This window comes from Pempheris klunzingeri, chromosome 22 (assembly GCF_042242105.1).
Source record: "Pempheris klunzingeri isolate RE-2024b chromosome 22, fPemKlu1.hap1, whole genome shotgun sequence".
Taxonomy (NCBI): Eukaryota; Metazoa; Chordata; class Actinopteri; order Acropomatiformes; family Pempheridae; genus Pempheris; species Pempheris klunzingeri.
The window spans coordinates 504,408-562,241 of NC_092033.1; the positions used below are offsets into that span (position 1 = coordinate 504,408).

Consider the following 57,834-nt stretch of genomic DNA (forward strand, 5'->3'; position numbering starts at 1 on the left):
GTGCTGCGCTGGAGGAGGAGATGGGGGGGGTCACAGAGGCTCGGCGTCACTCCGCTGGACTCCCGGGAGGGGCCCGGCCGTGACCATATACTACCGGGCCGGGGGGGCTCTAATCCGGCACGGACAGGGGGGCCGCAGCCTATTGGGCGGCGGCGGCGCGGGGGGGCGGGGACAGGCCGGACCCCCCCCTACAGGACCCGGGGCTCCGCAGCCACGGTGACACCCCCGGATATTTTTAGAGACACGGTGGAGTGTGTGTGTGTGTGTGTGTGTGTGTTAAGGGGGGGGGGGGTCGTTGTAAAAATGCCACTCATAACCATGACGTCACGTGAGGGCAGCCAATCAGATCAGTCCTCTTTATTTACTCTTCCAAAGTGAGCAGCTAAACTTCCTGTTATTGATGTATTGATTATTAATCACCAGCATGATGGAACACTGAAGATCAATAAACCAACTGTTTACTGACAGTGAGAATCCCCAGAATGCTCTCTGGGGTAGTGAAGGTGTTTTAAGGGAAAATAAAGGTGTGCCAACAGGTCATGTGACCAATCAGGACGCATGAGAGCCCAGAATCCACCTGCAGAGGACAATGAGGGCTTAGTGCTCCTGTCTCTTTAAGAACCCCCCCCATTAAACCCAGTCTGCTCTGATTGGTCAGCTCCCACGAGACTAAGCAGGCCCCGCCCACCTACTCCTGCATTACCATGTGAATATGTTAGCATAGCAACATGCTAATGGTAAACAGGGTCACATGATCAACAGCTCCTGTGACATCACAACACAGAAACTTCCTCAGTCTTCACCCCCCCACAGCCCCCCCACAGGGGCAGATAGACCCTGATGACCTGATGCCTCCTGTCGCCCTCTGGGGGCAGTAAAGTGAGATTAAAAACACTTCTTCTTCTTCTTCTTCTTCTTCTGCTGTTCTCACCTTTCTGTCCTCATCACACTGAAACACTGTCACAGACGGTTAATTATAGAAACAGCCTAAAATTAAAGGTGTGACTGAGTCATGATGCTCAGAGGGCTCATGACACCTGGTACTGACACCTGGTGATGACACCTGGTACTGACACCTGGTACTGACACCTGGTACTGACACCTGGTACTGACACCTGGTGATGACACCTGGTACTGACACCTGGTACTGACACCTGGTACTGACACCTGGTACTGACACCTGGTGATGACACCTGGTACTGACACCTGGTACTGACACCTGGTACTGACACCTGGTACCGACACCTGGTGATGACACCTGGTGATGACACCTGGTACTGACACCTGGTACTGACACCTGGTACTGACACCTGGTACCGACACCTGGTGATGACACCTGGTACTGACACCTGGTACTGACACCTGGTACTGACACCTGGTGATGACACCTGGTACTGACACCTGGTACTGACACCTGGTACTGACACCTGGTACTGATAACATATGTCATAGTTTAGGCATAACGTGTTTAAACATTAGCTAACGTGTTTAAACATAAGCTAACGTGTTTAAACATTAGCTAACATTTTTAGACATTAGCTTACGTGTTTAAACTGACGTCTGTGTGTTTGAGCTCAGTGACACAAATATAAAAACACATCTTATTAAAATTAAGAATAAAAAACTTTAAGAACACCAACGAGGGACATTAAAGGATAGACTACTTTTTATTGATCAGGTCATTTACAAAATGTACAGGCCCTTTAAATCATCACAAAAATTAGAACAAACACAAGAATTCATCTTTTAAAGTAGAAGCAGAACAAACAGCAGCCAGATGGCGGCGTGCCGGTTTGGACAGCACACCTGACACGCCTGACACACCTGACACGCCTGACACGCCTGACACACCTGACACACCTGACACACCTGACACGCCTGGCGGCACAACGGGAACCGGAAGAGTTTAGAAACAGGCGGACATCTTGTTTTCTGTTGTTCCTCCCCAGAATCAAACGTGTCAGACAATCAGTTTCATCTCTAAAACAGAGATCAGGTCCAGACGTGGTTAGCCTAGCTTAGCACAAACACTGGCAACGGAGGGAAACTGCTAGCGTACATTTGCATTTCAACACAGACTTGGAGTCGCTGGAAGGTGGATTTTTATCTCTTATTTTAATGAGCAGACCCCCCCAGCTTACATTATTTGTGCTAAGCTAAGCTAACTGTGTTCTGGCTACCATGACAACACATGTACTAAATATCCTACAGAACTTTATGCTTGTATCTACCATAACAGCAACTAGCTATAAACAGCAAACTTAATGTGGGATATGCTAGATGATTGTTGCTACCATTACTTTAGTTAGCTTCAAACAGCTAGCATAATGCTAGGTATAACCAGTATTACTCTAGGTACCGTAACATTAACTAGCTGTAAAAACTATAAATAAGATAATCATGCTAGTAGTTTTATGGCAACACTGGCTGGCAGTTTGCTCCTGCTTCAGTGTTTGTGCTAAGCTAAGCTAAACACAGTTTAGGTTAAAACAGCTACCATAACATGACATTAGTCACACACAGCTCGCATAATACGGCACGTTACTATCAACTAGCTACAAATAACGAGCGTAATGTTGAGTGTTTTAGCTACAATAACAATATTCCAGTGATAACATTTTTTTATGGCTACAGTGGCTAGCAGACACCCCCTACTTTCAGCCTTTGTGCTAAGCTAGGCTAAACATGTCTTGGTTTAAAGTACCATAACATCACATAAGCTACGTAGCTATGAGAGATCAACTAGCTACAAACAGCTAGCATAATGGTGGATATACTCAGATTGGTACACATGGTAGTTAGCTACACTGGCTAGCAGTTTCCTTCTGCTTCCAGTCTTTGTGCTAAGCTATGCTAAACATGTCAACACCAGTTACAAACAGCTACATTGACTTATTGTAGGTAAAGCTATAATGACAACAGGTACCAATAGCTAGCATAAAGTTGGGTATGCTAACTGTTTGTTGTTTACCTTAAACTAGCTCATTAACAGTTAATATAACAGTAATTATGTTAAATGTTCTAAATAAAAGATATAAGATGTAAATCAGACTGTTGCAGCTGTTTTCAGGGGGATTTTTGTTGTATTTTGATGAAGCTAGCATAGCATTTCCCCCTGCTTCCAGTCTTTGCGCTAGGCTAAGCTAAGCTAAACTAAGCTAAGCTAAGCTAAACATGCCCTATTTCTGTATGAGATGAAACTGATATCCATCTGAAACACATGATTGTGGGGAAGAGAACAAGAATATTTAAAACATTTTAAAACTACAGAATTGGTGCTAAAACAGTCGGAGTTAACTGGAAGGATCGGATCGCAGCGCTCATGCTACCACTGTCGCTGTTCGGAGAGCGTTGGCGAACTCTGCGGCTGCTACGGCGTCTGAATCTACTCAGTCGGCTACTTTCATGCACAGTTTCTACTTTAAATCTAACATGCAACACTGAGCTGAAAACAGCGAGCTAATGATGCTAATGTGGCGTTTAAATCAACAACCACCAAATAATCTGCCAACCGTGGACTCGTCCACTTCGCGTTTTTTTTCACTTTGTACATTGTGAAGTAAAAGTCACAAAAACAAGCAAATAAATCCACGTTTTAATTCAGCCATGAACTGATCGTTTCTAAAAGTAGCTTCTTTCAGTAGTCAAATCTGATTTTATGCTACAACAAGTTTTATTTACGTGATTCAAACTTAAAAGTACGAGTCTTTACGTAGTCGTTACAGGATCTTTGAACATTTCCGCACTAACGTCGACTTAACGTGGGAGGTTTCTGTTTCTGACGTCATTTTGAAAGATGGAATAAATGTTGTTGTATTCTTTGAGCTTTTACCGAAGAAAATCTGTAAAATCTGTAAAATGTGATCCTCCAATGAAGGAACTGTGAGAACTACGATCAGGACCTTTTCACACCACGTCTGCACGTTTTTTAAATCCAATAAAACAAACTTCGCTCTCTGTTTATTATTCTACTGTAAAACTTCACAACTCAAAAGAAGACAAATGAAAATCTACCATTTAGCTGCCAGGAAGACTTTACTGTACATCCGTCCTCCTTTAACTCCTGGTGTGTTCCATGTGAGGAGCTTCGTGCTCGGAGACAAAGAGACTCAGGAACCACTTAGAGAGGTGACGTCTGCACGGACGGTGGCTCGGAGGGCTCAAACACCTCCTCAGACACTTTTGACGGAAGTTGTTCAGAAAACTTTCATGGAGGACGAAAGTTTCAGAGTCTGTTAACATGAGGTGAAAAATACAGACTTGGTGTGAAAAGGCCTTAAAATCGTCACCATTAAAACCAACCAACGCTGCGGTGCTGCTCGTTTTGAACTGGAAGTGAGACATCAATCAGCTGGTAGATCAATACGATCAGCTTACTGTGTCTGTGAGGTTATTTCCTTTAAAACAAAGATTCACAGGTGCAGAGAGACGTTAGCATGCAGCACGAAGATTATTAGAGTCAACGTTAATATTCTACAACGTTTTGTTCTGCAGGTTAGAAATAAAACGCACAAATCACACGTTAGGACACATTTCTGACATCCAGAGACACGACGGTCAAAAACCACAACAACTCAGAGAATCAAAACTAAGGAAGCCCAGACGCACCAAGAACACAAGACCGACTAAGACCGAGACACAGTGTGATTTTAAAATCACAGGGTTTAGTTCATCACATTTACTACATGGAGTTACTAATCTGACACTTGATTCTTAAAACTTCTTCTCCTGTAGTTTTAACTCAGTATGTGTGACTTTCATCAGGACTTTTAATCCACTTGTCTCAGTGTTTCACTCCCCATCAGTTCATTATATTATCATATATGAACATAATATAATATAATATAATATAATAAATAAGAAACAGTTTGAGTCACGTCTCAAACCAAACTACTGAGCGTGATGTTATTTACAGAGTTAGAACCTGATTAAATGAACTACACGTCACGTCTGTCATGCTAAACTACATAAAAGGTGTTATTGACACATGCTATCTATCAGTGCAGGACCTGTTACATCCTAATCAATGACCTGCTATTAACCACAAGACACAGGTCACATCATCATCTAGTGCTGAAGAATCTTTCTGCTATGACCTGGATGTAGCTCACGTTAACGCCGTCGTCGATCGCCCGCACAGTTCGTCACAGTCTTTCGTCTTTAACTTCAGTTTCACATATCCTGTCCTCATTAAAGCGAGCGGGGGGGCGGGTTAGTTAAATATTCAAGTTCTCAGCTGTATCGTGTCACTAGTGGCTTCAGGTCAACTGGAATGTGTTTTAGGTCACAGATGACAGAAGAAGAGTTTTTAACCTAAATACCTGATTCCAACGTAAACGGGATCACAGTCGGTCGAACGGCTAGCTACGATGTTTGGTCACATTTGGTTAAAACATCAATCAGGACAAAAATAGAAAAACTTATCTGTGTGCCTATAAGTAAGAAAACTAAAAGAAGAAGGCGGGGCGGGGTCAACCACCCTGATAAAAATATAGAAAATATATCAAAATATAATATGTTCATCTTTGAGAGAAGAGTTTAAAACAACACAGGCGGAAGTCCAGATGAGTAGTTTGAACTTTGCTCTACAGCCCTTCAGACGGGATTCATTCACTTCCTTTATCAGGAGAACACACCTGTTCTACAGCTGTGGGAGGTTTATTATATAGACTGGTTTTATATCTTAAGGTAGAACTGAAGCAGTGGTTACAAGTTAAGGAACCAGCAGTAAAGGTGTCCCACAAGGCTCTATCCTCGGTCCTCCTCTTTTCACTCTGACACTAACTTTTTAACTCTTTTACCATAACGGATATTCAACAAGAGATCAATTAATTTAAACGGAGTGTCTATTGATGGTTTAGGAACAGAACTTTCACCTCAGAGATCAGGGTTTCAGACTCATTACTGGACCTTTTATTATCAGTTTTCAGTCGCAGTTCGGTTTAGGCACCAAAACTACGTGGTTAGGTTAAAAAAAGGTCAAGTTTGGATGCAAATAATAATAATATTATGATAATATATTTCTATTTTCAAAAAACAGGATAAATTAAACTCTTTCCAACATAAACTCAGGTGCAAATTAAATCATTTTGTCCTGTATTTTGCTTTATTCCGTATTAATCCCGTCCAGACTGGGCTGTAAAGACAAACTATCAACAGTGATTTCTAAAATATCTTCATCAAAGTCATTACTGTTCCACCGTGTGCTGATCTTTCACATCTCCACTAACACATCATCTGCATAAATAACATATAGAATTTATATTTCTAGAAACAGCAGCACATTTTCATACAACAGCTCTACCGGCTTTTGTCTCCAAAATAATTCAGAATATTCTTCAAGATTATTCCTTTAAAATTCAAAGCAACTCTGGCACAATCTGAGTTTAAACCTGGCACAATCTGAGCTTAAACCTGGCACAATCTGAGTTTAAACCTGGCACAATCTGAGTTTAAACCTGGCACAATCTGAGCTTAAACCTGGCACAATCTGAGCTTAAACCTGGCACAGTGAAATCAGTCAACACAAATAATCTCATGTGAGCGAATCAGCTCCAACAAGTACGTTTCTAACGTTTAAAGCAAAGTGCTGCTTCACTTCTGTGTGTGAATACAGAACTACAGACAGATACAGACGTTTGATGGATCTGTGAAGGGATACGTGGGTCAAATAAAGCTCACTGACTTCTTTTTTCTTACATCTGCTGTTATTTTCAGGCTACAAAACAAGTCTGTTAAATAATCCACACGTACGGTCACTGTAGGACGAACACGTGATGAGAGTATCAACACATCGAGAACACCACGTTTTATCTGCTACGTTCGTCAACACTGTGACTCAGCGAGTGCAAAATGTTCTTTTAATCCAGTAAAAATAAGGCAAAGAACTTTAGAGCTGAAATAACCAACAACAAACAATCAACTTATCATTGATTAATAAAGTAAAAACCTGATAATAATCTGTAATCTATAATCTGGACTTTAGTTTTGGTTGGAGCCAAAGAAGAATCAGTGCAGCTCTAAACTGAAGGCAGACGCTCCAGCAGCTGCTCGTGTTGATCGCGTCGTCTTCATCACTTGAAGCTAAATGATGTTCTCCACAGTAACGAGCCATAAAAGGCTCCTGAGGCCTGAAGCTGGAGCTGCTGATCCCACTGAGAATCAACAGCTCAAACACAAGCCGAGCTAACGGGAGAGCGAGTGTCCGACTGTGATCCACCGGGTGGATTCAAACACCGACGATCACCAGGAAGGAGTTATTTAACTAAGTTCGTTTGGTCCTCCGTTCCCCAGATTCTACTAATATAACTATACCTTATTCTTCGTTATTCAGTGAAACACGTTTCCTGACTTCACTCATTTATTCTCCGACTGTGGAGGAAAATAAACGAGTGCTTTTATTCAAGAACTGAAGTACAATCTGGAGACACTTCTACTTTATGCTACATCGTACTTCAACCCGAGTGAAACATGACGCCATGAAGTCCACCACAGCTCTGAAAGCTCCGGTATGTCCACAAATAAAATATGACGTGAATATTAGATTAAAATCAGCTCCTCAACCAGCGACATGTCAGTTCTGCACTCATGTAAAGATATGATCTCTGTGACACTGTGACCCCGGCTCCTTCTTCACGTTACCCCCCCGTACCTGGTTACTGAGCTGCTCACTCATCTTCAGCTTCTGGGAAAAACTTTTACGGTTAAAATGACGACTTCCTGTCAGACTCTTGGATCGTGATGGTGGATGTTTGAAGACCTCGACAAACCGACCGGCCGCCCTTCGGCGCGGTGATGACCTGTGGGAGGAGTTTGGAGTCTCTGGGGACCTTATTGCTTTTCCCTCCAGCACTCACGGACGTCCGGGGCCTTCAGGTGAGCGATGGGACAAGCAGACAACATGTACGAGGGCGGCGCCGGATGGGTGACGGCGATCCCGCAATCCCACACTTCCCGGTGAGGTCACTTCCTGTGTGGTCCTCAGGCCCTGGTGAAGCCGGGGACGACCAGAACTACAATGGCCGCCACGGCAACCGCTGCTACCGCCAGGTTCCAGCCTTCGGCGTCGCTCTGCCGAAGACAAGACCAAGTCATTAAATGGATTCTGAAACCAACTCGATGACCAAGAAGAGTTTTAGACTAACTGAGCTTCTCCTCGTGTCTACAGAGTCTGAACACCGGCGTTCTCAGCTGATGTTCAACCACAGACGGGATCTTCTAAATACTTTGGGTTAGTCCAAACAGCTAAACTCAACACTGTCATTCGTTACGACACAGTTGATGTCAAAACTACATTTAGAATATGAAACCATGTCCTGGTGTCTGAATGACAGCCGTTCTACCGCTCTCTGCACACACACCAGACTCCATTCACTAAAACAGTGATTTTAGCTCACAGGACACAGGAGCTGCTGCTCTGCTGCTGCCTCCATCAGTCAGTGTGTTTGTGACTTTGGGGTTTTAAAGGGTCAGTTCAGACTAAAACTGACCCTTTAAAACCCCAAAGTCACAAACACTGTGTTCTGTGTCTGTATGAACGAAGCTGGGTTGGATTATCTAAGGGTTAGAGTTTTAGAAGTGCTGCCTCCAGCTGAGGCTTTGACGGTGTTTTGTTGTGAAGGAGCAGGAGGAGGCCCCCCCCACCTCCCCGTCCAGGACAAACAGAAACACTCTGTGCTCTCTGAGGCCAGTTAGCGTGGGTGTAGCCACCCTCAGGTGGTAGAGAAAGAAGGGCGTGGCCATACCTGGTCCCCTCTAGGACGCCAGCTCCTCCCACCAGCACCAAATCAAGGCCACTATTACAATCATTCCTATGAAGGGGATGGAGAGGACGGGGGGCTCAGACGGACGGGTGCGGCTCTGGGGAAAAGACAGAGGGTGGGAGCGCAGGGGGACATGGAGAGAGGGCGCGGTGAGCAGGAAGTAAATCATAAAATAATCAGAATCAGAACGTGTCGGGAGGACGGCGAGCGTGGAGCGAACAGGAAGAGAGAGGAGAGGAGGCGGAGCATCGAACACCATCAGACCCACACGGAGACGGCGGGCGGATGGAAACAGACATCAGAGATGGTGAGAGACAAGATGGAGGCTTCATCCGGCACTGCATTGTGGGTAACGGTTAAAGGCTTACCCGCGAGGAAGACTACAAACATGGAGGATAAGAATGTGAGTGAGTGATGTAATGGAGGGGGGCAGAGGTGGGAAAGAGTTTAGTCCCAACAAACGAGCTCCAAGTCCTCAGGCGGTCCGAGTCCCATTCAAAGTCCCCGTTCAGGTTCCCAATCGATCAGATCAATACTGAAAGAAAACCTCAGAGAAGTTCGTCTGAAGCTTCAGCCTCCGGTCCAGAGTGTCTGAGTCTCAAATGTGGATATTCAAGTCCCAAATCACTCCCCTTTAACAAGAACTCCCCTTTAACAGGAGGAACTCCCCTTTAACAGGAAGAACTCCCCTTTAACAGGAGGAACTCCCCTTTAATATGAAGAACTCCCCTTTAACAAGAACTCCCCTTTAACAGGAAGAACTCCCCTTTAACTGGAGGAACTCCCCTTTAATATGAAGAACTCCCCTTTAACAAGAACTCCCCTTTAACAGGAGGAACTCCCCTTTAATATGAAGAACTCCCCTTTAATATGAAGAACTCCCCTTTAACAAGAACTCCCCTTTAACTGGAGGAACTCCCCTTTAATATGAAGAACTCCCCTTTAACAGGAAGAACTCCCCTTTAACAGGAAGAACTCCCCTTTAACTGGAGGAACTCCCCTTTAATATGAAGAACTCCCCTTTAACAGGAGGAACTCCCCATGAATCAAGTCCACTGTGTATCAAGCCTTGACGCCCACTAGACTCACCAGTCCAGAGTCCGTTCCCAGTCCGGTCCCAGCCCCCCCCAGCCCCCCCAGACCGTCTGCTTGGAGACTCTCGTTGTTTAAGTGTCGGCTCAAGTCTCAGTGAAGTCCAAGTGTTTCAGGTCCTTTCTGACGCCTCTAATGGACCCTGTAGTCCACGTGTCTGGAGAGACCAGATCCCAGATCTGTCTTTAAGGAGACGCTTATCGGCCAATCAGACGGACCGTGGCGTCATGTGAATAACCCTGATCGGGACCCTCCCTGGAGGCTGTGGGGGGGGGGGGGACAGACAGATGACTGCTTTGACGGAGACAAACTGGCCAGCAGAGACAGATGTTGACAGGAAACTCACAACAAGACGCTCCAGAAACCAGAATCCAGAAACCAGAACCCAGAAACCAGAAACCAGAAACCAGCGCCATGAGCAGAGCTGCAGCCGCCAGGAAGCAACATGACAGATGAGCCAATCAGCTGCCGGCCCACATGCATCCAGGACAGACGGTCAGACAGAAGGTCGTCACCGAGGACAGCAGTTTATACCTCCTCACACTCACCTTGAACTCCCAGTGTCTGACAGAAGCGCCTTAAAGGGACAGTCCAGGTAGTTTAAAGTGTGGCTGTACGAGGTCCTTCTCAGTGGAACTGAAGCCACCAGACTCCAGTCATTTAGCTCACAGCACAGGAGCTCTGTGTTTTAAAGGGTTAATTCAGCTCCAAACTAACTCTGTGTTCTGTGGTAAAATCTCTGTTTTATGAATGGAGTCTGGTGTGTTTCGGCCCGTTCGGCACTGATAGGTGTTTTACTAACTAATGCTGTGGACAGAACGTGGCTTTGATAGATGATCGGCTTCTTCCTGCAGCAAACTATCGTTGTTATATCTGGTTTTAAAACTCGTCTGGAGTCTGGTAGGTAACACAGCGACTATAGAGAAGGACCTCACACAGATGATACGGACTGTCCCTTTACCCCTTCAGTCATTTATCCTACAGCTGAAACTTAAGCTGTATTTCTTTCACAGGAAAGTTGCACTAATGTACCACCTGAGCCAATTAGCCTGATTTAAAGACACAGCACACGTGACCAGAACCCCCCCCCCCCCCCCCCCCCCCGAGCACCTGAGCCGCTGACCTTCGACCTCTCACCTGTGACTTCCTGCCCACCAGCTTCTGCAGCTCGGCCTTGCAGCGCTGCAGCTCCAGCTCCAGCCCCGCTCGCTCCCGCTGGCTGCCGTCGTACAGCTGCTGCAGCTCCACCAGCTCGCCCTTCAGGTCGTCACACTGGGGGGGGAAGTAGAGCCGTATCAGACCAGTATGGACCGCTGAGGAGGCCTGGAGCCGGGACACGGGTCAGAAACTTCTCATCTAAAGCTTTTTCCTTCCAGGTCTCCTGAAGTATCCTTGTGTCATCTGATCAAGCTGCTAAAATCAAGTGAAAATTGAATGAGGTTTGGTTGCTTCCTGTCCTGTTACCTCTCTCTGTACTTCCTGAGCCGTCTCCTCTGCCTGTCTCAGCTGGATCTTCAGGACTTTGAGCTCCGAGCCCTCCTCCTGGACCGAGGAGGGGTCTGGATCCTCCGGGGGTCGGTCCTGAACGGGACTGGACTGAGACAGGGTGATGTAAGAGTCGGCCTTTAGCTGGTCGTCGTGCTCACGCTTAATGTCGCCCTCCGCTCTGACAGCCAGGTACACGTCATCACACCTGTTTAGCAGCAGGACCCACAGTGCAGAACTGCATTTAAAATCTTTGTGTCATAAGGAGTGGCTGCTCTAGATCTGGATCTGAATTAACCCTTTACAAGCCAGCAGCTCCTGTGTTCTGTGAGCTAAAATGGCTGTTTTATGAATGGAGTTTGGTGTCTTTGAAGAGAGCGCTAGCCACCAGACTCCTTAGACAAAAACGGTAATTCTACACAGGAGCTGCTGGTCTGCTGCTGCCTCCAACAGTTAGTTAGTTTGTCTTATTGTGTGACTTTGGTGCTTTAAAGGGTTAATTCAGATCAACACAATGTTTGTCTAACACACAAAAGTACTAACAAACTAAGTGATAAAGGCAGCAGCAGCTCCTGTGTTCTGTGAGCTAAAACCACTGTTTTATGAATGGAGTCTGGTTTCTGTCAAGAGCAATATAATGGTTGTTTGTGTTAGTTTTCCTTTAACACTCACACACACTCACACACACACACACACACACACACACACACGTCACACACACATCACACACACGTCACACACACATCGTCAGGTTGATTGACAGCTGGCTGGACCACTCACGTGTCTCGCTGCTGCTTCAGCTGCTCCAGTTTGCTGCTCAGCTCTTTGTTGTCGTTGGTCAGAAACTGGCGTTCATCGATCAGGGAGACGAACTCGTCCTTCAGCTGACTCACATCACCTGAACACACGCAGATAATCATCATCATCATCATGTACAGGTGTGTGTTCGTACTTTGCTACCTGTGACTGCTGCCACTGACCACTGAACAGGTATTGATTAGTAAAGAATAATCACTGAAGCTCCTGGTTCAGACCTAAGGAGCTGATCAGCGTGTCACGTGTAACGTGCCAATGACGCGCCTGTTGGAAGCTTCCTGTCGGCCATTTTGGAGCCAGCGTTAATCCTCCTGATGTGTGACGCTGTGGCGGCGACTGAACCAGATAAACGGCGTGTTCAGGCGCCATGAGATGGTTAATTACCGGCTTCTATGGTCTGTTATCAACATGGGGACCAGCAGGGGGCAGCAGAGGACAGACAGACGGACGGGTTCATGAGCAGCACTACCACAGATAACCAGTCACAGGTAATCTGTGCTGCTGAAACACCTCCGTTCTCTGGGAGAGAAACCAGTGTGTGGAGGTCTGGGTTACCGGGTGCGTGGAGGTCTGGTCTGGGTTACCGGGTGCGTGGAGGTCTGGTCTGGGTTACCGGGTGCGTGGAGGTCTGGTCTGGGTTACCGGGTGCGTGGAGGTCTGGGTTACCGGGTGCGTGGAGGTCTGGGTTACCGGGTGCGTGGAGGTCTGGGTTACTGGGTGCGTGGAGGTCTGGTCTGGGTTACTGGGTGCGTGGAGGTCTGGTCTGGGTTACTGGGTGCGTGGAGGTCTGGTCTGGGTTACTGGGTGCGTGGAGGTCTGGTCTGGGTTACCGGGTGTGTGGAGGTCTGGTCTGGGTTACTGGGTGCGTGGAGGTCTGGTCTGGGTTACCGGGTGCGTGGAGGTCTGGTCTGGGTTACTGGGTGCGTGGAGGTCTGGTCTGGGTTACTGGGTGCGTGGAGGTCTGGTCTGGGTTACCGGGTGCGTGGCGGTCCTGGTTCTGGCTCTTCATGCGGATCTCGGCTCTCAGCGTGGTGACCTCCAGCTCGTACTCCTGTGCGGTGGCGTGGAGCCGCTGCAGCTCGGCCCTCAGGCGGCACAGCTCCTCCTGCAGGGAGGCGATGTCGTTCTCCCGCTCGGCCGCCGCCTCCTCGGCCGCCTGCTGCAGCATCAGCACCTCCTCCTGCGCCGAGTGGAGCTCCTCCTGCACCTCCTGCAGCTCGCTCTCCTTCTCCTCCTCCAGGCTGTCCATCTCCTCCTGGACCGAGCGGAGCTGAGCTGCAGGACGAGAGCCGACACCGTTACAGAGGTCGGTTTGTAACCATCCAAGACACCTGGATACTTTGGAGGACACCTGGATACTTTGGAGGACACCTGGATACTTTGGAGGACACCTGGTTACTTAGGAGGACACCTGGATACTTTGGAGGACACCTGGTTACTTTGGAGGACACCTGGATACTTTGGAGGACACCTGGTTACTTAGGAGGACACCTGGATACTTTGGAGGACACCTGGTTACTGTGGAGGACACCTGGTTACTTAGGAGGACACCTGGATACTTTGGAGGACACCTGGATACTTTGGAGGACACCTGGATACTGTGGAGGACACCTGGTTACTGTGGAGGACACCTGGTTACTTAGGAGGACACCTGGATACTTTGGAGGACACCTGGATACTTTGGAGGACACCTGGATACTGTGGAGGACACCTGGTTACTGTGGAGGACACCTGGTTACTTAGGAGGACACCTGGATACTTTGGAGGACACCTGGATACTGTGGAGGACACCTGGTTACTGTGGAGGACACCTGGTTACTTAGGAGGACACCTGGATACTTTGGAGGACACCTGGATACTTTGGAGGACACCTGGTTACTTAGGAGGACACCTGGATACTTTGGAGGACACCTGGATACTTAGGAGGACACCTGGATACTTTGGAGGACACCTGGATACTTAGGAGGACACCTGGATACTTTGGAGGACACCTGGTTACTTTGGAGGACACCTGGTTACTTAGGAGGACACCTGGATACTTTGGAGGACACCTGGTTACTTAGGAGGACACCTGGATACTTTGGAGGACACCTGGTTACTGTGGAGGACACCTGGTTACTTAGGAGGACACCTGGATACTTTGGAGGACACCTGGTTACTTAGGAGGACACCTGGATACTTTGGAGGACACCTGGTTACTTAGGAGGACACCTGGATACTTTGGAGGACACCTGGTTACTTTGGAGGACACCTGGTTACTTAGGAGGACACCTGGATACTTTGGAGGACACCTGGTTACTTAGGAGGACACCTGGTTACTGTGGAGGACACCTGGTTACTTAGGAGGACACCTGGATACTTTGGAGGACACCTGGATACTTTGGAGGACACCTGGTTACTTAGGAGGACACCTGGATACTTTGGAGGACACCTGGATACTTAGGAGGACACCTGGATACTTTGGAGGACACCTGGATACTTTGGAGGACACCTGGATACTTAGGAGGACACCTGGATACTTTGGAGGACACCTGGTTACTTTGGAGGACACCTGGTTACTTAGGAGGACACCTGGATACTTTGGAGGACACCTGGTTACTTAGGAGGACACCTGGATACTTTGGAGGACACCTGGTTACTTTGGAGGACACCTGGTTACTTAGGAGGACACCTGGATACTTTGGAGGACACCTGGTTACTTAGGAGGACACACAGTAAATGTGGTGTGAGTTGGTGACTCAGATCATCAGCACACCGGCCAACAGGACATCAGGACGTTTGACGCCGTCCTCGGAGGAACACGTCCAGGACCAAAGGAGTCCTTCAGACAGCTGCAGCTCATATAAAACACAAGAAGCACTAAAACAAAGAGCTCATCGTCCTCCTGGCGCTGATCAGGAGTCACTGGGTCCACTAACAAAAAATCATTATCAAATAAATAAAGAGACTTTAGTGATCAGAAAAGGTGCCACAGGACAACAGTCAACAGAACTGACTGTTAATGACAACTGTTGTTTTAATTAAACATTTAGTGTCATTTAGTGACTCATTCGCTGCCCAGAGTTCAGCCAACATTCAGCCGAAGTTCAGCCGAAGTTCAGCCGACGTTCAGCCGACATTCAGCCGACGTTCAGCCGAAGTTCAGCCGACATTCAGCCGACATTCAGCCAAAGTTCAGCCAAAGTTCAGCCAAAGTTCAGCCGACGTTCAGCCGACGTTCAGCCGAAGTTCAGCCGAGGTTCAGCCGAAGTTCAGCCGACATTCAGCCGACATTCAACCTACATTCAACCGAAGTTCAGCCGACATTCAGCCAAAGTTCAGCCGACGTTCAGCCGAAGTTCAGCCGACATTCAGCCGAAGTTCAGCCGACATTCAGCCGACATTCAACCTACATTCAACCGAAGTTCAGCCGACATTCAGCTGAAGTTCAGCCGACATTCAGCCGACATTCAGCCGACATTCAGCCGAAGTTCAGCCGACATTCAACCTACATTCAACCGACATTCAACTGAAGTTCAGCCGACATTCAGCCGACATTCAACCTACATTCAACCGAAGTTCAGCCGACATTCAGCCGAAGTTCAGCCGACATTCAGCCGAAGTTCAGCCAAAGTTCAGCCGACATTCAACCGAAGTTCAGCCGAAGTTCAGCCGAAGTTCAGCCGAAGTTCAGCCAAGTTCAGCCGACATTCAGCCGACGTTCAACCGACATTCAACCGAAGTTCAGCCGACATTCAGCTGAAGTTCAGCCGAAGTTCAGCCGACATTGAACCGAAGTTCGGCTGACATTGGGGGGATTTTGTGCCGTTCTTTGGTGTTGTAGCGTTGCGGAGCGTCGGCGGTACCTTGCAGTCTCTGGATCTGTCTGGTGAAGCTCTCGGCCTGATGGGCACTCGCCAGTCGCTCGTCTTCTAACAGACCTGAGATCAGAGAGGAAGGGACAGGTGAGACAGAATTCAAACAGAATATCATGGAGCTACAGTGACTGGTGGGTGCTGAAAGTGTTGGAACTGGTCCTGAGGTGATCTGCTGGACCGGTTCCAACACCTTCAGTGCCCAGGTGGGGTGTGTTCAGTGGTCCTGACCCTGCAGCTCCAGGAAACTCTCCTCGTGTCTTTGGGAAACTTCTCTGGTCTCTTCCAGCTCCAGCAGCAGCTGGAACACCTGAGCTCTCAGTTCCTCCAGCTCCTCCTCTTCATCCCTCTCTCCTCCTCCTCCTCCTCCTCCTCCTCCTCGCTCCTCCTTCACCTCCATCTCCTCCTCCTGCTGGCCTTTCTCTCCGTCTCCCACCGGCTCCTCCTTCTCCTCCAGACTCTCCCTCTCTTTGGCCGTCAGAGTGTCGGCCAGCATGATCGGCTGCTGCTGCACCTTCAGCTCACACAGCTCGTCTGCACACACACACACACACACACACACACACACAGACACACACACACACACACACACACACACACACACACACAGACACACACACACACACACACACACACACACACACACACACACACACACACAGGTAACACACACACACACACACACACACACAGGTAACACACGCACACACACACACACACACACACACACACACACACACACACACACACACACACACACACACACACACACACACACACACACACACACACACACACACACACACACACACACACACACAGTAGTACTCAGTCAGACTCACTGAGGATGAACTACTGACAGGCTTTTATTTTGAAACAGGAGCAGGAAGTAGCTTCAGAGAGAATAAAGAGTGGTGCTGTGATGTGACTGCTAATAATCATTGATCAATAATCATATTAATGAATCCATCCTGTACACTTATGTTCATATTGTAAATATTTATTTACTGCCTCTCTCTGCTGCTGTAACATGCAGATCCCCCCATGGGGGATCAATAAAGTAATCTAATCTGATCTAATTCATCTCCTGATCACCCCCCCATGTTTTCACCCCCTGGACACACTGACCGGATGAATCGAGGACCTCCTCGATGACGGGGGGCAGCCGGAGTCCATCCATCTTCTCAGCCAGTCGGGGGGGGGGCTGCTGCAGAGAGACAGAGGATCAGGGGGGGGGGCCTCCTCACGGACCGGGGGGGCTGAGCTGCTCCTTCATCCTCCTAGAGCCGAGAGACGAGTGGAGGCTGGAGGGAGGACAGGAGGGGGGGGGGGCAGGATGGGGGAGACAGAGGGGGGAGGACAGGATGGGGGAGACAGAGGGGGGAGGACAGGAGGGGGGGGGGCAGTCAGACAGGAGCTGCGACATCACCACAGCACTGATCTTCACAGTCTGAACTATCCAATCAAACTTTATTGATCTTTTAGAGACCAAAACACACGAGAGCAATAAAAAGGATCTAAATGTAATCAACAGATTTAAATGTTGTATAAAAAATAAAATAGAGGATTAAAATTAGAAAGACAAAATAAACACGATGAAATTATAATAAAATAGATTTAAACAATAAATACTGATAATAAAAATAATAGCAGCAGTAAAATAGAAAAACAGGTGAAAATAAATAGAGAAAATAGATTCAAGCCAAAACAATAATAGAAATAATGACACAAAGACAATAAAATGTATTGATAAGCAATAATAAATCAGTTGTTTTTCTCCCTGCCTCTAAACACTACAACACCCATGAGCCTCAGCTGCAGTTGCCATGGAGACGCAGTCAGGTCGTGCTGCTTGTGTGATCTTTATGTTCAGCGTGGAGCTCTGCGATTGGCCGTTTGTTGGTGAAATGCACCCTGGGAGTCGTAGTCAACTCCTCTGTTTTTATTTCCTCTGGTTTTTTGTTTCTGTGACATTTTAGTGAAAGAATCAGAGGAAGATGATGATGGTGATGGTGATGGTGATGATGATGATGATGATGATGAACAGGAGTTAAAATAACTCATCTGACCTCAAAGTGAGGAGCTGAAATCTGTGAAAGCACAAAACCAAACCTCATTCTGGGTGAAGAATGTGAACTAAAACGATCTATTTGTTTCTCAGATCAGGTTACAGGTCGTGGTCAAACCTGCAGGATGAAGAATGGGTGAAACATAAAAAACATGGATCTGAAGAAGAAAAGTGATGCCAAACTGTAGATCAGTTAAAAAGACATAAAAGTCACCAAAAATCAAAGCGGCAGCAGCGGCAAAAGTTTGTCAAAGCGGCAGCACTTCCTGTTTCCAGAGGCTGTGTTTCAGCTCAGTGAGCGGTCACATCACTAAACGCCCAAATACAACCTACAGGAAGTTCATCACTACCTAAAAACATCAACATCAGTTTAATTGGACGCCGTCTTCACAATATTTTCACCACTTTACCTCACTGTTCTGAACTGAAGTTGCTATATAACTGTCCAAAGACACCAGACTCCATTCACAAAAACATACATTTTACCTTAAAGAACATGGGAGGTGCTGGTCTAGTTGCTGTGACTTCAGTGTTTTAGCACGTTAGTTTGGATCTGAAGTAACTCTTTAAAACACCAAAGTCACACAATAACACAAACACACTGACTGATGGAGGCAGCAGCAGAGCAGCAGCTCCTGAGTCCTGTTCTCTAAAATCCCTGTTTTAGTGAATGTAGTCTGGTGTGTGTGCTGTTTGTGGTTAAACCAAAAGGATCTTCCAGGTCTCTCTCTGTAGGGATCCTTTCCATGATGCTGTCACACACTTAGAATAACACTCTGAGCCTGTCAGTGGATCAAACAAGCTCTTTTAGTGGACCTACTGTGATCAGGTGCAGTTGTCCCAAAGGATCACGTTGCAGCCATTGCAGCCCGTTTGGTGGCTGCTGGCTGAGGTGATCTACTGGACCAGTTCCAACACTTTTACTACCTACCGGTCACTCAGACACCAGGATGTGGACACAGAGGGGTAGAAACAGTGGAGTGCCCCTTTAATAAGCTGCCCCTATCACCACAATAGCTCTAAGGTCTCCAGGTATCTCTGAATGCTACCTGCTCGGTCAGCTGATCTGCAGCTCTGACATGTTTCCCTCTGAATGACCTTCCTCAGTTTGTCCTCCCTCATAAATCACCTCGTCCATCACCCCTCAACACATCAGACAACACGGAGGAAACACATACCTGATAAAGAGACGCAGCTCAGCTGGGATTCGTCGAGTTAACTGCAGACCTCTGCTCCTCCTCCTCCTCCTCTTCCTCCTCCTCCTCCTCCTGTTGTCCTATATTTCCTCTCGGTGTGATGCAGAGCGACGTCACTGCATGTTTCAGACACACAGATTCAGAGGACAGGACACGCATCCACAATGAGCCGCTTCCCCATCTGCAGCCAGGAACATCAGTTCATCAGTCAGCCAGTCAGTCAGTCAGTCAGTCAGTCAGCCAGCCAGCCAGCCAGCCAGCCAGCCAGCCAGCCAGCCAGCCAGTCAGCCAGTCAGTCAGTCAGCCAGCCAGCCAGTCAGTCAGTCAGTCAGTCAGCCAGCCAGCCAGCCAGTCAGTCAGTCAGTCAGCCAGCCAGCCAGCCAGCCAGTCAGTCAGTCAGTCAGTCAGTCAGTCAGCCAGCCAGCCAGCCAGCCAGCCAGTCAGTCAGTCAGTCAGCCAGCCAGCCAGCCAGCCAGCCAGTCAGTCAGTCAGTCAGTCAGCCAGCCAGCCAGCCAGCCAGCCAGTCAGCCAGTCAGTCAGTCAGTCAGCCAGCCAGCCAGCCAGTCAGTCAGCCAGTCAGTCAGTCAGCCAGTCAGTCAGTCAGCCAGTCAGCCAGCCAGCCAGCCAGCCAGTCAGTCAGCCAGCCAGTCAGTCAGCCAGTCAGTCAGTCAGCCAGTCAGTCAGTCAGCCAGTCAGCCAGCCAGTCAGTCAGCCAGCCAGTCAGTCAGCCAGTCAGTCAGTCAGCCAGTCAGTCAGTCAGTCAGTCTGGTAAAAGAAAATATCCAGTTTTAACCAAACATCATTATTATAATATGAATAAATATAAAGTCTATAAATCCATATTTGACAATAATAAATAAATAAAAACACCGATCAGCTGTTAAAAGATGTTCGTGGACGTAGTGACGTCCTTCAGATTTAATATCCACGTCACAGAGTCACATGATGCTTCACTTCCTTTTCCTGCTCAGGTCGTCTGTGTGTTTTAGATCTACTGAATCTTTCTAGATCTCATGAATCTAAATGTATTAAATGTGATGATGACTTTTTTTTATTAAAGAACAAACAACATTAAACTGATTCACAATAGTTTTATCTAACTGATGAAATAATAATAATTATAATGATAGAAACATTTCACATTTTGTCTGAAATGTCTTAAATAACTGATTCTTTAAACGGATGAAATCAGCAGTAAAGATGGAGCACAGCATGTTTGATCAGTGATCGATCAGCTGCACCCCTCAGAGCTAGCCTGTACTGTTAGCCGTTAGCCTGTCGGACAAGCTAGCAGCTTAAAATACATCATTAAAACATGAATCTTTAGTTATTAAGAAGAAATCACACAGAGAACAAAAATCACTAACACAGCGCTAGCTAACATTTAGCGTTAGCATCAAGTTGGACTGTTGTGCTAGCATGAGAACAGCTTTCCTTGTTGTTAGCGTGGTAAGCTAGTTAGCTTACCTAAGCTAGTTAGCTTACCAACAAAGCTGCGGATGGACGGCTGACTAGCTTGTTGATGGTGCTCGGCTAGCAGTTTCCCCCTGCCTCCAGTCTTTGTGCTAAGCTAACTAGCTTTGTATTGTCTGTGGTTTTACTTTGGTTGTGTGTTTGTACCTGAAGCTAACGGAATAAAGTCACATTTGTTTTGATGTGGATGAACAAAGAGAAGAAACTTAAACTCTTCAGTCTGCACGTCTCACCTCAGGTGTGTTTAACAGGTGACCCCCCCCCCCAGTAAAAATGGAAATGCAGCAAACTCTCAACACCTCCTTCACTTCGGAGCGGTTGCTAGGCAACACCAACCCTGGCTGGATAACATTAGCATCTGACATGATGAGAGAGGAAACAAACTGTGGATGCTTCCTGCCTTTAAATGGTAACTCAGGTGTTTTAATGGATCCAGTAGATCACAGTAGGTCCACTAAAAGAGCTTGTTTGATCCACTGACAGGCTCAGAGTGTTATTCTAAGTGTGTGACAGCATCATGGAAAGGATCCCTACAGAGAGAGACCTGGAAGATCCTTTTGGTTTAACCACAAACAGCACACACACCAGACTACATTCACTAAAACAGGGATTTTAGAGAACAGGACTCAGGAGCTGCTGCTCTGCTGCTGCCTCCATCAGTCAGTGTGTCTGTGTTACTGTATGTTACACAGATGTTGTGTTGATCTGAACTCACACCAAAGTCACACAATAACACAAACACACTGACTGATGGAGGCAGCAGCAGACCAGCGGCTCCTGTGTTCTGTGAGGTAAAATCAGTGTTTTTGTGAATGTAGTCTGGTGTGTGTGCAGAGAGCGATATTCATTTGTCATTTTAGCTCACAGAACACAGGAGCTGCTGATCTGCTGCTACATCAGTTCCTTAAAATAAGCCTAAAGATGAGGATTAACTTTAGTGCTTCTTGGTGTTTTCTAACCACTAATAATCTATTTGTATGGGTGCTATAGGTGGGACACAGAATAGATACATTATGATGAGTATTCAGTGACTTTGCAGTAAGAGTGTGTGACCTGGTTTCTCCCGGCTGCTGCCTGCAGAGTTCATTAATAAAATATGGAGAGAAGCAGCAGCGGAGGAGGAGGATGCTGATCAGAGGGAGGGCGAGGGAGGTTTAACTTCACTAGAGAGAGGGAGAGAGAGCTTAAATCAGTGATGGAAGGACGAAGAGGACGGATTAATTACTGATGTGTCTCACAGAGGGGAGTGAAGGGCCATCACTGCCACCACAGCTGGAGACAAACTGTCCATTCACACCTTCAGAACCCTTCAACTGGACCAGAACTTTGTCCAAACATTATAGAAGCATCATGGAAAGGATCCCTACAGAGAGAGACCTGGAAGATCCTTTTGGTTTAACCACAAACAGCACACACACCAGACTACATTCACTAAAACAGGGATTTTAGAGAACAGGACACAGGAGCTGCTGCTCTGCTGCTGCCTCCATCAGTCAGTGTGTTTGTGTTACTGTGTGTTATTTGTATCTGAATTAACCCTTTAAAACACTGAAGTCTCACAATAACACAGACACACTGACTGATGGAGGCAGCAGCAGAGCAGCAGCTCCTGTGTCCTGTTCTCTAAAATCCCTGTTTTAGTGAATGTAGTCTGGTGTGTGTGCAGAGACACAAGTAATTGAGACATTGTGGATTATTTATTTTAACTTTGAGTTCACTTTCGTTTTATATGCTCACATACTGTCACTGAAGTAGGAAGTATTCTTACATAGTACTTTTACTTGTATTTACCTTTAAAAACTACATTTCGGCGCCATCTTGTGTGCGGCTTCAGTCGTGCATCTCTTTTCAGGACGAGCACGAATCTGCTGATATAAACGGTGTAAATGTGCGCAGGTGAGGATTATTACTGATATTTTTATTTTATTTTAGTAGCTCATGGATGATAAGATACTTTGGTGTTTTCCGTCTTTATTCGGCGCCTCGGAGTTAATTCTTAAACTCTGGTTTTGTGGAATCAGCGGAAGTGAACTCAGTTTCAGGTAAAAGCGGTTCACGCGTTTCACAACCGGCTCAGTTTGACTGAGACAGACAGTCTGTGGTTCCAGGTGAGGTTCCAGGTGAGACACGGGCCGCCGGACAGGAGACTGAAGGTCAGTGATTCTTCTGTCTGAACATTTTAACAACGAAGCTAACGGCTAGCCCCCTATGCTAATATCCGGGTCAGTTAGCGTCAGCTCCGCAACAGCAGGTTAAAGGTGACTGAGGAGCTTCTACACCAAAGCTGGACTGGTTAACTTTTAGTCAACGCTTAGCTAGTAACTAGTGGCCAGCTGTGCTCGTTGTGTTAGCTTTAGAGCCAGTCAAGTCTGCTAACACACAGCTGCTCATTAACCAGGTTAGCTAACCCGGACCCAGCGGTGCTGTTCGGCTAGCCCAGTGAAGCAGCGACTTACTGCTTTCTGTGCGAATAAACATCGTTTCTAGTGTGATTATGAGGATGTAAACGAACCGGAGAGTAAATGATCCTCTCGGCTACAGTTCAGGAGGAGTCACCTCGATGTCAGGAGGGTTTGAATCAACTATAAGGCGACTTATTCCCGTCAAGTGCTGCTGATTTTCAGTCAAATCGATACAAGCGCTGTAAAATCCAAGATGGCGGACACTCATTCCTCCTGCTCGGTGCTGCCGCCGGTGGCGGGAAGAAGTACTGCAGTACTGATGAGGTACAGGAAGTACTGCAGTACTGATGAGGTACAGGAAGTACTGCAGTACTGATGAGGTACAAGAAGTACTGATGAGGTACAGGAAGTACTGCAGTACTGATGAGGTACAGGAAGTACTGATGAGGTACAGGAAGTACTGCAGTACTGATGAGGTACAGGAAGTACTGATGAGGTACAGGAAGTACTGCAGTACTGATGAGGTACAGGAAGTACTGATGAGGTACAGGAAGTACTGCAGTACTGATGAGGTACAAGAAGTACTGCAGTACTGATGAGGTACAGGAAGTACTGCAGTACTGATGAGGTACAGGAAGTACTGCAGTACTGATGAGGTACAGGAAGTACTGATGAGGTACAGGAAGTACTGCAGTACTGATGAGGTACAGGAAGTACTGATGAGGTACAGGAAGTACTGCAGTACTGATGAGGTACAGGATGTACTGCAGTACTGATGAGGTACAAGAAGTACTGCAGTACTGATGAGGTACAGGAAGTACTGCAGTACTGATGAGGTACAGGAAGTACTGCAGTACTCTGTAGTATAAGTACTCTGTGGTATAAATACTCTGTGGTATAAGTACTCTGTGGTATAAGTACTCTGTGGTATAAGTACCTTGTGACTAGTACTTCCTCCTCCCTGTGTTGCTGCTGCAGGCCGTCGGACTGAAGGATGCTGGGGCTCAGGTGCATTGTGGGTAGGCTGCTGACAGGAGGAAGACTCCTGAGGAGCCTCCCTCTGGTCCACAGGTCGTCCGTCTCGTCTTCCTCGCCGACCTCAGACGCTCGGCGGCTCGGACCGGTCCCGCGTCCTCGCCGCGGTCTTCCCCAGCGGACCCCGAGGCGCTTCCTGTCGGGGGGGCCGGACCCGCCCGGCTCCGCGGCGCCGGCGAAGCTGAAGCTGAGGACTCGGCTGGCGGCGACGCTGCTGGTGGGCGGCGGGCTGCTGGGCGCCTGGTGGTGGGTGCACTCGGAGAAGCAGGAGCAGCTGCGGCGGCGGCGGGTGGAGCAGCTGCGGCAGGTGGCCGTGGGCCGGGGCACCTTCAGCCTGCTGGACCACCGGGGCCGGCGCCGCACCAAGGAGGACTTCCTGGGCCGCTGGGTGCTGCTGTACTTCGGCTTCACGCACTGCCCCGACATCTGTCCCGACGAGCTGGACAAGCTGAGCGCCGTGGTGGCGGCGCTGGACCAGGACGCCTCGCTGCCGCAGATCCAGCCCGTCTTCATCACCGTGGACCCGGAGAGGGACGACGTGCCGGCGCTGGCCCGCTACGTCGAGGACTTCCACCCCCGTCTGATCGGCCTGACGGGAACGCCGGAGGAGGTGAAGCACGCGGGGCGGGACTACAGGGTGTACGCCAACGCCGGGCCCAAGGACGAGGACGGGGACTACATCGTGGACCACACCATCCTGATCTACCTGATCAGCCCGGACGGACTCTTCCTGGATTACTACAACCGGATGAAGAACCAGGACCAGATCGCAGAGAGCATCAGGAACCACGTCAAGACCTACGTCAGACTGTGAAGGAGCCAGAGTCCAGGAGGACACAGAGACCCTGTAGGGGGCAGAACCCCCAGACTGTCTGCCTTCTCACACCACATAGACCTGGACTGGACAGTTAACCCGGGTTAACCTGGGTCCTGGACTGGACAGTTAACCCGGGTTAACCTGGGTCCTGGACTGGAGGCTCCACGCTGATGTTCTACCTGGTTAAACGTCCATTAGAGGCTTTGATGTTCTAGAAGAACATGTGATGTTGGTCTGGACCCTCATGGTTAACCTGCCTGGAGCGAACTACAGGGGCCGTCAGCTCCTCTGTAGCAGCCACTGACTGTCAGGACTCATGAAACCTTATCTATCAGGTTGGAGTGAAATAAAACTGTTGTGTTTATCAGCTCGTGTTCGGTCTCATTGTTCTAACGAGGCGGCGGCGGCGCTCCGTTACCCATCATGCAACACCTGAGGAAACTACAGATGTGGCTGCTTGAGACGAAGGAAGTTGAGTGAAAAACACTGAACGTCCTCCATCAGGTGTGTTTGAGTTATTCAGACCTTCTCCTCACCTGACACCCTCATGTCCACCTCAACCAAACTCTTTGTGCTTTTCTGTTCTCTCACATGTAGTTTTAATGTTTCCTGTCTAGTTTCTGTGTTAATTATTAAATTAAAGCTGCACATGGGTGAGAACAAACACTCTGTTCTTAACATCTTTACATTTATTTGTTCTAAAAACAGGAGACGTCAGCAGCAGCGTCCGCTCGTTAAATGCTGACGTGTGTTTAAAACCTGAAAATCAACCAGCAGCAAAATAAATTCAACACTGAGCGTTTTAATTCCAAAGTCATCGTCATAATCTACATGAAGTTCACGGGGAGACGGATCATGATTCACTCGTCGGCTGAAAGAGTTCAGACTAAACCTCTGATGGTGGAGCTCACGTCGTTTCGGTCGAAGCCGGCAGGGTTTTGAATCTGTCCGTCGCTCTGTGAGTGCTGAGCAGCGTCAGTCCCATCGAGTCCACGCTGTCCTCCAGACCGTCGGCGCTGTCGATGTCCACCGTGTAGTCGTTGGCCTGAGACACAAAACACACCCTGTTTCTAAACCTGGACCAGACCGTTACTCTGACAGCATGAGGGAAAGGATCCCTGCAGAGAGAGACCTGGAAGATCCTTTTGGTTTAACCACAAACAGCACACACACCAGACTACATTCACTAAAACAGGGATTTTAGAGAACAGGACACAGGAGCTGCTGCTCTGCTGCTGCCTCCATCAGTCAGTGTGTTTGTGTTGTTGTGAGACTTTGGTGTTTTAAAGGATCAGTTCAGCTCCAACACAATATCTGTGTATCACACAGTAACACAGACACACTGACTGATGGAGGCAGCAGCAGAGCAGCAGCTCCTGTGTCCTGTTCTCTAAAATCCCTGTTTTAGTGAATGTAGTCTGGTGTGTGTGCTGTTTGTGGTTAAACCAAAAGGATCTTCCAGGTCTCTCTCTGTAGGGATCCTTTCCATGATGCTGTCACACACTTAGAATAACACTCTGAGCCTGTCAGTGGATCAAACAAGCTCTTTTAGTGGACCTACTGTGATCTCCTGGACCAGTTCCAACACTTTTAGTACCCTCCAGTCATTCAGACAGGACATGGACAGAGAGGACTCAGGGTTAGAAACACTTGGTGTGTTCTGACTTTAACACATTTAAATTTGACTGTTAGAGCAACACAATGGTCCATGAGGTGCTTTTTCTTGTTTAATTCATGGTGAGACAGCTTTTATGTAAAACAAGCCAACATCAATAAGAAGCTATAATTTAGGTTTTTTTGAATGGAGTCTGGTGCTGTTCTCTGTATTTACCAGCTGCAGTGAGGCCAGCAGGTATTTGCAGGCCTCGAAGTTATCCAGACCGGCCACGATGGAGGAGAAAGACCTGCGCTGACCAACGGCGCTCAGCGCTCCGACGATCCTGTCGCCGTAATCGTGGATGTCGAACACGGCACGCTGCTCCTGGAAACAGGAAGTGACACGAACACAAGCGTCAGCACGTGAACAGGAAGCTCAGGACTGATGATGGTCCAGTGTTTTACCTGCAGCAGCAGCTCAGGTCTGATCTGGTCCTCCCAGTCCCTGACCCTCTGAGACAGGGCCGTCTCCTGAGTGTAGCCTCGGCTGTTCACCACCAGCTGATCCTGAACACACACACACACACACTTTCAATTAGCTGTTATATCGTGCTCTTCAAAACAAACCAGACTACATTCACAACAAACAGGGATTTTAAGATCACAGAACACAGGAGGTAATGATCTACTTCTGCCCCGTTAGTTAGTTAGTTTGTGTTACTGTGTGACTTTAGTGTGTTACGATGTTGGTAGAGATCCAAACCAACCCTTTAAACCACCAAACCACCACAGAAATTAGAGCAGCAGCTCCTGTGTCCTGTTCTCTAAAATCCCTGTTTTAGTGAATGTAGTCTGGTGTGTGTGCTGTTTGTGGTTAAACCAAAAGGATCTTCCAGGTCTCTCTCTGTAGGGATCCTTTCCATGATGCTGTCATTTATTCACTGACACACAAATGGACGTACTGATCACTTACCACACGCAGCTTCACCAGATCTTCATAACTCAGCTCGTCTCTCTGAGCGTCTGCACACACAAAACATTTTCATTTCCCCTCAAGAGGCTTAAGTTCAGAAATAGAGTCGTCACAGCCATTGTTTTAATGTCTCTAATGTCTCGCGGCATCTTTTTTGGCAGAGTTGGGCTTCCGTACAGACTCATGTCTTCGTACGGCGTTGACCTTTGACCTCACGGCGTCTCTGTCAGACTTATTTCCTGTCTTTTCTCGTTATATTTTTAGGAAGTGTGGTTGCTGTGACGTTCTCGTTGACCAACACGTGTGCGTCTCCTCGTCCCTGACCTCAGACGAGTGATGTAATAACCGCTGCTGGACGGCAGGTGTGTTCTTACCTGGCGATATGAAGTCTGGTCCTCCGAGCAGCTCAGCCGGGACGTCGACAGGAAACGCTTCGTGTTCGTTGTCCGAGTTGTCGTCGTCTCCGCCTGTAAAAGATCGTTTCAGACTTTTAGGAATTTATGTTGAAAGCATCGGCAGCTCCAGAGACGCCTCCTGCTCCCCCACCTCCCCCACAGCCACTCCTTTCAGCTCATGATGTCTCCAGAGACGCCTCCTGCTCCCCCACCTCCCCCACAGCCACTCCTTTCAGCTCATGATGTCTCCAGAGACGCCTCCTGCTCCCCCACCTCCCCCACAGCCACTCCTTTCAGCTCATGATGTCTCCAGAGACGCCTCCTGCTCCCCCACCTCCCCCACAGCCACTCCTTTCAGCTCATGATGTCTCCAGAGACGCCTCCTGCTCCCCCACCTCCCCCACAGCCACTCCTTTCAGCTCATGATGTCTCCAGAGCGAAAGCAAAACCCTGTTTCCCTTTAAGCGGGGAACGCAAGAGTCTGTAAGAGGTAAAGAAAGGAGCTGAAACTAAAAGGAGCTGAAGTGAGAGTGCTGAAAGCTGAAGTGTCATTTACATTGTCAGCAGTGAAAGTAGTTGAAGTGTTTCCTCTCTAACCAGCAGCTAAACGCCGGTGAAGTGAAGCGCTAACGGTTAAGTAGTGAAAGAAGTTGAAGTGTCATGAAATGAAGCGTTGAAAGCAGTTCAGCGGCCACGCTGTCAGTAAACTGAAGCCAGAGGTCGTGTGAAGCGTCAGCAGTGAACGGAGCTGAAGTGGCTCCAGTGGAGGTGAGAGGGGCGTGTGCAGGTGTTTCACCCAACAGGTCGGCGCCTCTGAATCCGTCCACAGGCTCCTCCCCCTGCTGCTGTGGCCCCGCCTCCTCCGGCTGCAGGAGGGTCCTCCTGAGCTCCTCCTCCGAGACGACCACGCCCTGAGTGACATCACAGTACGCATCATCAACCACGCCCTGAGTGACATCACAGTACGCATCATGGAGAGGTGAAGTCATGCAGGAACTTATTCCAGAAGAAATGGAATAAGGTCCTATGGAGAACGCCAGAGGGGGCGGGACTTCACCTCTATACTGACCCCACCCTGAGTGACATCACAACACATCACACACACACACACACACACACACCTACCGCCTTCCTGTTGATCCTCTTCCGGGTCTTCAGTCGGTCTTTCATCGTGCTCAAATAAACGTAGTTCAGATCTGAAATTAAAGTCGGATTTCAGCGGAATGGTTTCAGACTAAAGTTCTCAGATGCTGGAGCTAGCGGTGTTAGCCTGCAGGGTGGTGGAGCTAGCGGTGTTAGCCTGCAGGGTGGTGGAGCTAGCGGTGTTAGCCTGCAGGGTGGTGGAGCTAGCGGTGTTAGCCTGCAGGGTGGCGGCGCTAGCACTGCTAGCCTCACTCAGCTAAGTTCCTTATTTCAGTCCACTGGTCTAAATTTAATCACCGTTGGTTTTCTGTTTATTTTCAGGTTAGCTTGCTGAACTTAGCTTTAGCATGCTGCTAACGTGGCCCCCCCTTTGGAGAGTTTGTGGGCGGGGCCAGTTCAGGCCTGTGGGAGCTGACCAATCAGAGCAGACTGGGGTCTTAAAGAGACAGGAGCTAAAAAGAAGCTGAACAGAGCAGGATGTAACGTACCGGCATGTAAACTAACACGTCTCCTTTCTGACTGATAACCAGACGAGGACCTCACTAAATGCTGAACTGTTCCTTTAAGAGACAGCAGGTGATCGGACAGGTTACCTGTAAACTTGGGTCCATTTTTTAACTTGTGCTCCGGAGGATCGACTGCAACAAAAACAAACGGTTTCAGTTCATTGACAGTAAAAACCAGCGTGGTGTCACAGTCAGCTGATCAGACGGAGCCTTTAAACTGTTCCAGGATCTGAAGTGGGAACATTTGAGCTTTTCCTGAGTTTGGATCATATAAAGTGAATATTTTTGGGTTTCTGATGATCTGAGGGACAAACTGAGCCGATGATGAGCTCTCTGTGAGAGGTCGTCTAGTGGAACAGTGATTCACACTAATGTAAAAGCTTCTCACAGGTTCCTCTGAACCAGCTCCTGAAGTCCTGGAGCGAAGCGCCGTGTTTCCGTTTCCTCTTCCCGCCGTCGTCCAGGCCGTCGGGGACCTTGTAGCATTTTCCTACGAAGGAAACACGACACGGTGAGCGAAGGCAGCGACTCCACGTCTGATGAACACCTGAGCGACGGCGGCTCACCCGCTCTGAAGGGTTTATCCCCCCCGAGGACGGCGTACGGGTCGTGGAGCGTCCAGACATTCACCTGAAACAACCAGAGAGCCGGTTCATCATCCTCAGGTGAGACAAACCTCATCACGTAACATTTCACTGGATATTTCTGAACGTACGGCCGGCGGCGCCTCGTCCGTCCTCCTCAGTTTGTCGTCTTCGACCTGCCGACGCTCTCGGATCATCCTGCCCTCACTCAGAGCCTGACACACACGTCGGAGACAAACACTCAGATTTAAAGGGTCACTCCACTGTTTCTACCCATGATCCTCTCTGTCCACATCCTGGTGCGGGAATGGCTGGTAGGTAGTAAAAGTGTTGGAACTGGTCCAGTAGATGTGGGACACTGAAACCTTCCAGGACACCTGGAATTAAGTGTCTGATTTCCAAAGAAGAAAAACATAAATCTACACAGATCACATCATTCTTACCGTTCTATCGCTCTCTGCACACACACCAGACTACATTCAATAAAACAGGGATTTTAGAGCTGCTGCCTCCATCAGTCAGTGTGTTTGTGTTACTGTGAAACTTTGGTGTTTTAAAGGATCAGTTTGGATCCAACCCAACATCTGTCTGACTCACAGTAACACACACACACACTGACTGATGGAGGCAGCAGCAGCAGAGCAGCAGCTCCTGTGTCCTGTTCTCTAAAATCCCTGTTTTAGTGAATGTAGTCTGGTGTGTGTGCTGTTTGTGGTTAAACCAAAAGGATCTTCCAGGTCTCTCTCTGTAGGGATCCTTTCCATGATGCTGTCACACACTTAGAATAACACTCTGAGGTGATCTACTGGACCAGTTCCAACACTTTTACTACCTACCAGTCACTCAGACTCCAGGATGTGGACAGAGAGGATCATGGGGAGAAACAGGGGAGTTCTCCTTTAATAAAACCAAACAGTCAGAGAGGGAAAAGTCTGTTTGAGACCTGCTGTCGCTCCACGTGCTCCTCTGGGTCCTGCTCCACCTCCTGCTCCACCTCCATGTTGTCGTCTATTGGCAGGAACTCGTCTGCAGCATCACCTCCGTTATCTTCAGCCTCAGCCGGAGCATCTGGAGGAAAACAGAGAGACTGAGATCCACATCAACTGTTCATCTGGAGGAGAGGGAGTGAATTAACTCACTCTGTCTGAGCATCACAGCCTCGTTTATGTCTTTTTAATCTATGATCAGAACCGACGTCCTTTCAGAATAAAAGTTTAAATGTTGCGAGCAGTAACATCGAGTTGTAATATTCCAGCTCTGATTTGTTTGTAAAACGACGGCTTCATTTCTCTGATATTAAAACTTTTCCTCCTCTGGAAACAGATTTTTCTTGAAATCTTAGTTTTATTTTGGAAAATCTTTCATCATTCTGATGAAATCACGTTTTCTCTGAATATTTAGACTTTTTTCTCAAAGTATCAGATTCCCTGTCACGTGTCGCTGCTTCATTTAATTTGTGCTGATAGTTTACAGAATCTTTGACCGAACCGAAGGAACCAAGTCATTAAAAGCTGCTTTTTAAAACATTAAACATTAAACTGACACTTTAAACATGTAAAACTTTCCTTCTGTTCTTTAGAGCCAAACGGTTCAAAGTTTCTGAGTTTTTGGTGGAGTTTTATGGCGTATGAAGCGGCGGGGGTGACGTGTGCGGCGCTGCAGACGGACCTGTGGGCGGCGCTGCAGACGGACCTGTGGGCGGCGCTGCAGACGGACCTGTGGGCGGCGCTGCAGACGGACCTGTGGGCGGCGCTGCAGACGGACCTGTGGGCGGCGGTTGGTGCAGACAGTCTGAAGGGAACTCGTCCAGCCTGCAGGTCGACCCGAACGTGAGGACGATCATGTCCTCGTCTCCTGGGACGAAAACGTTGATCCTGAAGTCCTTCTGACTGCACACGACCTCCCCTTTAAGACTGACACACAGACGGGATGCACCCGCCCTCATTAAAGGGAAGTTCTGGTGTTTTTAACCACGGCGTGGTACCGACCAATCAGAGGACACCATGTGTGCGTGAGCTCAAACTGACCTGATCAGAGGGAACTTCTGCTTCTCGTGGGCTTCAGGAGGAATCAGAGACTCAGGAGGAAGAGGAGCGACGCTCACAGACTGAACACCAGACGGAGATCACACACCTTCATCATCATCATCATCATCATCATCATCATCATAAACTACAGGACAGCTGTTACGGCCCGTCCACATCTGTCTCATATAATCATCGCTGTAGTTATTGTACAGTTAGCATTATAGTTACTGTATAGCTAGCGCTAAAGCTAGCATAGCGTTCTAATAACTGTACAGTTACATATAGTTAGCGTTACAGTTAGCGTTACAGTTAGCGTTACAGTTAGCGTTACAGTTAGCGTTACAGTTAGCATTACAGGTAAACTATAAACTGACTGTGGTGCTGTCGGCCGTCTGTGAGTGCTCGGAGACGTCGAGGTCCAGAGGAGTGAACTGATGGAGACAAAACAACCTGTTAGTGACTGCCTACGTTACCCAGAATGCCCTGTGACAGGAGCACAGGACACCGTGTGAAGGAAACATGCAGGAGTTCACTTCCTGTTTCTTACCAGCTCGCCATCATCACCGTCAGCGTCGCAGCCGCTCGCCGCTCCGTCTGCGTCGCCCTGCTCAGCCGCCGCCTGTTTGTTCCGTCTGTCAGGAGCAGAGAGGAGGAAACCTGAGTCCTGATCAAACACACACTGTGATCCAGACCAGGAGGAGCGGCTCACCTCTTGTTCCTGTCGTTGATGTACTCCAGAGTCTGGTAGACCAGACTGTGCAGGAGCTCCACCTGAAACACACACAGCAGCTTTCAATCAGGTTCTCTGTTCACACTGTAACCCTTCTGTGTCCTACAGCAGAGCCAGTATCTTAACCCCGGGTCCTGCTCCTACTCATCCTGGTCTCTAAAGGACTGGTAGGTACACACCAGACTGCACTGACAAAAACAGGCATTTTGACACACAGCTGCTGCCTCCATCCGTCAGGGTGGTGTAAAACAGCGGATCTGTCCTTTAAGGCACCTTCTTGCTGTAGATGCAGGCTGAGCCCTGGATCAGCAGCGCTGCTTCTGCAAAGTTCAGTCTGGTTTTCCCTCCATCAAACGTGATGCACATCTCATCCAGCTGCAAACACAGAAGAAGAACTCTGATTACTCCACTGATGCGTCAGGTTCTCCTGAACCTTCACCAGAACATCGGCGTCTCTTCACCTCCTCCAAATAGTCGTTCAACTCTGACGCCACGTCGATGTCCCAGTTCTTGGTGAGCTCTCTGATTGGCTGCAGCAGGTGAGCGAATCTGCTCTCAGTGGACTCCATGACGGCGGCGCTGTGAGCCGAGGGGGGGAGACTCCACCCTGGTCAAAGCAACGAAACATCAGTGCATGTTTGTTATTTCACCTAAAAGATGAGGACAAACTGATCCTGATAAAGTGATTTCATGTTAACTACTTTATAAACTAGTGGTCTGATCAGTGGCACTAGGGACCACTGGAATAATACAGTGAGTGAAGTACTTCACATTTGGACCTGAGCAGGTGAGTTTAGGACAGATGACGCTACAGGCTGAGAGCCAATATTAATCAATAAGTTATCAATAACATTGTGTTTGTATGTTAACCTGATGTTGACTGTTATTTCTACGAGCTAACCGCCAAACTCCATTCAAAAATCTGACACTTTTAGTAAACTACTGTCAGTAAACTTCATGTGAGACTCCTGCCAACTAGTTGACTTCTAACTTTTACCGATTTGTTTCCACTTTGTTCCGGTAACATCAACATTTAAATCTCCGGTTGTTTCTCTGACTTTGAGCAGCGATTAACGTTTAACAGCCACTTTTATGGTACAACAGCAGCGGAAGACTGAAGGAAACATTCAAAGCTGAACGCAGAAAATACAACAGAGCCTCATGCCGATTAGTTAAATGTGTTAACTAGTCTCCTGTCAGATGGGTAGTTAACCTTAAACCGACATCGAGCACACAACGGACTGAATTTATCACTAAATTCTGCTGAAGGTCTCCTCAATACAAACTCAGGCTCTGTGGGCTGGAACACGTTAACAGTTATATTTACCCACTGAGCTGCTGGTGGATAATATTTAACTAACATTTGAGTTATGGTGACGTGAAGATGCTTCAGGAGAGAAGATATTTAAAAAAAAACCTCACCGTGATGAAGAAGAGCAGCAGCTAACAGCTAACAGCTAAATGTTATGTAGCAGTTAGCTAACAGTCAAACAACCCGCGCAACTTTCTTCTTCGCTGGTTTCACGTCCCGCCTTCTTCTTCTTCTTCTACGTTCACCAGTGAGCGGCAGCCGGGCGCCCCCTGGTGTCCCGGAGGAGGCTTCCTGTAAACACCGGGGGGAGGAAGTACTCATAAAAATACCATTACAGAGTAGAAATACACGTGGACGGTACTGTTACTGTGGAAGACGCCATTTTCTGCTCCTTCCCACGCGTTTATCAGACACCTTTAGTGAGTCCACAGATCAATAACTAACAACAGACTAGTGTGAAATATTAGCAGATTATAAAGTCATTCACAAGCTGCTGCGATATTAATGACGTCATCCGGAAACGAGTCACTCTGCATTAGAAGCACGAAGTATATTTTTATATATTTAGAAATATGCAAACAAAATTACAAAATAAAGATCCTGTGCAGTGGCCTGGTCTTTTCATTTGTTCTTTTTTCTCTTCATGCCAGATTCCATTCAAAATTCTAGCAATTTAAGATCCTGTCATTAATCAGCTGGTGTACAATCCTGCTTAAACTAAAGTGCTATGTTGTTTTATCTAATACTGTCCAAAGTTTGATTCTGCAGACCATAAGATAAACATATATTATGTAGTAGCTCGGAGAGAGGAGATAATCAGAACATGTTCTAGGTAATATGAGCGTGTACTCCTCCCACACTGCACTCAGCAATGGAGAAAACTGCTATTCTCCACCAAACTCAATTCAAAATTCTATTAATTTAAGTTGAACTAGTGAGTCAGCTGGAGGACAGACGTGCCTACAGGAGAAATGTTCTTCTTCGTGTCCAGCTGCCTGCAGGTACAGGTGAGACCAGCAGAGACAGTCCGCGTCATTCATTAAACCACTGCACAGCCTGTTTATGTTCTGGGGGGGTCTGAAGCCCGGATGTGCCCCTGTTTGTACCCGGTAACCCTGCGCGCGCGTGTGTGTCAGTGAGTGTGTGTGTGTGTGTGTGTGTGTGTGTATCCACCTGTAATTTAAATATATGGAACAGCACCTGAGGGCACAGCCTGTGTGTGTGTGTGTGTGTGTGTGTGTCTCAGTGTGTGTGTGTGTGTGTGTGTGTGTGTGTGTTTTTATGTGTGTCTCAGTGTGTGTGTCTGTGTGTGTCTCAGTGTGTGTGTGTGTCTCAGTGTGTGTGTGTCTCAGTGTGTGTGTGTGTCTCAGTGTGTGTGTCTGTGTGTGTCTCAGTGTGTGTGTGTGTGTGTCTCAGTGTGTGTGTGTGTGTGTCTCAGTGTGTGTGTGTGTGTGTGTCTCAGTGTGTGTGTGTGTCTCAGTGTGTGTGTGTGTGTCTCAGTGTGTCTCAGTGTGTGTGTCTCAGTGTGTGTGTGTGTGTGTGTGTGTGTGTCTCAGTGTGTGTGTGTGTGTGTGTGTGTCTCAGTGTGTGTGTGTGTGTGTGTGTGTGTGTGTGTGTCGGACCACCTTAAATCGCTCCTCGCGGCACCACGTGACCGTGTTCCTGGAAAGTTCCTGGAAACGCAGCTTTTGTGTTGATGCTGATGTCGGTTGTCGGTTATCAGGCGGCCCGGGGACGCGCTCTGCCCGCAGCACGGTGACGGGCGGACGGACACCATGCTCGGGACGTTCTTCTCTGTCTCCGGGACGCGGGAATAAATCGGTGTTTTGTCGTTTTAACCGTCACGGTGACACATTAACGTTTGGCCGCAGAGGCTCGTTTCTTCGACGGCACCGACCCGCCATTAGGACACGGACCCGGACTGAGGCACCGAGACCCGGACTGAGGCACCGAGACCCGGACTGAGGACGCAGACCTCCGTGGGCTCCGGTTCCGCGGGTCTGGACCGGACTGTCACCGCGGACATGTCGGGCTGCTGCAGCCGGAGGGCGGACTGCTGTCGCCGGTTCTGATCCGGGCTAGCTAGCGGCTAGCTCCGACGGGGACCCTCTCAGGTACGGCGGCGGTCTGTGTGCTCCCCCCACGCTCAGCCTCACCTGGGGGGCTCTTCCTCATGTGACGGACAGGTGAGGCGGGCCGAGACACCTGTGCTGCTCCTCGGGTTGTCCCACAGCGGCACACTGTGCCAAACTCCATTAATAATTTTAGCAATTTAACGTTTAACCTGCGGTCTGAACCTGCTGGAAAATAAAGTGTCAACATTTTGTTTTTACAACAGCCGAGTTCTAGTTTCTGCAGATCAGAGGAAACTCACCTGGAGTCTGGACTTAGAAAGAGATGATTCATAAAACATGATTATCAGGATACCAACTGAGACTCTGTTTGGCCTCGACTGTCCTCTAACGTGTAAACAGCCAACAAATAAGAGTCAGTGTTTTCTGTTCTTCACCCTCTGCTCTATAGCAACACTATCTATCTATCTATAGATATATATATATAGATAGATAGATATAATATAATACAGATATACAGAAAGATGTTATTTACTTATTTACGGTGTGAAACACAATAAAGCACTTATACAGTTGGCTGGACTTCAATTAGTCTCTTTCCCACCAAATCCCATCCAAAAGTCTGGTCATTTAACATCTGCCTGATGTGTAAATATATCAGAACATTAATTTACAGTCTTCTCTCAAATTCAGCCCACAAAGAAGAAGTGTTTCAGACGCACTGATCAGGTCTCCAGCTGTAAAATGGAGAAACATCCCAGCTGCGCCAAACTCTGTTCAAAGTTCTTGTAATTTAAGGTCAAATACATTCAGACACTTTATTTTTCTGAATTCCACCTTCAAATGCAGATAATTGCTAAATACATCAAATGGTTTATTACAGTCAGTATTAAGTTTCTGTGCTGTGGCCTGATATTCAATAAGTGTGTTTGTCTGCTATAGAACAGATGAAACTGCTTCCTTACACCAAATTCTATTCAAAATTCTAGCAATTTAAGGTTCCCCTCGCTTATCAGCTGACACGTTTTTGTTTAGTTCTGGACACAATGAGATGAATATATGTTCTGTGACAACAACAGACAGTCCAGACTGTCAGCTCCTCTCTAGTTTTTAACTCACATCCACTGTGAACAAATGAACTGTATTAAAACGTCTTGTGAACCTTTTTGTCCTGACAGCGTCGGCTTTCACTTGACTTTTATTGTTGAACGTTTTCTCAGTTAATTGTTTGGTCGCTAAAATGTAAGAAAACGGTTAAAAACAGATTTGAGGTTCAGAGAACAGCTGAGAGTCAGAGGCTGTTTGATGAATCAGTGAAGAGAGAAGTTCCCAGTGTGATGCAGAACGTAGCAGAAGAAGGGCCGAGGTGGTCGTCTGGAGGAGTTCCTGCTGAGAGCAGAGCCGTGGGGTTACATGAGGTGAATGGGTTAGTCACAGTGTTGAAGCTGTTCACGCTGTTTTCATGGATTTTATTTATTTCCAGGACTGCCCCCCCCCCCCCCCCCCAGACCTCGTCACATGTCTGAGCTGAGGGCCTAAGACTAGGCCAAAGCTTGGATCTGTCCAATGACCTGCCAGTCCTCCGAGTCCACACAAACCATAGAGAGCAACAGACGAGCCGACAACAACTCCAGGACTGTGGAATCAGACGAGAGGCGCATCGCCTCAGCCATGAAGGACCTGAGGAACACCGGTGAGTGTGTGTGTGTGTGTGTGTGTGTGTGTGTGTGTGTGTGAGTTAGACAGAGGCTAAAACAGAATATAAGATAGAAGAAGAAGAATGTGCCTGATACCCATAACAGCCGTTCTATCGCTCTCTGCACACACACCAGACTACATTCACTAAAACAGGGATTTTAGAGAACAGGACACAGGAGCTGCTGCCTCCATCAGTCAGTGTGGTGGTGTTACTGTGTGACTTTGATGTTTTAAAGGGTTAATTTAGATCCAACAGAATAATTGTGTAACTCACAGTAACACAAACACACTGACTGATGGAGGCAGCAGCTCCTGAGTCCTGTTCTCTAAAATCCCTGTTTTAGTGAATGTAGTCTGGTGTGTGTGCTGTTTGTGGTTAAACCAAAAGGATCTTACTGGATCTCTTACTGGATCTCTGTATGGATTCCAGCACTCATTCAGGGCACAGACAGGACCGGGGTTAAAACCACCGCAGTGACCCTTTAATCGGTCTTGCTATTTAAAGGTGCTAACTGCCCCTCTGTGTGCTCTCAGGTTGGTACTGGGGCAGTCTGACCGCTAACGAGGCCAAAGAGATCCTCCAGGACGCCTCGGAGGGCACCTTCCTGGTGCGGGACAGCTCTCAGCGGGACTACCTGTTCACCATCTCCGCCATGACGTCGGCGGGTCCCACCAACCTGCGGATCGAGTACAAACACGGCAAATTCAAGCTGGACTCGGTGGTCCTGGTGAAGCCGAAGCTGAAGCAGTTCGACAGCGTGGTGCACCTGGTGGAGCACTACGTCCGCCTGTCCAGGACCGGAGACAAGGCGGCCGCGTCCAACTCTACACCCGCGGCGGCGGCGGCGCCCAACGGCACCGTGCAGCTGCTGCTCACCAGGCCGGTGTACACCGCCACGCCGCCGCTGCAGCACCTCTGCCGCATCGCCATCAACCGCAGGACGCGGCGGGTTCAGGACCTGCCGCTGCCCAACAGACTGAAGGACTACCTGACGGACTACTCCTACCACGTGTAGGCCGCCTGGAGGAGCACGACGCCCGTCTGACCGCTGACCAATCCCATCATGCTTTGCTCCTACCAGGAAGGGGACACGCAATAATCAGACCGGATGCGTCCCGGCTGCAGGACCACAGTGTGGGCTTCAGACACGACCACGCCCCGCTGGTTAGTCAGCTAGCTGGTTAGCTAGTTAGCTGGTTAGCTGGTTAGCTGGTTAGCTAGTTAGCTAGTTAGCTGGTTAGCTGGCTGTTTAACTAGAGCTGAGGGGGGAAGAGAACAGCACTAATAATTATTCTGATAATTAATCAGCTCTAAATAAAACTGGTTTATTATTTTATCTTCACAGGACACAGAAGCAGTTTTTGACGTGACTCAAACAAACGTTATCTATTGATCGACTGATCGGCTGATCGACTGATCGGCTGATCGACTGATCGGCTGATCGGCTGATAGCCTTGAATCTTTAAACAGCTTTAATGAAACGTTGTTTAGCAGCTCTCTGAGAGTGAAGGAACCTTCGGGGCAGAAATCAGCCGTAACATAAAGCCCTTTAGAACCCAACCTTTTCCATCTGGCGACGCAGCACACGGAGGCCTCCGATTGGCCGACCGGCAGCCGTGACGGGTTCGGTCGGAGCAGGATGAGGTTTCCTGATCGATGAGCTGCGTAGAAAACAAACAGTGAACCGACGTCAGAGTCGCTTTAATAAGCCAGAGTTTGACCTCTCTCTTCTGCTAGACTTTGTCCCTGCTGGATGTAGTACTCTGCAGCTCTGAGCCAATCAGATCACAGCACAACACAGACCCAGTGTCACACCGGGCCGGGTGAACGGTTAAGACCATTATGGAAAGGATCCCTACAGAGAGAGACCTGGAAGATCCTTTTGGTTTAACCACAAACAGCACACACACCAGACTACATTCACTAAAACAGGGATTTTAGAGAACAGGACACAGGAGCTGCTGCTCTGCTGCTGCCTCCATCAGTCAGTGTGTTGGTGTTACTGAGTGACTCTGTTCTGTTTTAAAGGGTCAGTCTGTATCTGAACCACTGTGAACCAAAAACTACCAAAGTTACAGCAGCAGACCGGCAGCTCCTGTGTTCTGTTAAAATTACAGTTTTTTTAATGGAGTCTGGTGGCTTTGAAGTGAGCGATATAACGGCTGTTTGAGGTTAAAACTGACAGCATCATGGATCCAAACTGAGCCTTTAACACACCAAAGTCACCTTCCTGCAGTTCAGACCTAAAATATGTGAAGAGTTACTCAGGTTTAAAAGCACTGATGTTTTCTTTGAGATTCTTACACGAACCAAAAACGTTCTGTCGTTCAGGGGAAGTAGGGAACTCATTTTCAGATTATTCCAGCACAACCATCACGTAGATACATTTATTCATTTCACGTTAAAACACCTACAGAAACCAGACATGAGGACTCATCTGAACATTCAGTTTTCTTTTTTTTCTGCTTTCTTCTATGGAGACCATGTAACCAAACTCCATTTAAAAATCTCACGTTTTTAGTTTTCCATGTTAATAATCTTAAACCTGCTGGAGGTTAAAATATGAGTCTGTTTTAAAGTGTTTCAAGTGTTAAAGTGTTAAATTCGGCTGATATTTGACCAATCATGTCGCACTTTATTTCAGAATAACTTACATTTTGGCTCCGGCTGTTTTTATGTGCAACTACAGTTCTGAGGATTTCCTGTTAATCCAGAGTGTTGATCCAGAGTGTTTTCTAAATCTGCACAAACATGGCAGCCAGACACGAGGACTCACCTGCTCACAAATACGTTCTCTAAACTTCATCTTTAAACATTTGAATGTTGTCCTCCTCCTGTGTTGAGACCATAGCACCAAACTCCATTTAAAAATCTTACATTTTTAGGATTCCATTCGTGAAACCTTTAATGTGGCTCCAGCTCCTCTTGTTCCGACTCCTTTATCCTCGATCCGATCAAACATGGCCGCCAGACGTAGTGACTCCCGGTCTAAGAGTCAAACTAAACTCGAAGCCGCTTCTGTTCATCTTCTTCTTCATCAGCTCCTCTCAGCAAACATTCAGGTTCCTGCTCCTCCTCCGTCAGGCTCCGTGTCGGATCCACACTGTGGTCGCAGCAGCTCTGATGTGTCCACTCAGAAGGCCAATGATGGGGGGGGGGGGGGATAAATAAAGGAGTAAATCTGTCCTGGTGAACATGAGCAGGACCACGGCTGCAGATCTTTGGACATGTCGCAGCTCTCGCAGGCCGTCTGGTTTCTACATATTTATTGATGGTGTCGCACTGTGTTTTCTGGTACCTGTTTTTTTGTAAAGAAGCTGCACAGACGGAGTCCGTCGCTCTGCAGCTCTGCCTCTGTACCCACGAGACGAATAAAGGTTTTATATGGTGCTTCATCGTGGGGCTGCCGGCTTTTATTCCTAAACATCCCTTTATTCATCAGCAGGGTTTAAAGTTTGTCTTAGTGGAATGTGGATCTGCAGTATGTATTACTCTGTCCTGTGAGGTCCGATCATCAGGGATGATGGAAATATAAATGACATCCAGACAGTTTAACAGGTCCTTCTAGGAGAAACCTACGATCTCCATTCAAAAATCTTAGTATTTTAGGTTTGTTCTTTCATCTGTCGGTACAAACACCAAGCACTCAACAAAACTAAACACCTTTAGTTATTCTAGTCAATTCGGCACAGATTTGATCTATCAAGTAAAAGTATATTAAATAAAAACATTAACTTTTACACTGGGTCACTGATGATAGCGAGAAGCTGCCAGGAGAAAACTGTAATATTTAAATCATCAGTGAAATCAGTTGTCACTAAGTCTGATTAATTCTACTTGTCACCACACGGTTGGTTGTCTACTGTAAGGAAACAACAGAGCCGAACTCCATAGAGAAATGTGTCCATTTAAGGAATCATAACATAACAACCTTTAACAACAGGTAACTCTTACCGTAGTGAAAGCCACTCTAGCAGGAGCTCATGGTGTCTTTGATGTGATGTTACAGCCCTTTACTGTCTGCTGTTTTCCTCCTGTGGGTACCTGCTGCTCGGTGTGTTAAATGTCTGGAGTTCCTGCTGATGTCTGACAGTCTTCAGCCTCAGCACGTCCACTGAGGACCACTCAGCCAAACTCCATTGAAAATCTTTCGGTTTTAAGTTTCGTCTCTTGTCGTTAACTATAATCACTTAATGAAACATTGAAGTATGAGTCTGCTGGATCTGTTTGATGCTTCTAGTAAATTCGGGATATATTTCAACCACCAAATAACTTTAATAACTAACTTAATTTTAGCATTAGCATATGCTGCTAGTTGATTCCCACCATTTCAAAAGAGGTACTCGGTGCAAAAGGTTTTATTAAAACTGGTATTACCTGCTGTATTACCTGCCGAGCTGAAGAGCGCTCTGTAATGATTAACTAAGTTAAAAAAGTTAAACACTAACTAAAGACTAGAGGATGTTTAGGCGTTCTGACAGTTAGAAAACCTTGGTTCCGCCGACACGTTTCCAGTCGGACATAATAACACAGGGGACAGGGTAGTTGTCCGGGCAAGTAGCGACTAGTTGTCACGGCTTTAAACCAGGTTGGTTGGTTAAGGGATAACTAGTATGGTTTAGTGACGGGACAGCGGCCGTCGGCTCCCTAAATGGACCCGGAGCACCGAGCCCTGCTGCGGACACACCGGCTGCAGCTGTCCGGGCAGCTGCTGGTCAGCGACACCATCGTTCCGTTTCTGTTCCAGGAGGACATTTTAACGGAGGCTCAGGTGCAGGTGATCGAGTCCCAGCCGACGGACCGGCAGAAGAGCCTGAAGCTGCTGGAGCTGCTGCCCGGACGGGGGCCCCGGGCCTTCGGCTCCTTCCTGCGGGCTCTGGAGGACTTCAGCTGGGTCCGAGACTGGCTGCTGCTGGAGCTCCAGACCAGACCCGGAACCAGCTCCACAGGTGAGCCCGGACACACCTGGTGTCGGCAGGTAGTCCACCTGGGGCTGAGGAGCATCACTGGTCCAGGTCCAGATCAAAAACCACCTTTAAAGCTGGACCGGATCATCACAGGGGCTCATTGAAGTGAACTCATGTAAACCACTTTAATGATGACCTGATCACTACATGATCACTAACTGATCACTGCCTGATCACTACATGATCACTGCCTGATCACTAACTGATCACTAACTGATCGCTGCCTGATCACTACATGATCACTGCCTGATCACTAACTGATCACTAACTGATCGCTACCCGATCACTAACTGATCACTAACTGATCACTGCCTGATCACTTACTGATCACTACCTGATCACTACCTGATCACTGCCTGATCACTAACTGATCACTACCTGATCACTAACTAGTTCTACGTTGATGATGCTTTTCTATTTCTATCTCTGTCTTTAACGTCTTAATCAATAAACCTGCTGATTGATTGTGTTTGAGAACTTTGAGGCGATTAAATCAGAAGTTTAAGACTTTAATCCAAAACCTGAGATTAACTTTAGTCCACATGGAACCAGAACTGGAGGTTTTTAGTGGAACAACGAAACCCTCAGTGGGATTTTACAGCCGGGACCTCCTCCTCCCCCCTCCTCAGTCCTCTCCCTCCTCCCTCCTCCCTCCTCAGTCCTCTCCCTCCTCCCTCCTCCCTCCTCAGTCCTCTCCCTCCTCCCTCCTCCTCCTCCCCCTTTTATTGCCTCCTGCTTTCCAGGAATCTTGGCAGCAGCAGCGCCTGTGTTAAAGCTGCAGAGCCCTGTTATTACCCCCCCTCCAACCCCCCCCACTCTCACAGTACTTCTACTACATACATTAAAACGTCCTCTGATTGGTCGGTATCAGTCTATAAAGAAGCGTCCTCTGATTGGTCGGTATCAGTCTATAAAGAAGCGTCCTCTGATTGGTCGGTATCAGTCTATAAAGAAGCGTCCTCTGATTGGTCGGTATCAGTCTATAAAGAAGCGTCCTCTGATTGGTCGGTATCAGTCTATAAAGAAGCGTCCTCTGATTGGTCGGTATCAGTCTGTGTAAAGAAGCGTCCTCTGATTGGTCGGTATCAGTCTATAAAGAAGCGTCCTCTGATTGGTCGGTATCAGTCTGTGTAAAGAAGCGTCCTCTGATTGGTCGGTATCAGTCTGTATAAAGAAGCGTCCTCTGATTGGTCGGTATCAGTCTGTATAAAGAAGCGTCCTCTGATTGGTCGGTATCAGTCTGTATAAAGAAGCGTCCTCTGATTGGTCGGTATCAGTCTATAAAGAAGCGTCCTCTGATTGGTCGGTATCAGTCTATAAAGAAGCGTCCTCTGATTGGTCGGTATCAGTCTGTATAAAGAAGCGTCCTCTGATTGGTCGGTATCAGTCTGTAAAGAAGCGTCCTCTGATTGGTCGGTATCAGTCTGTATAAAGAAGCGTCCTCTGATTGGTCGGTATCAGTCTGTATAAAGAAGCGTCCTCTGATTGGTCGGTATCAGTCTGTAAAGAAGCGTCTTCTGATTGGTCGGTATCAGTCTGTAAAGAAGCGTCCTCTGATTGGTCGGTATCAGTCTGTATAAAGAAGCGTCCTCTGATTGGTCGGTATCAGTCTGTATAAAGAAGCGTCCTCTGATTGGTCGGTATCAGTCTGTATAAAGAAGCGTCCTCTGATTGGTCGGTATCAGTCTGTATAAAGAAGCGTCCTCTGATTGGTCGGTATCAGTCTGTATAAAGAAGCGTCCTCTGATTGGTCGGTATCAGTCTATAAAGAAGCGTCCTCTGATTGGTCGGTATCAGTCTATAAAGAAGCGTCCTCTGATTGGTCGGTATCAGTCTGTAAAGAAGCGTCCTCTGATTGGTCGGTATCAGTCTGTATAAAGAAGCGTCCTCTGATTGGTCGGTATCAGTCTGTATAAAGAAGTGTCCTCTGATTGGTCAGTATCAGTCTGTAAAGAAGCGTCCTCTGATTGGTCGGTATCAGTCTGTAAAGAAGCGTCCTCTGATTGGTCGGTATCAGTCTGTAAAGAAGCGTCCTCTGATTGGTCGGTATCAGTCTGTAAAGAAGCGTCCTCTGATTGGTCGGTATCAGTCTGTATAAAGAAGCGTCCTCTGATTGGTCGGTATCAGTCTATAAAGAAGCGTCCTCTGATTGGTCGGTATCAGTCTGTAAAGAAGCGTCCTCTGATTGGTCGGTATCAGTCTGTAAAGAAGCGTCCTCTGATTGGTCAGTATCAGTCTATAAAGAAGCGTCCTCTGATTGGTCGGTATCAGTCTGTAAAGAAGCGTCCTCTGATTGGTCGGTATCAGTCTGTAAAGAAGCGTCCTCTGATTGGTCGGTATCAGTCTGTAAAGAAGCGTCCTCTGATTGGTCGGTATCAGTCTGTATAAGGAAGCGTCCTCTGATTGGTCGGTATCAGTCTGTATAAAGAAGCGTCCTCTGATTGGTCGGTATCAGTCTATAAAGAAGCGTCCTCTGATTGGTCGGTATCAGTCTGTATAAAGAAGCGTCCTCTGATTGGTCGGTATCAGTCTGTAAAGAAGCGTCCTCTGATTGGTCGGTATCAGTCTGTATAAAGAAGAGTCCTCTGATTGGTCGGTATCAGTCTGTATAAAGAAGCGTCCTCTGATTGGTCGGTATCAGTCTGTATAAAGAAGCGTCCTCTGATTGGTCGGTATCAGTCTATAAAGAAGCGTCCTCTGATTGGTCGGTATCAGTCTGTATAAAGAAGCGTCCTCTGATTGGTCGGTATCAGTCTATAAAGAAGCGTCCTCTGATTGGTCGGTATCAGTCTATAAAGAAGCGTCCTCTGATTGGTCGGTATCAGTCTGTATAAAGAAGCGTCCTCTGATTGGTCGGTATCAGTCTGTAAAGAAGCGTCCTCTGATTGGTCGGTATCAGTCTATAAAGAAGCGTCCTCTGATTGGTCGGTATCAGTCTATAAAGAAGCGTCCTCTGATTGGTCGGTATCAGTCTGTATAAAGAAGCGTCCTCTGATTGGTCGGTATCAGTCTATAAAGAAGAGTCCTCTGATTGGTCGGTATCAGTCTGTGTAAAGAAGCGTCCTCTGATTGGTCGGTATCAGTCTGTATAAAGAAGCGTCCTCTGATTGGTCGGTATCAGTCTGTATAAAGAAGCGTCCTCTGATTGGTCGGTATCAGTCTGTATAAAGAAGCGTCCTCTGATTGGTCGGTATCAGTCTATAAAGAAGCGTCCTCTGATTGGTCGGTATCAGTCTGTATAAAGAAGCGTCCTCTGATTGGTCGGTGTCTCAGTAACAAAGTGTTTTATACTGGCGTCTGAGGGGGTCCTTCAGACCGGACTCTTTCAGACCCTCTGGGGGGTCTGAGGGGGTCCTTCAGACCGGACTCTTTCAGACCCTCTGGGGGGTCTGAGGGGGTCCTTCAGACCGGACTCCTTGGGTCCAGCTGCTGAGTCACTTGATGACACACTGGAGGTTACCAGCGGCAGCACTTCCTGTGTCACAGTGACCTCAAACACAAACTCTGCTTGCAACACATGTTGACTGAAGGAGAACTGATAGTATTTTTTCTGCTGTTGTTGTTGATGCTGTCGACCAATGAATGGAGACCAAACAGTACAGCCCCCCCAGACCCCCCCTGACCCCCCCACGGAGGGATAGATACTGAGAAATAAAGGTAAAGGGTAGCTCCGCTGTTTCTACCCCTCTCTGTCCACACCCTGGTGTCTGAGTGACTGGTAGGTAGTAAAAGTGTTGGAACTGGTCCAGTAGATCAGCAGAAGTGTTGTGACAGCATCATGGAAAGGATCCCTACAGAGAGAGACCTGGAAGATCCTTTTGGTTTAACCACAAACAGCACACACACCAGACTACATTCACTAAAACAGGGATTTTAGAGAACAGGACACAGAAGCTGCTGCTCTGCTGCTGCCTCCATCAGTCAGTGTGTTTGTGTTGTTGTGAGTCAGACAGATGTTGGTTTGGATCCAAACTGATCCTTCAAAACACCAAAGTTACGCAATCACACAAACAGACTGACTGATGGAGGCAACAGCAGAGCAGCAGCTCCTCCTGAGTTCAGTGAGGTAAAATCCCTGTTTTTGTGAATGGAGTCTGGTGGCTTTGACCCGCATGATCATACGTATAATAATAAAAATATGATGTAAACAAACATGATTAGATTTGAGTTTGGACAAGTTTGATTTTTAAGATCAAAGTTTAAACATTAAATTGAAAAAATAAGACGTCCTCCTCTTCCTCACCTCACTGTCCTCCTCTTCCTCTCCATGTCTCTGCAGACGTCCGTCAGATTCCCGACTCGGTTCTCCAGAAGGTTCCTTCGGATCGGGACTTGTCCCGGCTGGCGTCCCGGCTGGGAGCTGACTGGGAGGCGGTCCTGATGGACCTGGGTCTGTCGGCGGAGGCCCTGTTTCGCTGTCGGTCCGATCACGCCCTCAGCACCCACGGGGCGGCGCTGGCCGGCCTGGTCCAGTGGCGGCGGCGTGAAGGGAAGAAGGCCACGGTCCAGAGGCTGCTGCGGAGTCTGGAGGCCGCCGGCGTCCATCCGTCAGCGCTGGACGAGGTCCTGATGTGAGACTCCACCTTCATCCTGCTCCACCTGTCGGCCCCTCGGGGGTCAAACACGAGTTCTGGAAGAGACAAAACAAGTTTCTTCTGTTTTCTCACATTTTATCGGTTTTTATTTGACAAACAGCAAATATTTTCTTTCTGTTTTATTGTTCACATTTTAAAAGTTAAAGCTCCAACGATCAGCAGCTGCTTTACTCTGTGGACAGACGCCTCCGCCTCATTGGCTCACTGAGCCTTGAGCATCATTCGCTGCCAGCAGGTGGACTGAAGAAGAAGAAGAAGAAGAAGAAGAAGAAGAAGAAGCAGCTCCTCTCTGGACTGAAACAGGGTGACACAGGGTAACAGCTAACTGTTAGCTTAGCATAGCTCCAGAGGAGTGGACGCAGGTAAACTGACAGCACCTCCTGTTACCATGACTACCACCCAGCCGGCCGCCATCGTGGCTGAGCGTCGGTGAGCCGAGCCGGACGGGTCCAAACCGGAGGACAGGTCCTGACCCTGTCCTCAGCCGGGACGGTAGACCAGCAGAGAGAGACAGGAAGAACCTGAAGAGACAAAGAGCAGCGACAGGACGGAGGTCAGAGGTCAGAGGTCAGAGGTCAGACACACGACCTGCTGCTTTTACAGGTCTGAACACCTCAGGTGTGATTTTACTGAGCTGCTGCTGATTATTGATTATTTTCAGAATAAATAACTCAAATTTATATCTGCGTGTTTGTTTGTTACGTTTAGTTTTTTGAGTAAAAGTTTGGTAAAGTTACACAGAAAGTCTCACAGGATACAGGTTATTGATTAGACACTGGGATCGATCGGTGCTTCATATCGGCTGATACCCAAAGCCGAAGTATCAGAGTGAAGGTGTGTTTCCACCAAACACAAAGCAGACCTGGAAGATCCTTTTGGTTTAACCACAAACAGCACACACACCAGACTACATTCACTAAAACAGGGATTTTAGAGAACAGGACACAGGAGCTGCTGCTCTGCTGCTGCCTCCATCAGTCAGTGTGTTTGTGTTAGTGTGGTACACAGATGTTGTGGACTGGATTTAAACCAACCCTTTAAATCGCGAACGTTGCACATTAACACAAATAAACTACGTGATGGAGCCGGCAGTAGACCCGCAACTGCCATGTAAAATGATTGTTTTTGTCAGTGGAGTCTGGTGAGAAACATAATGACCCAAAATATGTATAATTTGGACCCTATTGTTTATGTCTATCAGCATCATGGAAAGGATCCCTACAGAGAGAGACCTGGAAGATCCTTTTGGTTTAACCACAAACAGCACACACACCAGACTACATTCACTAAAACAGGGATTTTAACAGCTGACTCCTGCTGCCTCGATTGGCTGGATTACTTTTGTTATAGTCTGTTTCATGAAGATTGATCTGAACAAATCCTTTAAACATCGGAGTCACAACCCAGAATAAGTAAAAAATAAGGCCCAAGTTTAAAAATACCAAAGTTCCCCTTTGAAGTTTGAGTGTTTGGGACCAGACAGAATGAGTGCGTAGAAACGGCCAGAATCCGTGAGGAGTTTGGTGTGCGTGACAGAGGCTGCAGCAGCTTCAGGTCCTCATGTGAGTTTCTGAGAAAGCCGTGAACACTGAGCTTTATATCCGCACGCCTTCCAGGAAACTCTGCAAATATGTGAAAGGCTGACGGGAGACGCCTGCAGACGGTTTACTGTTTGATGAGGAGAGCAGTCACTGAAGTACAAGTACTGCAAGAAGAAGTACTCTGGTACATGTGAGAGAGCTGCACCGAAGAGCTGTCTGAAGTACAAGTACACAGGCACTCAGCCTCATGCAGTACAAGTACACAGGCACTCAGCCTCATGCAGTACAAGTACACAGGCACTCAGCCTCATGCAGTACAAGTACACAGGCACTAAGCCTCGTGTAGTAAAAGTACACAGGCACTCAGCCTCGTGTAGTACAAGTACACAGGCACTCAGCCTCATGTAGTAAAAGTACACAGGCACTCAGCCTCATGTAGTAAAAGTACACAGGCACTCAGCCTCATGCAGTACAAGTACACAGGCACTCAGCCTCATGTAGTAAAAGTACACAGGCACTCAGCCTCATGTAGTAAAAGTACACAGGCACTCAGCCTCATGTAGTAAAAGTACACAGGCACTCAGCCTCATGCAGTACAAGTACACAGGCACTCAGCCTCATGCAGTACAAGTACACAGGCATTCAGCCTCATGCAGTACAAGTACACAGGCATTCTCAGCCTCATGTAGTACAAGTACACAGGCATTCTCAGCCTCATGTAGTAAAAGTACACAGGCATTCTCAGCCTCATGTAGTAAAAGTACACAGGCATTCAGCCTCATGCAGTACAAGTACACAGGCATTCTCAGCTTCATGCAGTAAAAGTATCTACATGCAGTAAAAGTACACAGGTATTCTCAGCCCAGGATGTAAATTAACTCTTTTCTTCTTCTACTGATGTTTTTTTTTCTGATCCCGTCTGAGCTTTTTCCCAGAATCCCTCTGACTTCCTGGTAAAATCTTCAGCTGTGTCTGTGTGTGTGTGTGTGTGTGTGTGTGTGTGTGTGTGTGTGTGTGTGTGTGTGGAGTCACTCTGGGTTATATTAAACCTGATTGGTTCCTGCAGGGGGGTGTGGGGGGGTCAGATAGAAACATTTAACCACAAACAACAGTAAACAACAACTGTAGAGAACACACACACACACACACACACACACACACACACACACACACACACACACACACACACACACACACACACACACACACTCACACACACACACACACACACACACACTCACACACCCCTCTGGTTTAGCTCCATTCATCAGAACCACCTTAAACCTCCTGTAACCAGTTTAAGGTGGAATGACCCACTTTTCTGGATCTTATGTGTGTGTTGCCCTGATTTCTGCCTGTCAGGCAGCAGGCAGCCGTCCTGCAGACGAGACTCAGGGCAGAACCACAGAAAGACCTCATTCATCGTCCTGATCGTGACCCCGACACGGGACCAACTTCCTGTTTACACTTTGGGATGATCAACTGAGATTCAAGCTGCTAATGTTAGCTAATGAGCTAATGTTAGCTAATGAGCTAATGTGAGCTAATGAGCTAATGTGAGCTAATGAGCTAATGTGAGCTAATAGCTAATGAGCTAATGTTAATAATAATAGTTTATTAGTGATGATAATTAATTAATATGTCAGAACTAAATCATTTGTGGCGTCAAAGCAGCGTCTCAGTTTTTCATCGTTTCTTCAGTCTGATCTGGTATTGATCAATCAGACGCTCACAAACAAGCATCTAAATGATCAAAGCGATTGTAAATGTTATTGGAATATTAATTTGATCGATTGATCTGAATGTGTGCGTGTTGGTGCGGCTGGAGGCAGATTGATCTGATCTGATCTGATCTGATCTGATCTGTTTTCCCTCCTGTGATTCTCCGTCCAGCCACAGGAGAGCAGAAGAGTGTGAACACACCAGACTCCATTCAGAAAATCAGCGATTTAAGCTCAGAACAAAGAAGCTGCTGCCTCCATGCCGTTCAATTAACTGATCAATAATGAAACTGATCAGTTCTCAGATCGTAGTTTAACAATCTGATCAATCAAAACAGAGCTGACAGATAATAAATCTATTGATCTGAAGCTGAAACACAATCAGAGTGATTGATCCTTCATCAGTAGTGATGACATCATATCCTGCTGGTGGTTTGATCTGTAGGAAAACATCATTGATTATTGATCTGAGTCTGATATTGATCAAATTATTGATCAGTCTGTGTTATTATAATTTTTTTTTAAATTCAATTATTTGAAATATAAAAACAAAGAGCGTGAGGTCATCATGGTGTTACATTTAAAATCTCAACACATTTTCCTCCATGTCACACTATTCTGAACAGAGTGAGAGACACCATAGTTCAGTACGTTTCTCTAACTCAAGTCTTAGAACAAGAGTAAGTCTGTCCATACAGTAGATGTCTTTCACTATCCCACACCGCTGGGCCGATGTTGGAGAATCAACCTGCAGCCATGTTCAGGTCAGAGCTTTCCTGCTAAGTATCTTCAGTAAGTATTGATCTTTGTGTCGGAGTGTTTCAGGGATTTTACCAAGATAGAAAGTAACAAAACAATAAACTAACTCCACTCCATTACTTTGTTTATCTCATTAGCCACCTCCCCCCAGTATGACTGGATCTTTGGGCAGGTCCAGAACACACTGAGGTTCCACATGTTCTCCAACAGAAGCCCCGTCCATTCATCAGTCTGTGTTATTGATGAGATTATTGGTTGTGTTCACCTGTACAGGTGGTAAAGAGACTGATGCTGTTTACCTGAGGATGGAGAGGACGAGTGTGTGTGTGTGTGTGTGTGTGTGTGTGTATGTCTGATGTGTGTGTGTGTGTGTGTGTGTGTGTGTGTATGTCTGATGTGTGTGTGTGTGTGTGTGTGTGTGTGTGTGTATGTCTGATGTGTGTGTGTGTGTGTGTGTGTGTATGTCTGATGTGTGTGTGTGTGTGTGTGTGTGTGTGTGTATGTCTGATGTGTGTGTGTGTGTGTGTGTGTGTGTGTGTGTGTGTGTATCTCTGATGTGTGTGTGTGTGTGTGTGTGTGTGTATCTCTGATGTGTGTGCGTGTGTGTGTGTGTGTGTGTATCTCTGATGTGTGTGTGTGTGTGTGTGTGTATCTCTGATGTGTGTGTGTGTGTGTGTAGGGCGGGGCTTCGCAGCAGCAGCAGCAGCTCCATCCCGCTGACGGACACCGACCTCCTGCTCGTCTCCAGGCCGCGGCATGGACGCCGGAGCCCGGCCTGTTCGCTCCGAATCTCCGCGGCTCCGGTTCGAGCAGTGAAGCCGGCTGATGAAGAGGATGATGAAGATGAGGAGGGCGCGCGGAGCTGCGGAGCGGAAACGCAGCGCACACTGAGCATCGCGCTCCGATGCAGCAGCAGAAAAATCGCCATTGTTTGGATGCGCAGCAGCCTGAGAGCAGAACCCCCCCCAGGAGAGAGCGGAGAGCCGGAGACAGCATGCTGCCCCCGCTGCTCCTCACCGTGTGTCTGCACTGCTTCACCCGGGTAAGGACGCCTTTTTTCGGGGAAACCCTCGGCGCTGCCGCCGCCGGTCTGGATGTCTGGATGGGGCTTTGTTGGTGGAGCACAGAGCAGATAGATGGAGCTTATATAAGAGGTGATTAATGAGCGGGACCGTGAGCCAGGGCTCCGGGCCGGTGTGCCGGGGGGGTTGTGGAGGAGGGGGGGGGGGGGGCAGGACACGGACGCGTTGTGGCAGCACAGGTCGGTTTGTGAGGCAGCCAGCAGCTCGTTTGGCCCTGCGGAAAGTGGGTCAGTCGGCTGCAGCCTCAGAGAGTCCTGCAGGTCTGTCAGCATCACTGAGGATCACACACACACACACACACACACACACACACACACACACACACACACACACACACACACACACACTGGAGAACAGCTGCATTTCACAGCATGATGAAGAGGAGGAGGAGGAGGAGGAGGAGGAGGAGGATGTTTCAGTAGCTGCACAGGTGAAACACACCTGAGTGTGACCAGCAGGGAGGATGCAGAGCTTCCTCTGCTCCACCTGAGAGGAGACAGGGGGAGTGATGAAGATGACGGTGGCCCCTCCTGATGAAGGTCAGCAGAGGTTCCTCATCCTCACTGATCTTGAGGAAGGTAAACACCTGCTCAGAGCAGCTGCTGAGGATGAGGAGCTGCTCCGTCCTCTGATGGGGGAGAACGTCAGGACGATGCTGGAGATCTTTTATTGATCGTGCAGAAGAAGAAGAAGAAGCTGAACCCCACCAGGAGCGTCTGCGTCACGGCCCCCGGCACCGATGGCGTCCGCTCCACTTCACCCTTCAGACCCCCCCACGGGCGTCTCGGCGCTCCTGGTCCGTTCAGCTGAGAGCAGAGGAGGGGGCAGGAAGTCAGGCAGACAAACAGCAGAGAGAATCCACTCAGGTTTCAAAATAAAAGCCCCCCTGCAGACTGTCAGTGGTGTATTCTCTAATGGGGGGGGGGCACCAGGCCAGACGTCAGCCGCTCACAGGGTTTTTAACACCACCAGGTTAGAAACACATTTAAAGCAGCAGAAGAAGAAACGCAGCCTCGTCTGTAAACAGTGAAGAAGAAGATCTGTCTGTTCCTACTAACAGACACCAACACTCAACAGACACGTTTACCAGCAGCTGCTTTTAAATGAAACCATCAAGCCTTTAAAACTTTAAACCTTTAAACCATCGAACCTTCAAACCTTTAAACCATCGAACCTTTAAACCATCGAACCTTCAAACCATCAAACCTTTAAACCATCGAACCTTCAAACCATCAAACCTTTAAACCATCGAACCTTCAAACCATCAAACCTTTAAACCTTCAAACCATCAAACCTTTAAACCATCGAACCTTTAAACCATCGAACCTTTAAACCATCAAACCTTTAAACCATCGAACCTTCAAACCATCGAACCTTTAAACCATCAAACCTTCAAACCATCAAACCTTTAAACCATCAAACCTTTAAACCATCAAACCTTCAAACCATCAAACCTTTAAACCATCGAACCTTCAAACCATCAAACCTTTAAACCTTCAAACCATCAAACCTTTAAACCATCAAACCTTTAAACCACCAAACCTTCAAGCCATCAAACCTTTAAACCATCAAACCATCAAACCTTTAAACCATCAAACCTTCAAACCATCAAACCTTTAAACGATGGAACCTTTAAACCTTTAAACGATGGAACCTTTAAACGATGGAACCTTTAAACGGTGGAACCTTTAAACGATGGAACCTTTAAACGGTGGAACCTTTAAACCTTTAAACGGTGGAACCTTTAAACGATGGAACCTTTAAACGGTGGAACCTTTAAACCTTTAAACGGTGGAACCTTTAAACGATGGAACCTTTAAACGGTGGAACCTTTAAACGGTGGAACCTGTCCAGGTGTTCCTAATAAACTGGACACGTGTCAGAAAACATTTAAGACTTTAGATGAAAAACGTTTGATTGTTTTAGTGAATTCATGATTCTGTGGAAACGTTTAACTGTCTGACATTCAAAAATTGATCTTCAAGTAATTTCTAATCAGTTAACAGGTAATTATTGATCAGAGAATGAGAGGATGGTCGTTCAGTTCCACAGGTTCTGTTTTTATTTGAGTCTTGATGGACAAATAGAATAAAAAGGGTTCTAATCCTGATGTTTTCTTTGTTCCTCTGAACGTCGTCCGCTCACTTTATCTGATGCTTCCAGTTTCAAATTTCCTCTTTTATATCCTCTGCAGCGCTGATTCCTATCACAGTTATTATATTATTATATTATTATATTATTATTATTCCTCACGCTGCCTCCAGCCTGTGGAGCTGCTGCTAAATGTACTACTGGTGCTTTTTATCAGTGAGGCTGTTTTCCTCTCAGAGGGACTCAGGAGGAAAAACCATATTTACAATAAAAACTGGCGTCTACCTTTTATTTCTAGACGATCAAAAGTGGTTTAAAGGTTTAAAAGATCCTCGATTATTAGAAACGTACTTATTTAGTCTTTCCTCTAAACAACTATTGTTAACTGCTGCTAACGCTAGCTAAAATAACACTAGCTAATGTAACGTTAGCTAAAATAACACTAGCTAATGTAACGTTAGCTAAAATAACACTAGCTAATGTAACGTTAGCTTCTATAACGTTAGCTAAAATAAAGTTTGCTAATGTAACACTTAGTAATAAGTAATAACAATTTAACGTTAGCTAATATAGCGTTGGTTAATGTTACATTTGATAATTTACCATTTGCTAACGTAACATTAGCTAAAGTAGCGTTTGCTAAGGTTATGTCAGCTTAAAATCCAAACATTATTTACTATCTGTTAGCGTTAGCTGTTGCTCAGTATGCAAATAGAATGTAAAGATAATTTATATGTTAGCTGATATAATGTAAAACACAAGCTAACGTAAAGTTAGCTAATGTGATATTAGCTAATGTAAAACACAAGCTAACGTAAAGTTAGCTAATGTGATATTAGCTAAAGAAGAAGCCTCCAGCGGTGCTGAACATACTGAGACATGATCGTGTCCACATTGATCATAACTTCTCTGATAAGTCAAATGAAGAGTTGTTGTGTGGTTCCAGACTGTGAAGTGTTCCTCCAGTGATGATGTTAACATGGGATTAGATCACAGTAGATCTGATTAACCTTATTGATCCCCAGAGGGAACGTTTGGTTGCTGCAGCAGCACAAAGACAGAAATGGATCCTTGTGAAGAGAGACAGAGACAATAAGTAAATATAAAGAGATCCATGTTGTGAAAGTTAGATTGGTGTGATTCATATTTCCAAACTCTTCACAGACAGTTTTAGTTTTAGAGTTTGACTGTAAACTGTTTTCCTGTTGCACAGAAACACAAACAAACGTCCTGGTGTCGACATGAGTGGACTCTGCTCTGCTTCATCTCCTCAAACATCGTCGATGCCGAGTCGTACTTTAGAACATTTCCTCAAAAATATTCAAACGACTGAAAGTAATTCTAGAAAACTGACGTGTTCGGATGATAAAGCTTCCTCGTCTCGCTCAGAGCCTGAGAGCTAACGGTGCTAACGGTGCTAACTCTGGTAGCGGCGCTAACAGAGAGGGGAGCAGCTGCCAGCTCGGCCTCGCTGCTCTCTCTGACTGCCAGGCGGCATAATGAGCCCAAACGGGTCATTAAGGAGAAGCTCATCCGTGAACGGACGGTTTCTGCACAGAAGGACGGAGATGAAAGGAAAGTCGACCAAATCCGGCGTGTGAAAGCGGAGCGGGACGCTTCCTCCTCCAGAGATCAGAAGAAAACAGTTCACACCGACAGCTGCCAAAACCTGAAGCCCTGAGGTAACCGGCTGGGAACCACAGAGCTGCATCCAGAAAGACCTCCAAACAGTTTACAGGAAACCAGGCAGAACCAGACAGAACCAGTCAGAACCAGGCAGAAACAGACAGAACCAGGAAGAACCAGTCAGAACCAGGCAGAACCAGGCAGAAATAGACAGAACCAGTCAGAACCACACAGAACCAGACAGAACCAGGCAGAACCAGATGTGCAGGAGGGAGTGAAGGTCTGAAAAGACTTCACAGCTGAGCTGGTCTCAGGACCGACCGACGGCACAAAACCTGATTTCATCCGTTCAGTTTGAAGATGCAGGTGAAGTGTGGGCAGGTGAAGTGTTGCAGGTGAAGTGTGGGCAGGTGAAGTGTGGGCAGGTGAAGTGTGGGCAGAAGAGAAGAGAAGAACAGTGAAGAGCTGATGAGACGAAGCAGCTCAAAGCTCTGGTTTAGTTTTGGTGTAAGTCCATAATGACCTTTCAGCGTGTGGCCTTCATGCTCCTGGAACATCTGGACGTGCTTGTTGATGAGGATGCTAATAGTTTAGCCTCCTGCTAACAGTAGCCAAAGGCAGCGGCTAACGCCAGCTAGCATTATTACCTGAAAGAGCTTCACAGGTATCAGGTGCAGGAGAACATGCTGGTTTGGTCCCTGTTAGCATGTTAGCATGTTAGCACAGAGGAGTCTTTCTTTGTGTAGCAGAAAGCTCAGACTTCGTTCTTGAGTCGTGTTGCAAGTTAATGACGTCATTAAATTACAAGCGATACAAAACGCCGTGACAGCACGTGGTGCCTGGTGTCGCCTGGGGGGGGGGGGGGGGCACGGCCTTAAAGAGGCAGCAGCTCCACAGTCAGAGTGAAGCTGTGTGTGATCACAGACTCCTGGTCCTCTGAGGAAGGATCAGACCCTCGACCTGCTGCTGGACCACATCCTGGTACCAAACACACTCAGAGCAGCGTTTCCTTCTGATGACAGATTTAAAACAGACAAAGAAGAAGACCAGGAGTCTGTGATCCTTCCTCAGAGGACCAGGAGTCTGTGATCCTTCCTCAGAGGACCAGGAGTCTGTGATCCTTCCTCAGAGGACCAGGAGTCTGTGATCCTCCATCAGAGGACCAGGAGTCTGTGATCCTCCATCAGAGGACCAGGAGTCTGTGATCCTTCCTCAGAGGACCAGGAGTCTGTGATCACACACAGCAGCTCAGAGAACATGAGGGACGTTAGCATGGGGACGTAGCAGCGTTAGCTCGCTAGCTAGCAGCTCTGACACCAGACTGAAGGGTTCTTTACCGTCTTCACCACAAACTGAGACTTTAATCATCTTTGACCTGATGAACATCCTGTGAGAGACTCAGGGTCGGGGGGGCA

At 47.5% G+C, this 57,834-nt stretch overlaps 4 protein-coding genes across 6 annotated transcripts; 3 read left to right on the plus strand and 1 right to left on the minus strand.

Annotated features, from left to right (window-relative positions):
• Positions 1–22,574: 22,574 nt before the first annotated feature.
• Positions 22,575–25,603, plus strand: sco2 (synthesis of cytochrome C oxidase 2). Of its 2 annotated transcripts, none has more exons than XM_070853843.1 (2): positions 22,575–22,642; positions 24,127–25,603. In XM_070853843.1, exon 2 carries the CDS (start codon positions 24,143–24,145, stop codon positions 24,995–24,997), a length of 855 nt encoding a protein of 284 aa, XP_070709944.1. In that variant the 5' UTR covers positions 22,575–22,642; positions 24,127–24,142; the 3' UTR covers positions 24,998–25,603. The 2 variants fall into 2 exon arrangements, with proteins under 2 accessions (XP_070709944.1, XP_070709943.1); XM_070853842.1 differs by lacking the exon at positions 22,575–22,642 and adding an exon at positions 22,815–22,899.
• A 63-nt stretch (positions 25,604–25,666) lies between these two features.
• On the minus strand, positions 25,667–36,063 carry ncaph2 (non-SMC condensin II complex, subunit H2). Of its 2 annotated transcripts, none has more exons than XM_070853720.1 (21): positions 35,892–36,063; positions 34,377–34,557; positions 33,416–33,561; positions 33,228–33,329; positions 32,934–32,995; positions 32,772–32,856; positions 32,599–32,655; positions 32,225–32,304; positions 31,938–32,110; positions 31,141–31,265; positions 30,329–30,412; positions 30,180–30,243; positions 30,002–30,103; positions 29,701–29,745; positions 29,090–29,160; positions 28,761–28,875; positions 27,944–28,036; positions 27,570–27,619; positions 27,062–27,163; positions 26,832–26,981; positions 25,667–26,045 (listed from the first exon to the last, which is right to left on the minus strand). In XM_070853720.1, the coding sequence occupies exons 3-21, from the start codon at positions 33,521–33,523 to the stop codon at positions 25,908–25,910; spliced, it is 1,806 nt and encodes a 601-aa protein (XP_070709821.1). In that variant the 5' UTR covers positions 33,524–33,561; positions 34,377–34,557; positions 35,892–36,063; the 3' UTR covers positions 25,667–25,907. The 2 variants fall into 2 exon arrangements, with proteins under 2 accessions (XP_070709821.1, XP_070709820.1); XM_070853719.1 differs by having other exon boundaries at positions 31,866–32,110.
• Positions 36,064–37,853: 1,790 nt separating this feature from the next.
• socs2 (suppressor of cytokine signaling 2) lies at positions 37,854–39,822 on the plus strand. Its single transcript, XM_070853967.1, has 2 exons — positions 37,854–38,031; positions 38,571–39,822. Exons 1-2 carry the CDS (start codon positions 37,905–37,907, stop codon positions 39,050–39,052), a joined length of 609 nt encoding a protein of 202 aa, XP_070710068.1. The 5' UTR covers positions 37,854–37,904; the 3' UTR covers positions 39,053–39,822.
• A 2,760-nt stretch (positions 39,823–42,582) lies between these two features.
• cradd (CASP2 and RIPK1 domain containing adaptor with death domain) lies at positions 42,583–48,279 on the plus strand. The gene is made up of 2 exons (XM_070853986.1): positions 42,583–42,986; positions 47,284–48,279. The coding sequence occupies exons 1-2, from the start codon at positions 42,689–42,691 to the stop codon at positions 47,577–47,579; spliced, it is 594 nt and encodes a 197-aa protein (XP_070710087.1). The 5' UTR covers positions 42,583–42,688; the 3' UTR covers positions 47,580–48,279.
• The last annotated feature ends 9,555 nt before the right edge of the window (positions 48,280–57,834 follow it).

What these genes read in the sequence shown, in the direction of transcription:
- sco2 (XM_070853843.1), top strand. Translation starts at nt 24,143, where the DNA reads ATGCTGGGGCTCAGGTGCATTGTGGGTAGGCTGCTGACAGGAGGAAGA.
- ncaph2 (XM_070853719.1), bottom strand. Translation starts at nt 33,523, where the DNA reads ATGGAGTCCACTGAGAGCAGATTCGCTCACCTGCTGCAGCCAATCAGA. An exon ending in CAGAAGTTCCCTCTGATCAG is followed by an intron (nt 32,111 to 32,224) that starts GTCAGTTTGAGC and finishes TCTGTGTGTCAG; the next exon opens with TCTTAAAGGGGAGGTCGTGT. An exon ending in AAATGGACCCAAGTTTACAG is followed by an intron (nt 29,161 to 29,700) that starts GTAACCTGTCCG and finishes CTTTAATTTCAG; the next exon opens with ATCTGAACTACGTTTATTTG.
- cradd (XM_070853986.1), top strand. Translation starts at nt 42,689, where the DNA reads ATGGACCCGGAGCACCGAGCCCTGCTGCGGACACACCGGCTGCAGCTG. An exon ending in ACCCGGAACCAGCTCCACAG is followed by an intron (nt 42,987 to 47,283) that starts GTGAGCCCGGAC and finishes ATGTCTCTGCAG; the next exon opens with ACGTCCGTCAGATTCCCGAC.
- socs2 (XM_070853967.1), top strand. Translation starts at nt 37,905, where the DNA reads ATGACCTGCCAGTCCTCCGAGTCCACACAAACCATAGAGAGCAACAGA. An exon ending in GAAGGACCTGAGGAACACCG is followed by an intron (nt 38,032 to 38,570) that starts GTGAGTGTGTGT and finishes GTGTGCTCTCAG; the next exon opens with GTTGGTACTGGGGCAGTCTG.